Consider the following 72,089-nt stretch of genomic DNA (forward strand, 5'->3'; position numbering starts at 1 on the left):
CGCCGGTGCTCTACATAATGGTGCAGCGAATAAAGCCCCAAATCCAGATGGGTTCCCGCTGGAGTTTTACCGCACATTCCACGACATCGTGGGATCAGGCTGGACTGCGATGTATGAAGAACTGATGAACCCTGACCTTCCCCTCCCGCCCGAATTCGTAGAAGGCTTGCTTATCCCGGCCCCCAAGCCATTGGGAGGTCGGGGAGTTGGGCATTATTGTGACTTCAAGATTTTTACCCGGATTCTTGCCGGTCGCCTTCGGCGCGTCATCTCTCTGGATCAAACGTGCTTTGGTGGTGACAGTAACATTCAGACGACACTCAGCGATTACCGTGACGTCATAGCACTGGCCACGACCTGCCGCCGTCGCGGTGCCTTAGTGACAGTGGACTTCGACCACGCCTTTGATAGAGTGAGTCGCGCCTTTCTAGAAAACGTACTCCGACGGATGGCCTTTCCCCACAGGTTTATACACATCGTCTTGCGGCTCCTCCGAGGTGCCACGTCGCGAGTGCTGGTCAATGGCCGTGTGGCGGGCCCTATTAATGTCATGCGGTCGGTCCGTCCACTGTTACACGGTTTGAGGAGCCGGCTCATAGGGATAACAATGAGGGGGAATGCTTCAATCTGCCGCGCCTATGCAGATGACGTAGTGTTCTTGGTTTTATCGGAGGATGAAGTGCGAGAGACACTGGCATGGATCGACCAGTACGGGACTGCTGCGGGCGGCCGTATGAACCTGAAGAAATCTAGTGCTATGTTCGTCGGTAGAGGTCTTCCAGCAGAGAGTGTGACTCCATTGCCATTAGTGGACAAGCTCAAATGTTTGGGGATCACCTTCACGCCTGATATACAGCGCACGATCTCATTTAACTATAAACGCCTGCTTCAAGCTATCCGCGCGAACGTTCGTGGCAACCTCCTGAGAGCATTGGACATGTTACAAAGGGCGGATTTTGTTAACACTCATCTAGTCTCGCGAAAGCCCCTTTTAACACAGATTTTACCGATGCAAAAGGCAATGGCACACAGACTTCAGGCGGCGTTCGGCTACTTTGTGAGCGTGGGTCTTATCCTCAAAGTTCGCTACGACACGCTGACACTTCCTCCTCGAGGTGGCGGCCTCGGCCTTGTCGAAGTCCAAGCCAGAGCAGCTGCCCTTTATGTAAGTACGACGGTTAAGTCGTGGACCCGCCCCGAACCGGATTATCGGGAAGCCTGATTGACGATCTGGCCCCTCCCTCTCTAGAGGCACCTGTTGCTGGAACCCATATTTCTTCCTCGCTCTCGCATGTCAGGACCTTTTTCATCGAATTCAGTTATGTCCATGCCGACTTGCCCAGTACCATAAACCTTACCGCACGTGATGTTTACCGCCTAATGATGAGAAATCGTACTAGGAATGTAGTGGACAGCCGACATCCTACGATCGCATGATCCGTGGTTTGTCGTTCTGTGCACCATATCCTCCTCGACACGAGCGCTCACCCGACCTGGTGTCTGGTCGTTAATGGAAAATACATGACACAACTTCGTCTACGTGCCATAAAAATGACAGATTCGCCTCTGGATCTGGGGCTTTATTCGCTGCACCATTATGAAGAGCATCGGCGACGTCATCAGACGTAATTGTCGCTGTGAGAATCTCCGCAGCAGCCTCATCCAGGGTACGGACGAACATCGACTGATGTGTGGATCTTCTGCAGAGGTGTGGCAGCTGATTCAGAAGATGCTTGCCTTTCTTCTACGTACGGCTCCCCATGCCATTACACCGCAATCTCTTCTGTTCCCAGATGAGACATACTTCCCACGTACCAACGCTGTGATCTGGATAAAAGGCCTCTCGATCTCTTCTTTGCTCCATGAAGGTGATAAAAGTGTTCTTGATTTTTGGACGTTTCTGCAAGATCGCTGTACTTTTCTCGTGCACCATCCGCGATACCGTCAGTACTATGCTAACTTTTTGGGTAGTACCTTCTTCGATCCCCCCTGCAGCTGGGGTGTCTCAGGTATGAGAAGGTGATTTCAGTGAGATTGTGTAATACCAGGACTCGATCCAATATGTCGGCAAATGCAATATTGAAAGGTCTCTGTTGGATTCGTTTCATGTTAATTTCTTAAATATGTTGTAATTTACGGGATAAATTCCCCTTCTAAATTTACCTTGGTGTTTCTGACTATCTGGGAGGAGACTGAGCAGTGGAACGTGTTACTTTTACACATAAACAAGAACGATCTGTCACACTACTACACTTTAAAACACAGTTTATATGTAATTCATGTCACAAAGTCTCATACGGAACCTACATCCGCTTTCTTTTATATACTGTATATGATAAGATACTGTCATACCCCTTCCCTTCTGTGTGAGAGGATGAATGAGCAAATGTATTTCTAGTTGCATGCTTGATGGTAGCAGACAAGCCTGTCTGCTAGAGAACAGTAGGACCAACGTCGGAACAGGTAGCTACGCTTTCTAAAAGCAGAGAGGTTTCTATTCTTAGTATGGTCCTGTCCGTCCCTTGTCATGTTGGCACAGGAAGCTGCCTCTCTGGTCACTTCCGTTTGTATCTGTTCAGCACGCTCGGTAGCGGCCCAGGTCAGTCTGTCCGCGGCGAGCGTCTGAAGTGGTAAGATCTCCGGCTAAGCGCGTGTCTGCTAAGTCCGTAGGACAATGGATTTCTTAAGTTCAGCCTAACTGAAAATTTAATCACCTTTTCAGGTTTAGCTCTAAAATATCTAATGCTATCTTAAATTGCAACGCAGTGTATTTCGAGTGTGAAGTTCAGAATATCTTCCAGTAGTTGCTTTGTCACTGCTTCGTGAGTAAAGTGGAACCACGTGCTGATCAGTAACTCTAACAAAGATCATCAATCTTAAATGCGAATGTGCGTGAGATTATAACGTCTCGTCTTGACAATATATTTCAATACAGCAACTTTTCTTTATGTTCAACCCACGTGGGGTGTACTTTGTGAGACCAGTACCACGTGCTTATACAACTGTTTGACCCATCAGGTTAATAGTAAGACGATAGTAACCAGTTCGAGGTTTTTCTTTTGTAAATTGCTTTCCGATCTAATTTATTTTAATTATCAAAATTATTCTGGAGTTACAATCTTTGTGTAAACCAGGTTGACCACGTGAAGCATGTGGTGTAATCATCAAAGTGGCCCTCAGCTATTCTTTTCGGGAAGATTTCACAGAGAGTTAGTATGAATTTAGTACACCAGTGTGTGGTAATTACATGACGGACAGAATTGCGCTACGAACGTAACTTCTTTGGGTGAGAATTGAATCGGTTGGTTGTGGTTAATTTCCTCTTGCATATGTTTCAACGTTCTTCGTGTGTTATTTTATGAATGCAGTGTTGTATGCAGTCTCCCAATCTTGGCTACATATTTGATGCGTTCCGTAAAGTAAGCTAGACTGGACTCCTGGTGAAACAGTTGCTCAGTAATGCAAGGTTAACTTCCCCAGACAGCTCACAGGTTTTAACCCACTTTTATGGTCTTGAATATCAGCACCGTTTTAAGAACAAAGTAATGCAACAACATTACACTATTCTTCGTGAAGACGTGCCTGGAACATGCCTGACTGCCTTGGAATTCAGTGTGCGTCTACCCACAAGTTGGCGGGACGCGGATGCCATTTTCTCTGTTCTGCCAGGAGGGTGTTTTCTTTAAATTCTATAATCCCCTTTTTATTTTGTTTGTTATTGATGGCAAATACACATAATCGTTTTTCGCCTGGAGGGCGTCCTATGTGATCTCAACAAATATATAAAAATAAATAAATAAATAAATTATATATGATACATGATCTGAAAATGAAAACCTGATATCGAAAAAGTGTACTTATTTACATTTTCAAGAAATATTTTTTTAAATTTTATGCAGAAGGCCATCATTTATTTTAGAACACCAGAGATTTTTATTTTCCTTGTAAAAAAATTAAATCAAAAAACCAATAAAAATGAAAAAAGAGAACAAGTGGCAGAAAAATAAACAACAAAATATGTGTAGTGAGTAGCGTCACTCATCTGTGACGAAACGAGTAACACGGCGATGGTTCGCGTTTTGCCACACCCAATTTTTTTCCTTACATCTGCGTCGTTATTAGGTTATGATGCTTTATTATCAGTTTAATGTAAGTATATACTTAAAAAAAAGTGGTCAGCGCGACAGAATGTCAATCCTAAGGGTCCGGCTTCGATTCGCGGCTGGGTCGGAGATTTTCCCGGTCAGGGACTGGGTTTTGTGTTGTCCTAATCATCATCATTTCATCCCCATCGACGCGCAGGTCGCCGAAGTGGCGTCAAATCGAAAGACTTGCACCAGGCGAACGGTCTACCCGACGGGAGGCCCTAGTCACACGACATTTACATTTACATTTATGCAATAATTGAAGGGGGCACCGAATTACGATATCCCGCGGTGAAACTGTTTCACAACACTGATTTCAGTAATTCGGCCTTTTGTGTCTGATCTGCTTCGGTGCCATGGCTGAACAGGTACTCATAAGCTGTTTACTACGTTCCACCGGTTGTTGTAACTTGTCTCAGACATTTTCTACAGTACTAAGATGGAGGGATTTAGAGGGCCATTCGAGGTGACTGTTCGTTAAACCGAGAACGTGTGTATCCTGACTTGTGAACACGGCTGCTGTCATTATGGAAGAAGGGAGCGTCGACAACATACTCATCCCGAAGATGTAGAAGAAAGGACAACACTTAGTCAACGATAATGTTGACGTAAATAGCCCGATCCTTGTTCACGATAGCCTGAATGAGCGGGCACCTAGCATAGTACTAAAAATAAAGTCAGGTCGTCGCAGAACTATACCCTCGTCACAACGCGGATTACACATATCGCGACATACCAGACTCCGGCTTCGCTCTATAGTTTTACAAGACCGTCGTCAGAAACTCTGGAATTTTATGCAAAAAAATGTGACAATATTGAATCTTACATCGACATTATTATTATTACATCATTTACAATACGGTAATCTACGTTTAAAATACGGTAACTGGCTGATTACGTTGCCGGCACCAGAGATTAAGTTGGCTGTACAACAGTGGTTGCTATGACTATGACAGTGTGCATTCAAAAGTAATGTAGTATACTTATGTAATGTAGTATACTATATATATACCTATTAGATCGAATCTACTGCGCGAAAAAACAGTGCATTTCGAAATATGGTAAATTGGCGTCATCTGTTACAAAATTCTTATTGCTACCGGAAATACACTGAAGAGCCAAAGAAACTGATACACCTGCCTAATATCGTGTAGGGACCCGGAGAGCACATGGAAGGCCGGCCGCGGTGGCCGTGCGTTTCTAGGCGCTTCAGTCCGGAACCGCGGGACTGCTACGGTAGCAGGTTCGAATCCTGCCTCGGGCATGGATGTGTGTGATGTCCTTAGGTTGGTTAGGTTTAAGTAGATCTAAGTTCTAGGGGACTGATGACCTAAGATGTTAAGTCCCATAGTGCTCAGAGCCATTTGAACCAAGCACATGAGAGTGCCGCAACACGATGTGGCATACACTCGACTAATATTTGAAAGAGTGCTGCAGGGAACTGACACCATGAATACTGCAGGGCTGTCCATAAATCCGTAATAGTACGAGGGGGTGGAGATCCCATCTAAACAGCACGTTACAAGGCGTCCCAGATATGCTCAATAATGTTCATGTCTGGTGAATCTGTCGACCAGCGGGAGTGTTTAAACTCAGAAGAGTGTTCCTGGAGCCACTTTGTAGCAATTCTGGACGTATGGGGTGTCGCATTGTCCTGCTGGAATTGCCCAAGTCTGTCGAATGCACAATGATCACGAATGGATGCTGGTGATCAGACTGGATACTTACGTACGTGTCGCCTTTGAGAGTCGTATCTAGACGTACCAGGGGTCCCATATCACTCCAACTGCACACGCCCCACAACATTACACAGCCTTCACCAACTTGAACAGTCCCCTGCTGACATGCAGGGTCAGCGATTCATGAGGTTGTCTACATACTCGTACAGGTACATCCGCTCGATACAATTTGAAACGAGACTCGTCCGACCAGGCAAAGTGTTTCCAGGCATCAACAGTCCGATGTCGGTGTTGACGGCCAATCGAGGTGTAAAGTTTTGTGTCGTGCAGCCATCAAGGGTACACGAGTGGGCCTTCGGCACCGAAAGCGCATATCGATGATGTTTCGTTGAATGGTTCGCTCGCTGACATTTGTTGATGGTCCAGCATTGATATCTGTAGCCGTCTGCGGAAGGGTTGCACATCTGTCACGCCGAAACTATTCTCTTCAGTCGTCGTTGGTCCCGTTCTTGCAGGATCTTTTTCCGGCCGCAGCGATGTCGGAGATGTGATATTTTACCGGATTCCTGATACTGAAGATACATTCGTGAAATGGTCGTAAGGGAAAATCCCCACTTCATCGCTACCTGACGCTGTGTCCTATCGCTTGTGCGCTGTCTATAACACCACATTAAAACACACTTCAGTGTTGATAACACGCCATTGTAACTGCAGTAACCAATCTAAAAAATGCGCCAGACACTATTTGTCTTATATAGGCTTTGCCGACCGCAGTGCCGCATTCTGCCTGTTTACATATCTCTGTATTTGAATACGCATGCCTATACCAGTTTCTTTGGCACTTTAGTGTAGGAACTTACATTTCAATCGCCGCTTTTACGAGCGCATGTATAGGCATGTCATTTCGGCACTGGACGCAGTTTTGTTGTGCTGTGATATCTGTCAAAATATCTTTACAAATATATCACCAAAATACACAATGAAAAATGTTTCTGTTAAGAATATATGGCAGGTACTTGAGACTATGTCTTGAACGCTTCTAATAACCGGAAGAATTCAAGCAAGTTAAATTCCTTATCTTCATTCAATAACTTTTGCGAATTTTTCCTTCCTTCCATGAAAATTCCTAATTCTGCCAAGGTGTTTCACGCTGTCTTTAATCTAACCTAATGTCTGATTACTTGTTTACAAATGCTTACCACCGACTGCATACAGATCCCTTCGCATTGTTTATTCGGAAACTGTATGAGATGGGCTTTCATTTATTAACGGCAGCGATTTCTGACGGGTCTGAATCCGATTGTCATTGACAAAGTGTAACTCTCATCTCCATCACTGTCGATTATGACTTGTCCTTAAGTCGTGTTACATGGCTGCGAGTGGTACACCCCAAGTTTCAGAACCGTCAGACAGTACGTACTGATATACCAACCCATCGGTCAACTTAATTCACGGTGTGGTTGTGGGCCCAGCCAAACACTATTGCTCCTTCATGCCACTCTTTCACGTCTCCATATCTGCCCATCTTAGTGTGATGAAACCATACATCCGACTGGCATACACGCATCGCTTCACTGCCATAACATACGTCATCGGCAGAGGATTATATGACCTCCACGTACCAGTTTTACATCACCTATAGTGGTCCAAAGCGACCAGTTTGCTCTTTTAAGAGAGTGATTAATATTTCGTCCGATGCGCTAATGCGAGTATTAATGCCTTGAATACGGGAGACTATTTGTGGGACCATATCATAGATTCACATGAGAAGATTTATGTTATCTGTTAGGTAACATTAACTACCAATTTGCAATTATGACAGCGTTAAGGTGGTGTGGAAAGCCTTAGAAGCTATACACAGTTTTTGAGAAATTATGCCGGCCGGGGTGGCCGAGCGGTTCTAGGCGCTACAGTCTGGAACCGCGCGACCGCTATGGTCGCAGTTCGAATCCTGCCTTGGGCATGGATATGTGTGATGTCCTTAGGTTAGTTAGGTTTAAGTAGTTCTAAGTTCTAGGGGACTGATGACCTCTGAACTTATGTCCCATAGTGCTCAGAGCCATTTGAACCATTTTTTTGAGAAACTATCCACAGATATTATAAAAATTTATATATATATATATATATATATATATATATATATATATATATATGTGTGTGTGTGTGTGTGTGTGTGTGTGTGTGTGTCTGTGATTTCCACATTCCTCCGAAACCACTGTACTGATTTCAACCAAACTCACTACATATACCCCTTACTGTCAGGCAACAATATGCTGGTAAGAGCCACCAACCTATCATGGTTCAGGAGATATGATGTCAGAAACATTGACGTACGTAAAAAATTTCACATCACGCGTGAAGTTTTAATACATCTATTATTTACTACTAAGATACTCCTACAGTCGAGACAACTTAAGGAAATCTCTGACACCTGGTAACGCCTTTGACAACTTTCATCTTCGAAGCGCAAGTAGCTGTAGACAAAAACGATAGCCGTCTGTAGAGCTATGAAGAGACGCTGCCATAGAGACGTTTACAAAATCGCTTTGTAGACACGCGAAGCAGCTGCGGACAGCGCACAGAAACTGTCGGTGATCATGTTTCGTAATGTGCATACATTTATACACTAGGTATACTTCTTTGTGCAACTGTTTAATAATTTCAAAGCTGTTCTCACAAATTCATGGAAATGAAATTTTTTCGATAATTCTCGCCACAACCGAAGTTCTTTTTTTCTTTTCGTTTCTAATAAAAAAATGGCAAAAACAACACCCAGCAGTGCCGGGTTAGTCAGCTAGTTGGTAAATACGCGTAGGCAGCACACAGCGACGTGACTTGCGTTGTGAATCGGAAAATGTCTCCACAGACTGCGTGGGCTCGTACATGTAATGCGATCACCCAGGTGTCAGATAAGAGTTTATCTCCCGCACGGCATGGATTCTTTAACCCGTATGAGACGCTATCGCGCACTTTTACCATCCTTTGTTGTCTGAGATCAGAGTGGAATGTTGGCAGATAGCGTGAGAACAAAGTGCGTCACTCGGCGACAGCGCCTACACGATTCTCATTTAAGTCACTGGGACAATGTATCACTAGTGTCGTGATCCACTGAAAACTATTTCTCAACCTTCCGTAAAAGTGAATTGCAACTTTTCTTGTAAATATTACTGGTATTTTTAGGCCTTCCAGTGTTTTTCACTGATCAGAATGAGGTTGTGTGTGTGTGTGTATGTTTTCTTTATGGGAATGTTTCAAGTAGTTAATTAGTTAGTTATATACTTAGTTAGATGTTCCACAGATCATCTGAACGATTTTATATCGGACAGATGTAGAATGAGTCAGTTTGCATAAAATATATGCGCCGTTAGTTTCTGTGGACATGTACATGCTGGTCACTTATAAATTCCTAAATGGCCCACTGGCCATCATTTAAAGGTAGTGAATACATTATGTTAATGAATATAAGTCCTTCTCGTGCAAGTGTGGTCCTATTCATGCAACTATTCTTAAAACGAGTTGTTTTTCAGAGGCTACAAGTTTTTAAATAAAAGTTTGTCTATGAAATAGAAGGAGTGGTACAGAAGAAATGATTTTAAGTTTTTAGTACGTGTCAGACGTTTAATGCTATTGAGAAAATTATTAAAAAATTTATTGATGCATATTGAACCTCTTTCTTATGCACAGGCAGGTTTAATGATAAGTAATGAAGGTCTTTTTTTTCTTCTAGTGCAGCATCTATGGACATCATTATTCTTTTCAAATTGTGATGGATTATTTCTGACGAATTTCATTAGCGGAGATCTACATCTCCATGATTACGCTGCAATTCACAATTAAGTGCCTGGCAGAGTGTTCATCTAACCACCTTAAAGCTATTTCTGCACCATTCCACTCTCGAACAGCGCAAGGGTAAAACGAACGTTTAGATCTTCTTGTGTGAGCTCTGATTTTCCTTATTTTATTATGATGATCATTCCTCCCTATGTAAGTGGGAGCCAACAAAGTATTTTCACAATCTGAGGTGAAAGTTGGTGATTGAAATTTCATGAGAAGATCCTGCCGCAACGAAAACCGCCTTTGTTTTCATGACTGCCATACCAATTCACGTGTCATATCCGTGGCACTATCTCCCCTATTTCGCGATAGTACAAAACTTCTCTGAACTTTTCCGGTGTCCTCCGTCGATCCTGTCTGATGTAAATCCCACAGCGCACAACACTACTCCAGCAGAGGGCGAACAAGCGTAGTGTAGGCAGTGTCTTTAGCAGACCTGCTGCATTTTCTCAGTGTTCTGCCAATAAAACGCAGTATTTGTTTTGCTTTACCCTCAACATTATATATGTCGTCGTACCAGCTGAAGTTATCGGTAACTGTAATCCCTAAGTATTTAGTTGAATTTACAGGATTTAGATTTTTGTGATTTATCGTGTAACCGAAATTTAACGGATTCCTTTTGGTACTCATGCGGATGACCACACTTTTCATTATCTAGAGTCAATTGCCACTTTTTGCACCATACAGATATCTTGTGTAAATCGTTTTGCAATTTGATTTGATTATCTGATGATTTTCTAAAGACGGTAAATGACTGCATCATTTGCAAACAATCCAAGAGTGCTACTCAAGTTGTCTCCTAAACCGTTTCTATAGATCAGGAACAGCAGAGGGCCTGTAACACTTCCTTGGAGAACGCCAGATATTACTTCCGTTTTACTCGATAACTTTCCGTCAGTTACGACGAATTGTGACTTTTCTGACAGAAAGTTACGAATACAGTCGTACATCTGAGACGATAGTCTATAGGCACGCAATTTGATCAGAAATCGGTTCTGAGGTACGGTGTCAAAAGCGTTGTGGAAATATAAAAATATGGAATCAGTACGACATCCCCTTTCAACAACACTCCATTACTTCGTGAGAATAAACAGCAGTTGTGTTTCACAAGAACGGTATTTTCTGATTTGTGCAATCATTGCACTCTTTCTAAGTGATTAATTACCCCAGCAAATTTTCCTTAATACGTTGTTGAGTGGAAATACGCAAAATATGTTAGGATGATAATTCATTTGTTTCCAAAATTCGCAATTACACGAACAGCAGAAGCAGCTGAACTGAATTGGTTGAGCAGAGCACTTGAAGCATGGACTGAGAGGTTTGGGATTATTACGTTCCACACAGTATATTGGTATTTCAAAGTGCACATCACAAGCGACGCTGTTACTTATATGGAGCATCTAGTGATTTATATTTATCGTATTGCTTATATACTCCTTCAAATAGTCCGTTTTTATGATGTAGTCCTGACAAGTGAATTACGTGTCTAAACACTGTTCTTTCTGGCCTGTGCGAATATCTTACAGATATGCTATAAAACAGTGATATTAGAACAGATGGTTCAAATGGTTCAAATGGCTCTGAGCACTATGGGACTTAACATCGCAGGTCATCAATCCCCTAGACTTAGAACTACTTAAACTTAACTAATCTAAGGACATTACACACATCCATGCCCGAGGCAGGATTCGAACCTGCGACCGCAGCTGCAGCGCGGTTCTGGACTGAAGCGCCTAGAACCTCTCGGCCACAACGGCCGGCAACGGATGGAAGATATCTATAAGTTTAACATTACCAGGTGTAGGAACATACGCTTTCAGTTGGTCTGCTCTTTCCTGATTACGTTCTTTTCTTAAAAAATATTCGCTAGAGTTTCACTTTTTTTGGTTTTTCTTCATTGGAATAACGCCTCTGTTCAGCTAAATGTTATTAATATTGACAATATAGGAGAAATACCAATGCCCATTGATGTAAGAAGAATGCAAGACTTAGTGAGAAGCTCTTTCTGTCGCCTTGGTGTCGGTAGAGGTAATGTTATAGCACCGAGTACGGTTTCTTTTCTTTTTTTAGTAAACTGCGGTTAAATGTAAATGTAATAAGAGTTGATCAGGTTCGGTTTTACAGTTGTCAGCACTCAGTTTTAAAGTTAAATTTGGAGGACAAATGATACAAGTCTGCAAAGTTCGACACGTAGTACACAGAGAGTAGAGTTATTAGAGAAGATACTCCTACAAAGAAATACTTTTTTATGAGACGCAGTTTTCCCGTAGGGGTCCGTGAAAGATGTGACGCTGGACTTTCCTTAGATCAATCTACATCTACATCTACATGGATACTCTGCAAATAACATTTAAGTGCCTAGAAGAGTGTTCATCGAACCACATTTACAATTCTCTATTTTCCAGTCTCGTATAGCGCGCGGAATGAATACCTATATCTTCCCGTACGAGATCTGATTTCCCTTATTTTATCATGGTGATCTTTTCTCCCTATGTAGGTCGGCGTCAACAAAATATTTTCGCATTCGGAGGACAAAGTTGGTGATTGGAACTTCGTGAGTAGATTCCTCCGCAACGAAAAATGCCTTGGTTTTAATTATGTCCATCCCAAATCCTGTATCATTTCAGTGACACTCTCTCCCCTATTTCGGGACAATAAAAAACGTGCTGCCCTTCTTTGAACTTTTTCGATGTTCTCCGTCAATCCTACCTGGTAAGGATCCCACACCACGCAGCAGCATTCTAAAAGAGGACGCACAAGCGAAGTGTAGGCAATCTCCTTAGTAGATCTGTTACATTTTCTAAGTGTCCTACCAATAAAACAGTCTTTGGTTAGCCTCCCCCACGACATTTTCTGTGTGTTCCATCCAATTTAAGTTGTTCGTAATTGTAATTCCTAGGTATTTTGTTGAATTTACGGCCTTTAGATTTGACTACTTTATAGTGTAACTGATTCTTTTTAGCACTCATGTGGATAACTTCAAACTTTTCGTTTTTCAGGGCCAACTGCCAATTTTCGCACCATACAGATATCTTTTCTATATCGTTTTGCAATTTGTTTTGATCTTCTGATGACTTTACTAGTTGATAAACGACAGCGTCATCTGCAAACAGCCTAAGACGACTGCTTAGATTGTCTCCCAAATCTTTTATATAGATAAGGAACAGCAAAGGGCCTAGAACTCTACCTTGTAGGACGCCAGAAATCACTTCTGTGTTACTGCATGACATTCCGTCAGTTACTACGAACTGTGACCCCTCTGACAGAAAATCACGAATCCAGACAAATAACTGAGACGATATTCCATAAGCATGCAATTTCACTGCAAGCCGCTTGTGTGGTATAGTGTCAAAAGCTTTCCCCAAATCCAGAAATACGGAATCAATTTGAAATCCCTTGTCAATAGCGCTCAGCAGTTCGTGCGAATAAAGAACTAGTTGTGTTTGACAAGAACGATGTTTTCTAAATCCGTGCCGACTGTATGTCAATAGACCATTTTTTTTAGGTAATTCATAATGTTCGATCACAACATATGTTTCAAAATCCTGCTGCATATCGACGTTAATTATATGGGCCTGTGACTTAGTGGATTACTCCTACTAACTTTCTTGAATATTGGTGTGACCTGTGCAACTTTCCAGTCTATGGATACGGGTCTTTCGTCGAGCGAACGGTTGTACATGATTGTTAAGTATGGTGCTATTGCATCAGCATACTCTGAAAGGTACCTAATTGGTATACAGTCTGGACCAGAAGACTTGCTTTTATTAAGTGATTTAAGTTGCTTCACAACTCTGAGGATATCTACTTCTACGTTACTTACGTTGGCAGCTGTTCTTGATTCGAATCCTAGAATATCATGTTCGTAGTTGTTTGAATTGCTTAGTATGCAACACGTTGACACTAGAATCTGATTTACAGCGCAGTTACTGTACGTCTTACTGCCAGGAAGAGTAAGTTTCCATTACTGTTACCAGTTCCAGATCCTTGGGTAAAGAATTACATTATTATTGTTTATATTGTGTTGCGTTTCATGACAGTGTCCACTTATGCTTAAAGGTCTTCGTGGCTGATTACAGTCTATGTTCGCTGATATGTATCTCATTTATCGGGAGGCACGATGTAATAATCGAGCAGTAAGGCACCTCAATGGAGAACGATTTTCGGGGAGAAGGTTACCAAATCATGACACATTACGAAGTCTCGAAGGCCGTCTTCGTGAAACAGGATCCCTTGGACTAGAGCGAAGTTAAACTGGTGGACCTCACAGTGTGCGAAATTTTCAGTTGTAGGAAGCTGTGTCACTGTGAACTGAGGACAACCCCAGCGTCAGCACACTGTCGATAGCCAAGTCACTAAATACGTCTCAAGCCAGTGTGTGAAACGTCGTGCACTATATGGGCATGTATCCACTCAAGTATCAGAAGGAGCAACAGACATCAGCTGATGACTTTTCCCGGCACATGGAATTCTGCCTAACTATAAACATCCATTACTTCCCAAGTCAGATGGTGGCAGGCCGCACTCTTCTTATATATCACGTGAGAAGCGATGTCCTCCTTTAGCAGGACGTCAAGTGTATAGAAGGTAGACGGAGTTACGTTGGCAGGTTGCTGCCATATACACTTTAGATAGGTACCTCCTCAACGCGGTGAGTGAAAGCAGTTAGTGCTCGGTCTGTGCTGGACACACTTTGCTGGAAGAATTGGGCACATCTTACGACAGTCCATGGATGGAGATGTTTGAATTATTTATATTCTAATTTTTAGCCGTTTTTATTACAGTCATTTTGGATATTACGGGCAAATTATGTTAGTTATCATAGGAGTAATTTCGTGTGTGTATTTCACATTATTCTTGAGCTTTGCTGGGGAATACATCATGTGTGTGTGTATGAGTTAGGTTCCATCTGTGGCGCAGGACTTCACACTTCTATATAGTTAGTATGTTTCTCAGTATGTAAGATGAATTCACTAAATGTAACTGCGAGATGTGCAAGATTGAATTTTATAATTTTCATGAGTTTTCAAGATTTGAAGGTCGATGACTTTGGTCAGCTACAGTACTATGTAGACTGTCGTAGAGTTTGAGTCCATTCCATGTTATTTTTTAGTAAATGCTTGCACCTTCAATGTTTGAGTGATGTCCAGAATGTTTCAAGGTTAAATCAGATTCTTCTATCAGAAATAGATGGGTTTTTAATATATAAGAAACTATGAGCCTCGATTGCGGTAATGAAACCAACCTTTACCTAGGTTGCAGCCCAAGTAATTGAGCCTTCTACGGAAGATAAACCTGTTTCTATAATATGTCTACGAGGGCATGGTCTAGAAATAAAATTAAAACAGCCTGAATAGGCGAAGTCGCATTTTAAAAATGCGGTACGTAGGTACTAAGTCACCCCCAAGACTTAAGCTCCGGCGAGCGCCTCGTCTCCATGGACGCCGTGCGGTGGGCCTCGGGAGCTTAGCTGACTCGGGAGCTGATTAGTACATATGTACAGCATTTTTAAAATGTGACTACGCCTATTCAGGCTGTTTTAGTTTTATTTCTAGACCATTCTCTCGTAGACATATTATAGAATCATGTTTAACTTCTGAAGAAGGCTAAATTACTTGGGCTGAAACCTAGGTAAAGGTTGGTTTCATTACCGCAATCGAGGCTGATAGTTTCTTATATATTGTATTATCACGATCGCTGACTGGGCTGCAATGTTGAAAGTGCTAAGATGGGTTTTTGTTTGTGTGAATCACTGTGTGCTCAACCACACGTTGTTCAGAGTACAGTATATCACAATTCCTTGTTCATCATCTGACAGATCTCAATTTGTAAAGTTGAATGAATACTTACATGACCATTTTTCATTGTTTTGGACTTGGGTAATTTAACAGAGTTTCACAGTTTGCGGACTTGCTCAAACTGAGTTCATTCCTTTATTAGTTTTTCGGCAAACACTTACACCTTCAGCATTTGTGGGATATTTGTGGTTATATTAAATTCAAGTTCACTTTTATCAAGGAAGAGGTGAGGTTTCTTTGCTTGTTTAGTGACATGTTTCAACCATGTGTTGTGCAGCGGATGATGAAATTCAGCTCTGTTATTCAAAGGATAGCTCTAAATTCTCAGAGGACAACAAATATCTACATGCTAGGCATTATTTTTCTTAATGTTTGGCTTGTGAAATTTAATCAATTTTTTGTGGTTTGCAGCCTGCTTGCGATAGAGTTAAAATATCTCCGCTGAGAACATAGTGGGCTTTGTTGGAGTTATTTGTGTCGGAAAACGATGTTTATTTCTGTTCCTTGAATTATGAACAAGTTTGTGATTAAGAGAGTGATATCCTAATTCAGGTGTCCTTTTATTATCACGGCTATCTTCCATCACAACGCAGTTTAGTGTATCGACATATTTAACTTAACATTCCTAGGATGCAGAGACCATGTTGATGTAATGCGTTAATGAGTGTGCTTTCGTTGTGGATATTTAATCTGTACCTAACAAATCATTTGGACCGATTATTTAAAAAAAGAATAACGATTTCTGTATTACAATCCTGTTGCCATTCTTAATGCATTTGTGGAGGAATGAGATAAAACATATTATTAGTAAAACTGGATATGCTAATCCTGCCAAGAAAATGCAACAGAGATCTTTTATTTTGCTAATTCTGAAAAAATTCTGTTGTATCAAAAGTTGGACACTTTTAATTGGTGACCTTTGCCAAAACCATAGCTTTTCATTAACAATTGACCCTACACTTGTTTGGTTATCCTGTCACAGGACAGTTATTTTAGACATGCCAGCAAACTTTTATTTGGCTCCTCCTCACAGGACCATAATGTAGCCTTTTGATTAATGGATTTCTTCCATTTGATGTATTCTGCCGTAACGGTGTACTTTTATTTGACGAATCCTTCCACGATCGTACAGTTCACAGTTGGTAGTAACCTTCCATTTGCTGCACCCTACCACAATATTAGTCTTTTATTTTCACACCCCAGCCTAGAATAGGAAGAGGATAGTAATAGGATACTTTTATTTGACTGACTCTCACAGGATACATTATTTTGTTCACAGTAGTTACCTTTTGTTTGTTCGACCCTGTCAGGATTGATATTATTTTATTAAACAGTAGAATACTTTTAACTGAAAGACTGATAAAAGTGCGTAAGAAAAAATGGCTCTTTACTACCGTGGTACTACAGAAATATGAAAATAGATGGGCTAAGTCAACATCCGTTATACTAAAAGAACTGTAATAAAGAACTTCGCGTGTCATCATGTTTCGATAGTGAATTTAACAAATTTTCTGTCATGTACCTGTCTCCTGGGATATCCTATCAAATCGTAGTACATCATTCCAAATGTTGTACCGTTAGTGGTGAAAGTAGTATGAATGGCTATTTGGAAATCACTTGTTCCAATTCATTTATCAATGCTGGCTGCTTCCCAAACTGCATATGATGTATAAATCGCAAGAACATATATATCCTGTGTCTTATAAAGGTTCTGATAGCATTTTCTGTAATTACAAGCAATAGTATTCTACTTTATTCCAAGCAGTTGCTGATGACCATTACACACTTGTAGCCATAGATGTTGGTGTCTACAATAACAAAACTGACGGATGTGCGCCCACGCAAAGTGTGTTGTGTAAGAAACTTGAGAGCGGGGGAACTGTCACTACCATCACCAACAACAGTTCAAGGAATTCGCCACTAAACAACATACTTAATTTTGGGAAATCATCTTATTCATTGGTAGGGAATTGGAAATGTTTGTATAATGAGGCGAGTCTAAAAAAAATGGCTCTGAGCACTATGGGACTTAACATCTGAGGTCATCAGTCCCCTAGAACTTAGAACTACTTAAACCTAACTAACCTAAGGACATCACACACATCCATGCCCGAGGCAGGATTCGAACCTGCGATCATAGCAGTCGCGCGGTTCCGGACTGAAGCTCCTAGAACCGCTCGGCCACCAGCGGCCGGCTCTGAGGCGAGTCTGTACAATAATATGCATCCCAGAGAAGGAAAAGTTGTTGTGTGCACACTTGGCGTAATGATGAGTAAATGAAGACTGCTCAAGAAGGAAAGATAAACCCAGATCAATATAGGTGACCACATATTTAAGTGCATCTGTCTTCTTAATATTTTCACGAAACATCCATTAATGTAGCTGATTACACATTTAAGTGCATTTGTCTTCTTAATTGTCTCATGGATAGGAAGGATGCAGTATTAAAGTTGAACAGTTTTTTTAACACTGCTAATGTGTAGTCTTTCTTAATTCTTGTTGTTCTCACCCCTTCAGTTTCTGTCTCTAATCCTTCCAACATTGTATTTCTAATGGTATCCCACTCTTCACTAACATACAAAGTATGCACTTCTCCTTACGTGTTGCTATTTGTTTTCGATATAGTGACTGTACTCTTTCTTAAAGTTCTCGTTCTTCAATTTCTCAACATTACATTTCTTTATCTCTTGCCTTTTCTTAGTATAATCTAATTTTCTCCTAGTATTTGCTACGAGTACATTATGATATGTATTATCGTCTGCACCTGGATTGGTTTCTGCCATCGTCATGTTGGTTTTGAATTTCTAATTGATTATAACAAAGTCTATTTGATATCTAACAGTATCACCTGGAACTTTCCATGTGTATAATCTTCTTTGATGGTGCTTAAACCATGTATTAGCAATCCAGAGATGAAATCGTTCACAGAAGGCTATCACTTTTTCGCCCTTTCAGTGGTCTCTCCAAGTCGATAGTCTCTAATTACGTTGTTTCTTGATTTCCCGACTAACCTATTCCAACCTCCCATCTTTACAATTGTTACTTCTCTTTTCCCATTTTCTTCGCAGACTTTTCTGACAACAGTGTGGCTCAAAACAGTTCTACCTGTCATTTTTTTAAAATTTGTAACAGCCTTTAGTAATTTCATATACATAACATCATTGTACTTCCTAGGTCTAAGTTTTCCAACAAAAATGTGGATCAAAAAATTTCATAATATGTATCAAAAAACTTCGCAGTCTATAATAGTTTTTCAAGTTTCTATATGTAAAACAGCCTTTCAATTCCTGTGGCTAAGTTCTTTGACCATAACCTACATGTTTCTGTATGAGCAGCATCTTTACACATGCTACATCTAAGTTCTTTGACCACAGCCCACATGTTTGTATGTAAACACAGTGTATTTCACGAGTGCACATCGTAATAGTGACACATGCAGCTAAACTTTATAAAACTGAAATATGGACGTGAAAATGATAATAAATGTGTAACTAAGTGGGAAAACGGTCACCACAGCGTAACTATAATAATGATGCTTCAGCTTTATGTAAGTACAGATCTATTTTTGACAAATGCTGCCCTGCCACTTACAATGGTCCCACTTGTACCTGTTTAGTCACCAGCAAATAATTTTTTTTGTGTTTATACAGTGATCTCCAGTATATAATCATGTACATGAAAGTTTAGTCACCAGCAAATAATTTTTTTGTGTTTATACAGTGATCTCCAGCATATAATCATGTACATGAAAGTATAAACACCTGAAGATGGCCGAAAGCCAGAAACCGGTCGTGTGACAAATAAATAACCTTTTATTGTGACTGGTAGCGGAAATTTTTCTACATTCCTCAAGCTACTCGAATATTTTGTCCTCTTCCTCTTCGTTTGCATCCGATGTTGGCATGTAAACTTGAATAATCAACATATCCACAGGGTACTGTTTAATTTCACTGCCAACACTCTGTCACTAACTCCTGTAACCCTCACTATATTTTTGTGTCTATGTTTCTTGTATAGAATCCCACCCTCATTTTCCTCCTTTTCCATTCTAGCATCTCCAACTTCAAATTCTCCTTGGCCTTCCCTTCGAACCTCACTTTTTTACTCTCTTCACGTTTTCTAAATTCTCTTTCTTATCCCAGAGTCTTCACATTCCACCATCAGTTGTCAATTAAGTTGTTTCCCTTTCCCTCCTCTTACCTTGGTTTAATTCAGTGTATAAACAGCTACTTTTTTCAAAACTTCAGTTAATCTGTCTTCTTCACAAGTTTGATAAAAGCTCAAATCATAGGTAAGCTGACGTCAAATAAGGGTCGGACCACAGAGACGTCATTAGTTGAAAACTTTCTGTTGATAGGAATGTAATGCTCATTCGTACTCGGTTTCTTACGGAAAACCATTGTTCATGGTAGTGCCTAAAGATGCACCTCTTTTCTCTCAATTTATTGACTTTGGTGACGTGCCTATTCAGTGATGTCGACTAACTTAAGGACAACACAACACCCAGTCCCCGAGAGGAGAAAAATCTCTAACCAGGTCGGAGATCGAAACCGGGCCCTTTTGCTTAGCAGTCCACCGCGCCGACGGCGCACCCACGGTGGCATACTACGTGCAAGTCTTCGGTGGGCCAAACAATACGTAAACTGGACTATTGCTTACTGGAGACGTGTAATGTTGATCGACGAGACGTGGTTTTGCCTCTAAGCAGTGAACAAGCGACCAAGCTTTCCTTGGCTTGACAGAACTGCTCATGACTACATCTCCGTTTTGAATCTCGCTCCGCAGCGCGTATAGAGGTGTGAAAGCAACGAGAGCATCGAGCGGCCTGGGCGGAAGCGGTTATCTGCGGCACATTTCGCCACTCCTTCCCTCCTCCCCCTTCCTTCCCCCCCCCCCCTTCCCACTCACCCACTTCCATTGAGCGAGCCGCGCAGCACGCTGTACAATCGCTTCCGGTAACTCGCCGCGCGCGGCTGCACTCCAAGCAGATATTCCTTATTGAATCACGCCGCTTGAGTGGCGTAGCGTAAAACTCTGTCGAGCAGTACTGGAAAATTGGACTACTCCGCTGCCTTGCGAATGCGCTACGGCGGTGGAGTGTGTCTCTCAGAAGCGTGGGCGGAGTACGACGTGAAACAGAAACGTGGCTGAGCACAAGTATGTTCTGTACGACAATCAGCCCAACGATCTACATCTACCTCCATAACGACAAGCCACTTTACAGTGCCTGGCGGAGGGTACATAGTACCAGTATTTTGGATTTTCTGTTCTATTCCGCTTCCGCGTTCTGTGAGAGAAAACTGATTTTCTGTTTACATTTGCAGGTACCCTAATCCATACTATCTTATTCTCATGATCCCTACGCGAGCTACACGTTGTTGGCAGGAGAATAGCAGTGTAGTCCTTCTCAAATACCGGTCCTCTAACTTTGCCCAACAGGGTTTCGCGGGAACATCATCTCTTTTCCAAGGACTCCAATTTAAGTTCGTCGGACATCTCTGTTACACGTTTGTTGTAGTGGCCATTTTCGCAGCAGCTGTATATAAATTGCAGTTTTTTCAAATAAAATGCCTTTTGCATGCTGCACATAAAATTTGTATTGTAATTTATTCACCCAGACGTGTTTCGCCTTTTTTACAAGGCATCTTCAGTGGGTGTCAGCTAACTTTTAATTCACTGCATCTAAGCAAACTGCTTGCTTTTTCTCATCTGGCAACCAGGTGGACATCTTACAGTTCACTTTCAGTTCACTGTTTTCATTACACATCACTGTAAATGCCATCTTCCATCTCTGTTAACACTTTTGTATAGGCTATACAGACGCGTAACGATCCTATCGACATCTCTGAATTTGTTCTATATCTGTTGCATAGTTCGATAATGAGGTCTCCAAACCCTGGAACTCTAGAATTGGCCGCACTATCGTTTTGTATGCAATTACCTTTTCGGATGCATAGAACCATTCTAAAACGTCTAAGACTTCCGTTCGTCTTTCTTAATATTGATTTTACGTGGTCGTCCTTCTAGACACATCCTATTTCGATACGCATCTGCAGGAACTACCGAAAAATCCCTGATATGGCATGATTGGCTGGAGCCCCTCATGATAGGGTGTCCAGTCACCAGTTTGCAAGTCCTTTCTATTGGATGACACTTTGCTGACTTGCACACCCTTAATCCTACCGGGAAAAGGCGACCTATGGTTTAACATCGAATTCGTACCACGTGTCGTAACTGGCATATCTTCACATCATTGAGAAGTGAAGGCTAGCGTAAATTTGGGGCGGAAAATTCCGGTGCGTGATGAGGATTCGATCACGTGACACAAGACGACATTGTCATACTCAAATGGTTCAAATGGCTCTGAGCACTATGGGACTTAACATCTGAGGTCATCAGTCCCCCTAGAACTTAGAACTACTTAAACCTAACTAACCTAAGGACATCACACACATCCATGCACGAGGCATGATTCGAACTTGCGACCGTAGCAGTCGCGCTGTTCCGGACTGAAGCGCCTAGAATCGCTCAGTCACAGAGGCCGGCCATTGTCACACTCCCACCGATTCTGTGTGCGTGAGATAACGGTAATGACGGTTTCCAGACTATCAGTTTTCCACTACACCACCAAACCTGACCAACCACTGGCTTGCATTGCCATCTTGTAGGGATGCTTAACTCCACCTCCTTGCCCCCAACTCATGGATGCACGCCACACATGCCTAGATGCCCAAACAACATAAATGGTGTGTTTACTTTTGTTTATTTGTGTGTGTGTGTGTGTGTGTGTGTTTACAACTGAATAACGTCAACACTCTACCCCCACAGCTATCCATGTACATGCGTGTGTGAATTAGCATTGGCTTTGGCACTTAATTTTGACATTTGGAGAAAGAATTGTAGTTTGTAGATGTGGGTTGGGACTCAGTGTCACTGCTGGATGGTAAAAAAAAATAGCAAGCCACACCTGGTGATATAAACATTAAGAATATATACACGCTTGTCCATTTTCGTATGGAATATGGAAAAATATTGAAAATTACCGAAAAAACGGAAAAATATGGAAAAGTCAAAAATTCGGTAAAATCCATATACGACATGGTCATACAGGATATCTGTATTTATACTTAGGAAGTAGCCGAAATTTTTTGTAGCATACGCACTATATCAAAGTGCCTGGAGATCTCTTGGATATTTTCCGAGAAAGCTACAAGGAAGAGACAACTATTAGAATCACAGCATCATCTGTTCCCAGACTGACTAGGAGACCTATGCTAAAGGTTGAGAGAGAGGTTGCAGACACCTACGAAAAAAAAATGAACTTTCTTTTGTATATAGAGGGAGGGAGAGACTTGGCGTCACACATATACTTAGAAATAAAAACATTACTACACAGACGGGGCAATCGGTAGATAGGGACTGTAACGAGTAGATATACGAGTAGTAGAAGGTGTGACATCACATGTGCTTAAATAGCTGAAAGACAGTGCACTCTAGAGATAGAAAGAGAAGGAGAAAGAGTGGAAGAGAGAGAGAGAGACATTGTAAAACAAGACGACATTTGTCGTACTCCCACAAGTTCCGTGTGCAAGAGGTAATGGTAATGTAATTTTATTCTGTATGCTGTGGCATTCTCCTCCCTCATACACGCAAGCTGCAAGTCATATGTATTTGGAATCGTAAAAATATTTAGATGGAGTGTAAAGCTATACATATGGATCGCATATTAACATTATTGCAGACGAAATCACTAGAAGTTTGCTGATAGAGGATAAAAGGGTTTCTGTGCACAACATGTTTGTGTGAATTTCTAAGGGACCAAACTCCTGAGGTCATCGGTCCCTAGACTTACACATTACTCAAACTAATTTATGCTAAGAACAACACACACACCCATGCCCGAGGGACGAACCGAACCTCCGGTGGGAGGGGCCACACAATCCGTGACACGTAGTCAACAGTATTTACTTCAATTCTCCGCAAGATGCTAGCTCAGATCCTTCGTTAGTCTGTCTTAGTGATAGTAAACGTATAGGACGAACAATGAAAGGCGTCTTTGCGTAGCAATATGACCACAAACAGCAAATGCTTTTTTAACTGATGATGATTTTTCACACTGGTAGCAGAAACCTTGTGGTAATGGTCATGATGACAACAGTTCTAAGCACATGATCTTGTAGTCATAACTTCTAAAGGTGGTTAGACTTGCAATCCAGTCACACTATTTTGTGTGGGCATCGACGTGGACACCGCCCACCAGCTGGGATCCAGCAGCGACATGTGTAGTGCTACTCTGCGCAACCAAAAACGCATACTTAGCGGTGTATTTGATTAAAGCATCAGTTCCGGTGTCTATAAGAAAATGCGAGTTGCCGCTCCCAAGCGCGACAACCATGTGCAAGAATGTGATTAGTGCTAACCTAGCGTGGGGGCGTGTCATCAAAAAGTGTGGATGAATTTGATATCGTTTTAAATACAACTAAGACGTGTGTTCTGATCAAATAATACACAAATTCTAGACTTAGGTCATTAGTCCTGCAATTATGCACCCTCTGTAATGGTAGTAAATATCTCAGCATTCATTACTTTATACAAATACAACAACAGCACGAGAATAGATTTATAACCAATAATCAGCACTGGTTACCTGGAATGTCCCCACTAGTCACAGTATTTACTTTAATTCTCCAGAAGATCGGGGTTTAGACCCAACGTCAGTCTGCCTTTGTACTTGTAAACATGTAGGAAAAACACTGAAATGACCAGGAACAGAAAATGCTGTTTACTTATGACGATTATTCACTCTAATAGTAAAAACCTTCGGCTGAAGGTCATGAGGACAACACTACCAGTCAGGTGATCTTCTGATCACACCTTCCAAATGTGACTGGACATGCAATCCAATTACGCTATTTTGTTTGCGTGCTGAGACGTGGATACCTCGGGACCATGGGGTGAGGTGTGGATCCAGCAACGATAAGCAACATACACTCAATATGGCATCATTTTCGGTTATACCCTGCAAATGCGTATGTAATTACACCCTCTTATGTGTGTGCTGCGACGTGGGCACTCCAAGACAAGGCACAGGGTGGTGTTTCTTTTTTTTTTTTCTATGTGCATAGCATTATCCAAAATGCTTACTAATGAAGGAAATTCACTTTAAAGACACCTAAGCCATTTTATAGCAAGAAGGTAATTGCTTATTTAAATAATAATAATGTATGACTGTAAAATAATAAACAGAGGATGGTGACAGGAGTTCGCAAGCTGGCAGATTGATAGAGCTATCGGAAACCCTGGGCGATTCAGTTGCGTGAGAGACGTAACCTACCACAACAGGGCTGGCGGTGAGAAATGAAATAGTATCCGCGCTGACTGTAAATTCGACCTTTTCTCACTCTCCAATATACGTTCGCTGTCATCAAAAACACTCATTTGTATATGCGTCGAAAGCAGTGAATTTCCCAAAACTGATACTCCAGAGAGAACAATCGAAGAAATTGTTAAATTCGGGTAAGATGAAATTGGCGTATTGGTTAAATTAGGGTGGTTCATTTAGAATAGATGGTTAAATCAGGATTTTTAAAAAATTAGACAACTGACGAGCAATAGTATTAAGTGCTAATCTAAGTTATGTAGATAAAAATTATGCTATCCATGATGTGCAGCCGAGCTCAACGCCCCAATTCGAGAGACGGATCAACATCAATAGTCACTCGTCCTCACCTACAGAGACATTAAATTCAACCAGCTTGTGCCTCCTTGTCCACTGAACACCGATGACAAAAACTCCTTTCACTAGCTAGACTTGAATCTGTTACGCCTGTGCGGAGATGTGGGAGCATGGTTTACACATCATGAAAATAAGCGCGGCAGAAAAACAATTAGCCACGCCAGTACAGTATAATGGTCTCGTTTCGCCGTTGGGTGGGTGTTCACAAGCTTCTTCAGGTATGCCACATCCAGCCGAAGGCACTAACGAATGGCTGGATCCCGTGGAGCTACCAAACTGAGGGGATAGTCACTGCTACATTCACCCACTGTTCCAAATAGCCCCAGATATATTCCACAGCATTAATCTGGTGTAATATAAAAGGCCAGTTGGTAACACAGCGCCTGAGAGTTCGCCAAACTCGGAACAGAAGCGTTCTATGCATTGAACGCTGCTACTGCCATGTTGGAAGACGCGACTGTCCACAGCATACCCATCTTGATAACTCAGAAGAAAGGAAAATGCTTGGTCACCCAGAAAGTTAAAATAAACATTTTAGTTTTTTGCTTACGGTAACCAAAATGAGTTGGGCCAAGTCATGGTATATAAAACACTTCCAAAACCTCAAAAACCGTCTCTGGCCTAACTACATCCTCCGCACTGTGAGGGTTAAACGTCTCATTGGGCCGTCGGTCCACTCGGCGCATTACATCATTTGAGAAAATAAAAAATCGCGACTTATCGGAAAATCGCGACTTATGGGACCACATTTCACGCTTCCAGTTATCTGTTGTCCAGTTTCTGTTTGTTTGGTCCATGAAAGTCGTGCAGTTTTATGTGTTGCCGCGAGCTATGGCTTTTTGTCAGTTACCCGTCTTCAAATGTCCATTCCAACTATCCTGACATACATTCACTGATAGAAGCAGTTTCTGTCGACTTGGAAGTCGATTATCATTAACAAGACGTGGAAATCGTCTTCGGCCGTTTCGGTTATCTGTTCTAACGCCGGGTAACGTGCCTGAGATTGATGCACCAATCGCTGCAGACTCGTTGAACAGTCTGCACTGATACACCAACAAACCAGGCAACTTTATTCACGGGGTGGTCAGGAGCACCTCCAAACACAATAACTACTTTTTGTCATTCTGTCACGTCTCAACGTCGACCTATCTTTCTGCGCTGATTCCATACGACAGGGACATGACATCACTACCATGACATACTATTGAGCCGACGAAAGTCATGGAATAGCGATATGCACTTATAGAGATGGCGGTAGTATCGCGCACAAAAGATATGAAAGGGCAGTGCATTGGGGGAGCTGCTGTTTCAACTCAGGTGATTCATGTGAAAAAGTTGCCGACACAGTTATGGCCGGACGATGGGAATTCAAAAATATGGTTCAAATGACGCTAAGCACTATGGGACTTAACATCTGAGGCCATCAGTCCCCTGGACTTAGAACTACTTAAACCTAACTAACCTAAGGACATCACACTCATCCATGCCCGAGGCAGGATTCGAACCTGCGACCGTAGCAGCAGCGCGGTTCCGAACTGAAGCGCCTAGAACCGCTCGGCCACAGTGGCCGGCCAATGGGAATTAAAAGACTTTGAACGCAGAATGGTAATTGCAGCTAGACGCATGGTTAATTCCATTTCGAAAATCGTTAGGGAATTCAATATTCCGAGATCCGAAATGTCAAGAGTGTGCCGAGAATGTCAAATTTCAGGCGTTACCTCTCTCACCACGGATTACGCAGTGGCCGACGGCATTTACTTAACGACCGAGAACAGCGACGTTGCGTAGAGTTGTCAGTGCTAAAAGACAAGCAGCACTACATAAAATAACCGCAGACATCAATGTGAGATGTACTGCGCACATATCCGTTAGGAGAGTGGAGCAAAATTTGGCGTTAATGCCGACCGCTGTGGCCGAGCAGTTCTAGGCGCTTCAGCCCGGAACCGCGCTGGTGCTCCTGTCGCAGGTTCGAATCCTGCCTCGGGCATGGATGTGTGTGATGTCCGTCGGTTACTTAAGTTTAAGTAGTTCTAAGTCTAGGGGACTCATGACCTCAGATGTTAAATACCATAGTGCTCAGAGCCATTTGGACCATTTGGCGTTAATGGACTATGGCAGCAGACGACCGACGAGATTGCCTTAGGTAAGAGTACGACATCGCTTGCAGCTCCTCTCCTGAGATCGTGACCATAACGACTGAATCCCAGACTACTGGAAACCCGTGGCCTGGTCCAGTGAGTCCCGATTTCAGTTGGTAGGAGCTGGTGGTAAGTCTCGAGCATATCGCAGAGTGCACGAGACTATGTGACCAAGTTATCAACAAAGCACTGTATAAGCTGGTGGTGGCTCCATAATGGTGTGCGCTGTCTTTACATGGAATGGACAGGGTCCTGCTTATTTCCAGCTACTTGGAGGTCATTTGCAGCCATTCATGGTCTTCATGTTCCTAAACAAAGAGGCAATTTTTGTGGATAACACTGCGCCACATCACGGGGCGCGATTGGTTTGAGGAACATTTTGGACATTTCGAGCAAATGATTTGACCACCCAGATCGCCCGACATGAATCCCATCGAACATTTATGGAACATAATCGAGAGGTCAGTTTGTGCACAAAATCCTGCACCGGCAACACTTTTGCAATTATGGATGGCTACTGAGGCAGCAGGGCTCCATATATCTCCAGGAGTTTGTCGAGTCCATTCCATATCGCGTTACCGCAAAAGGAGATCCGACACGATATTAGGAGGAATCCCATGACTTTTGTCTCCTCAGTGGTGGAGGGTCACATGACCTCTTGATAACAAGGAGTTTCAAAGCGACTAATGTACTTTTTCAAGATGGTGACTGGAATGACTTTATCTACCCGCAGCTCAAGGGTAACTGGTCGAGTTTGGGGTCGCGCTCCACTCTCTTAGTTAAAGTATAGCCACCGCCAGGTTGGTGATATACGCAGTAGACAGGAACGTGTAGTTGCTCCGCTTGTGCCACGGTGCGCGCACACACCTGGGGGACAAGGAAACTCTGCCAGCCGCACAAGTCCTCAGACCGGTCCAAATTATGTAAAAATTCCGCGCTAGAGCGTTGCTCGTGAAAGTCGACTGCTGCCTGAACTAAATCGCTATTATAGCGTGACTCGTGTCAAATGTGCCGAGCCGTGAAAAGTGCCAGTATTATCTTCGGCTTTTCTCTTTTGTTATTTTATTTTGAAGCACAGGTGTGAGAGTTAATTTACCTGTCAACACCGAGGATATCTGGCACAGATTTTTCTCTTTTTTCTATCAAAAATATATACACGCCCTGCAGCACAGTCATTGACGTACATGCAGTAATATTCTGGTACACACTTAGCGAAGATCTGAGAAAAAAAGGACGGTAATAAGACACATTAAAAAGAAATTACGTTACACTTATTGGAAACAAACACATATTTAAGGGCTCAATTACACACAAGCACGCTTATGTACTGATTCTAGTAAAACGTTGTCCCGCCCGTAGCTGAGTCGTCAACGTGTCTGGTTGCTATGTGGAGGACTTGGGTTCGATTAACGGTACTGCCAGAGATTTTTCCTTTGTGGGATGACGAGTACGGGGTGCCTAAATCTCGTGAGGAACCACGTAGTGAGAAGAAGCGGCTTCTAAGTCAGAAAGCCGACAATGGCGGGGAGAGCGGTGTACTGACTGCTGACTCCACGCCAGCCCATATCGCATACAAATGACGCCATTGTCCAGCTCAGCAGCTGCGCCGTCAGCGCGGCGGACTGCTAAGCGAAGGGGCCTGTGTTGGATTCCCGACCGGGTCGGTGATTTTTCCCGCTCGGGAACTGGGTGTTGTGCTGTTCTTAGGTTCGTATCATCATAATTGTCGTACCACTATTGAGATTGCTGAATGGGCACGTCCCGAAAGCAAATAAATTGAAAAACAGAAGAATGACGTCATTGGCACAGGATGACACGGTGGTCAGTCGGTCCCGCTTGGCTCATCAGGCCAGAGCGCGGAGTTTGGACGCACGGCCACTCAAAGAGAAAAGTAAATACCTTCTCTCTCGTAACAATTACTGTGTCGTCCCAACAAGACATAGCCAGGGCAAAAGCACCACAACTGCAATGATGCGAGCTGACGCCAATGCCATAGAGACTCGGCACTTGCGCGGGTTTCACCAGCGCCACAGGCGGCGTTGAGGATGAAGACATCGACTTCGCCTCGGCCAATTGCCCGCCGAGTACAATCCGCCAATGACCGGACGACAACGGACAGAAATCTACTCGGAATATAGAAGAGCAGCTCTCGTTCACTTGGTTATAGATCATCGTCCAGGGCTGACTTAGACAGGGAACGTCGTTTAGTGAACTCTTTAGAAGTGAACAGATAGTGTTTGTAAATTGCATTTGCTATGTACTGTGACGTTTACCTACGACTATTTGCACTCAGCCATTGAATGCCTTTTTCGTGCTATATTACAAGCAGTGTTGCAGACTGAATGATTCAGCTAGTGACAAAGATAATAAACCTTTTTAAATCATTTGTGTGACTTTGTTACTAATTTATTGGAGTGTTGTAGACCCTTAGTTCTCCTATCCTGTTACCTGACCCTGTAATAGCGTGTAACAGTTAGCGGTGTACTGCACCAGAAACCGTTTCACGAACTCACCAACTCGGCCGGCCGTTACAGCAGTGGCGACGAGGCCTTTACAAAAACAGTCATTAAACACTTTTAGCTGTGTTGTGTATGGCACGAAGTACCTCGTATCTGTCATCCAAGCTAAGTTGGACTCCATGCCTCGCCGGCATAGAGCCATTGTTGCTGCCAGAGGTGACTCCCAAATCACCTGAAAATTTAATTATCCATTCTTCCTACTGTACTATGTACGTAAAATTTTGTGATTTGGTATCATTTCTAATGTTAAAATTTTAATAGGCAGCCGAGTATATAGATGCTAAACTCGGATACGGCCAGGACCATTACCAGCTTCGGAATTGCAGGAGGAAAGTAGAATTCTGTGGTTGCGCTCAGTTCATTTCAATATGGCATGCCTCGGACACATTTCAGAACTTCGTACTAAAATAGTAGTAATACTAATGGTGGTAGTTCTAACAGTAATAATAGTGCTTGTGATAGTAATAAGAGATTTGCTATATTTTTAACTACAGAGACAATATTATTTTATTTAAAGCGAATGTAGAAATAAAATTTGTGTAGTAAAGACTGCCTATTTTAGAGTATTAGGTAATTAGCTATAATGTGGTATAAATAAATATATCGAAAACAACGACACGGCACAAAGAGTAGAAGATTACGGATCCCTCATGTTATGCTGTTTTTGTAATGCCTCTGTACTACAGACTAAAGTGTCTTCACAAAATATACTTAGTGTGCACATGTGTTCTGTTTTGATGTGTTCTCTCTTTCGCTATTCGTACTGATATATTTTCTTTTTCTCGTTAATATTGTGAACCTGTCATTGGAAGCACATTGGCGTTATCTTACGAACACTACGGACGTAACAGAATCTTGTTTTCACTACTCCACGTACCATCAAATTAGACGACGCCTATGAGTTTCAATATAAGTTACAAGCGAAAACAGGAAAATGAAAACTAAATAAGAGGGGCAGAATTTGTGTAAACACCTCTTGGTAAAGCCAAATATACGTTCTGATGAAGATTTCTCGGGTCTCCAGTCGGGTGGTAGCGTTGAAATCTCGCGACTTCGCCAGAAGATGGGTAGTATGACACTTTCCGAAACGTCGCGAGATATCAACGCTACCACCCGGCTGGAGACCCAAGAAATCTTCATCAATAGTTTACTCCGGGAAAGCCTACAGTCACATATACCAAATATACGTTTTCAAATGGTTCAAATGACTCTAAGCACTATGGGACTTAACAGCTGAGGACATCAGTCCCCTAAATTTAGAACTACTTAAACCTAACTAACCTAAGGACATCACACACATATATGCCCGAGGCAGGGTTCGAACCTGCGACCGTAGCAGCCGCGTGGTTCCGGACTGAAGCGCCTAGAACCGCTCGGGCATATCGGCCGGAACTACACGTTTTCGTCAAAGCAAATTTGCAAATACTACTCGTACATTGTTTACTCTATTTAATTTTGTATCCTTCCTACTCTGTGTACACAATATGTAAAAATTCGTTATTCGCTATCCTTCCTGTTGTTGTTGTGGTCTTCACCCAGAAGACTGGTCTGATGCAACTCTCCAGGCTACTCTATTCTGTGCGAGCCTCTTCACGCGTTATACACGCCGAAGCTGATTGCAGCTTTTACCATTTCTTTTAACAGCGTCGTTGTGTTGTCTGCCAGTGCTGCTGTTAGTAAGAAGCCCTTGCGTAACTAATGATAGTTTACAACCTTCACTGAGCATCTACATACCGAAACAGGTTAATTACCTGAAGGCGTAGGCAGTGTTGTAGAACACAGCGTATTTTGAGTAGCGAAAGTAAGGAGACGAGTTCTAGTGCTATGTTAACGCGACGTAAACAGCGTGTTGTTACCGAATTTTTAATTGCTGAAAAAGTGACTCCTAGCGAGATTCATCTTCGTTTAAAGGCTGTTTATGGTGACGATGCTGTTCACAGATGAATTTTAAATCGATGGGTAAAAAAATTTCGTGGTTGCGAGCCTGTAAAAGCCATAATTGTTGATGAAACACGCATCGGATGTCAGACCACTGCCACAGACAATAAATATCTCAAACTCGTCAACGATTTCATTCATAATGACCGGCGAATCACTCAAAAGCGTCTCGCATCTCCCAGTCGAGTTTGTTGTGTTAGAGGCAGGATGGCGTCAATAATCTTACAACACAAAAACACTCCTCCACACTTCTCGCGAGCAACTAAAGACGTTCTGCATAACAGGAAGGTTGAACAGATTCCACACGCTCCTTTATTCCCTCAGTCTTGCGCCTTGCGATTTTTATTGTTTTCTTCTCTAGTCAATATAGACATCAAGGATGATCATTAAACCTCGGACGATGAAGTGAAGGCAGCTGTGAAGTCTCGGATTCGAGAAAAGTCAGAAGAACTTTTCAGGGACGCAATGAAAAAACTTATTACACCACGGTAGAAATATGTTAATTTCAACAGGAACTATGTTTAAAAATAAAAAAACGATTTTGAAGCTTCAGAATTTTACTTTAATATACTTTTTGTCCTGTCTGCCCAGTTGTCTTTGAGCGTGTTCTACAAGCATGTGTACATCAGTCTACCCTCGTATATATGTATTACACTACTGGCCATTAAAATTGTTACGCCAAGAAGAAATTCAGATGATAAACGGGTATTCATTGGACAAATAAATTATACTAGACCTGACATGTGATTACCTTTTCACGCAATTTGGGTGCATAGATCCTGAGAAATCAGTACCCAAGCCGGCCAGGGTGTCCGAGCGGTTCTAGGCGCTACAGTCTGGAACCACGCGACCGCTACGGTCTCAGGTTCGAATCCTGCCTCGGGCATGGATGTGTGTGATGTCCTTAGGTCAATTAGGTTTAAGTAGTTCTAAGTTCTAGGGGACTGATGACCTCAGATGTTAAGTCCCATAGTGCTCAGAGCCATTTGAACCATTTTTTTTTCAGTACCCAAAACAACCATCTCTGGTCGTAATAACGGCCTTGATACGCCTGGGCATTGGATGAAACAGAGCTTGGATGGCGTGTACAGGTACAGCTGCCCATGCTTCAACACGATACGACAGTTCATCAAGAGTCATGACTGGCGTATTGTGGCGAGCCAGTTGCTCGGCCACCATTGACCAGACGTTTTCAATTGGTGAGAGATCTGGAGAATGTGCTGGTGCTGGCCAGGGCAGCACTCGAACATTTTCTGTATCCAGAAAGTCCCGTACAGGACATGCAACATGCGGCAGTGCATTATCCTGCTGAAATGTAGGGTTTCGCAGAGATCGAATGAAGGGTAGAGCCACGGGTCGTAACACATCTGAAATGTAACGTCCACTGTTCAAAGTGCCATCAATGCGAACAAGAGGTGACCGTGACGTGTAACCAATGGCACCCCATACCATCACGCCGGCTGATACGCTAGTATGGCGATGACGAATACACGCTTCCAATGTGCGTTCACCGCGATGTCGCCAAACACGGATGCGACCATCATGATGCTGTAAACATAACCTGGATTCATTCGAAAAAACTCCGTTTTGCCATTCGTGCACCCAGGTTCGTCGTTGAGTACACCATCGCAGGCGCTCCTGTCTGTGATGCAACGTTAAAGGTAACCGTTGCCATGGTCTCCGACCTGATAGTCCATGCTGCTGCAAACGTCGTCGAACTGTTCGTGCAGATGGTTGTTGTTTTGCAAACGTCCCCATCTGTTGACTCAGGGATCGAGACGTGGCTGCACGATCCGTTACAGCCATGTGGATAAGATGCCTGTCATCTCGACTGCTAGTGATACGATGCCGTTGGGATCCAGCACGGCGTTCCGTATTACCCTCCTGAACCCACCGATTCCATATTCTGCTAACAGTCATTGGATCTCGACCAACGCGAGCAGCAATGTCGCGATACGATAAACCGCAATCGCGATAAGCTACAATCCGACCTTTATCAAAGTCGGAAACGTGATGGTACTCATTTCTCTGCCTTACACGAGGCATCACAACAACGTTTCACCAGGCAACACCGGTCAACTGCTGGTTGTGTATGAGAAATCGGTTGGAAACTTTCCTCATGTCAGCAAGTTGTAGGTGTCGCCCCCGGCGCCAACCTTGTGCCAATGGATAAAAAAATTTCGTGGTTGCGAGCCTGTAAAAGCCATAATTGTTGATGCTCTGGAAAGCGAATCATTTGCATATCACAGCATCCTCTTCCTGTCGGTTAAATTTCGCGTCTGTAGCATGTCATCTTCGTGGTATAGCAATTTTAATGGCCAGTAGTGTAAATAAGCCGTCTTTCTCCTCTTGGTTAAACTAGATAATTCCCAATTGTGGAAACTCGCTAAAGGACTTCTTCATCTCTCTTTCTCACCATTCACGGTATCTGTGCCGTAGATTCACATCTCGAAAACTTCTGATATCTTGATGGTGTCTCCTTTTAATGTCCGTCCTCTTATGGCGTAAGTAAGTCTAATTTCGCCACATACATCCTGCCTGAGGAGCTGAATTTGTCCTGCTGTCAGACCACCTCTTCTAGGGGAGCTGGTAAAGGTAAAAATCAAACGCACGCTTTTAAAAGCACACTTGCTTCGTAAGTACAGCAGACAATAACGACATGTTCTGGGAAAATCTCGGCAAGACAGCTGTAACAGAGCCAAGTACGCTGCCACGCACAGACCCCCAAAATCCTCCCCGGGTAACTATAGCCCACTCTGGCTTCCGCTTCAAAGGAAGCCTTAAGTGCTTATGTCAGCTTGCGTATGAGTCACAACACAGTTTACAAATACGTTTCATTCTTGACTGCGTACAGCGTCAGCATTCGCGGATTTGGCGACGGTATGATCATGTATGTAGCCCGGAGGCTAACTAAATTCAACCGAAATACCTTGCTTTTGAAATATCTCATCGAATAAACATGTTCTTCGAATAGCCGACTTAAATGCCGCGAAATTTGTGCAGTGGCGGGGCAATGCGTACATTTTGTTGCACATAATGGCGTTATTAGAAGGGATGTAATATACAGGGTGACCCAAAAGTCTCTTAACATTTGAAAATGCACTAATTCAAGGAATAATGTAAGTAGAGATGTAAAAATTGACAAACAAGCTTGAAGTGACATGGTCTTTTAGTGAAACAAAAAAAGTGCACAAAATGACCAACAGATACAAAAGCAATAATTAACATAACAATTGATTGTTAGCAAAGACTATGTTCTTTATAACAAATGTTCAACACGTAGGTCGTTATTCATGTAGTCGAGAGAAATTGTTGTGATCAGCACTGTGCAGAACATCAGCAAGTATAGTGAGAAATTGCTGTCTGATGTATTTTAACATCCCTAACGAGGTCGGAAGACGAGAAAGACTGGCAACTTCAGATAACCCGACAATCGATAGTGACACGGTGCGTGCAAGAGGTCTCTCACACGTTTAGGGAATTCTCCATTATGATAGTAAAATTTTACTAAAATTGCATTTTCTGGTAAAGTCAAAGTACCGCATTTGTTGGTGCATCTCACTCTTACACTGCAACTCATTTTAGACACGAATCTGATGCGGCATCATTGACTTGCTGCTGTCCAGCGCCATCAGATGGACTGTTCATGCACGTGCTCTTGCTTTCAATAAAACTCTATGTAGTTACTGGCACGTGTGTGAATTTTTACCTCTCTACCTACGTTACTCCGTGAATTAGTGCATTTTCAAATGTTAACGGACTTTTCGTTCAAAAATGGCTCTCAGCTCTATGGGACTTACTATCTGAGGTCATCAGTCCCCTAGAACATAGAACTACTTAAACCTAACTAACCTAAGGACATCACACACATCCATGCCCGAGGCAAGATTCGAACCTGCGCCCGTAGCGGTCATGTAGTTCCAGACTGAAGCGCCTAGAACCGCTCGGCAACATCGGCCGGCTCGGACTTTTGGGTCACCCTGTATATTACATATTCTTCTGATAACGTAATTAAGTTATGTATAACAAAATGTACGCATTGCGCCCGCATCTCGTGGTCGTGCGGTAGCGTTCTCGCTTCCCACGCCCGGGTTCCCGGGTTCGATTCCCGGCGGGGTCAGGGATTTTCTCTGCCTCGTGATGGCTGGGTGTTGTGTGCTGTCCTTAGGTTAGTTAGGTTTATGTAGTTCTAGGTTCTAGGGGACTGATGACCGTAGCAGTTGAGTCCCATAGTGCTCAGAGCCATTTGAACCATTTTTTTTGTACGCATTGCCCCATTTGCCAGGTATAGCTGTTGTTTCTGGATTTGTGAAACAGCTTACAATCCCGTCATAATATGTGATTTATTGTTATTGCCAGTTTTTTCTGGTCCAGTTTTTTTATTACTATGTGATTTCTGCATGCGAATAAGTGCCTGAAAGTGTCCATCATTTTGCAGCTTGTGCAGTGGGTCTTAGTTTTATTGAGTGTAGCTTTTAGAAAGTCGGTATGGTGTTGTTTACCGTATCTTAGCAGACCGCGCAAATACTCGTTGGCAGTGTTGGGTTATCGATGTTTTGCCATCCGCAATGACGGAAAAGAAGTCGAAACACCGAGAAGGAGTTGTGCGATATAAACCAAAGTTGATAGGAGTGTTTCTAAATCTGGAAGATGATGTCTATTCAAATACCGCGCCAGTCGCGTATGAGGGCCGCTAGTAGGGCGACTATGATGCTACAAATCAGCATTGCTTTAAATACACGCTGTAACGGTCGTGAGCGTCTCCCCCACCCTCACCTACCTTGGCTTCACCATTGACCGTCACCTCACATGGATCACTCATCTCCGTTCTATCCAATCCAAAGCCCACAACCGCCTCCGACTCCTCAAACTCCTCTCTGGTGGGACATGGGGATTGAACCCCTCTACCAAACTTCACACCTACAAATCCTTAATCCGTCCCATCCTCTTTTATGCCAGTCCCACCTGGATATCGGCCCCTCGCCCCCCCAAATTCTATAAGTCCCCTCGATCCTCGAGTGCCATGCACCCTGCCTCGCCTTCCGTATACGCCTCCCATCCCCCACACGGATCCTCTACGACATGATTTCTTTCCCCCATCTGCTCCTATTCCTCGGGATATCCGCATACTCTACACCTCCCGCCACCTTGATCCCCCTCGTCCCCTGGTTGCTCTTCTGCTCTCCAACCCCCGCCCTCTTCCGCTCCTTCACCGTTGTGTCCCCCCTACCCTCCATCTTTACACCCTTCATTTCTTTTCCCAAGGTGGCTTCTGTCGACTCCCCCTTCCGGATGATGCCCTCTCTCCCTCCATTTATCCCTCCTATCAACTCTGATCCTCACTCCCACTCCCTTCCTCTGTCCTTTTCCTGGGCTCCCTCTCCCCCCCCCCCCGCTTTCCATCCTGTTTTTTCCCCGCCTACCCTCTCCCTGCCTCCCTTCTCACCCCCAAGTCCTTTTGCATTTCCCTCCTCTGCCTTTCCCCATTCCCTCTCACGTCTGCCCTGCCCCTCCCCATGGGTCCTCTCCCTCTGTCGGTCCCCCCCCCCCCACTTCGTTTTTCCTCTCCTCCCCCTTTTTCCCCCTCATCTCTCCACGAACCCCCCCCCCCCACTACCTCCCCTTGACTGTGGTGTGTCATCTTCGTGCCGACCTTTTAGTGCAGTGTTCCAGTGAGCGTTAAGTGTTGTGCGTCTTTTCTGGAGTGTTGCGAACGGAAATCGTACTGTCGCTGGGTGTGATTTTTATATCTCTTGCAAACAGAAACCAGACTGTCGCTGTGTTTTTTAACTGTCTGTCTACTACTTTACCTATTTTCTTCCTTTGTATTTTATTAGTATCACCAACCCTTTGTTTTATGTTTTAACTTTCCATAATTTTCCGCCGTTTTACAATTTATGTCACCGTTTTATCGCCTGCTTTTATTGTTTCTTATCTTCTTCTTATGTTTTAAAAATTCTGTACGCTGAAGAGCAGCGTACTAAGCTGCTGCCATCCCGCCCCCTTCGGGGGGAATCAAAATTCAATAAAAAAAAAAAAAAGTCGTGAGCATTAGTTGCCTCCGAGACTGGACGTGGTGAGCTGATGTTTGCCAAGAATGCTTTTAAGGCGACGAAGACGCCATTATCAGCATCTCACTGAGTTTTAACGAGGTAGTGAAGTAGGGCAACGAGAAGCTGGATGTTCCTTCTGCAATACTGCAGAAAGACTTGGCAGGGATGTAGTCACTTTACACGACTGCTGGCAGCGGTTGTCACGGGAATGTACAGTTGCAAGAAGATCGGACCCCGGACGGCCACGTGGCACTACCGAGAGGGAATACCGTCGTGTTTGGCGTATGGCTCTGGTGCATCGTACCGCGTCTGCAGCAGCAGTATGAGCAGCAGTTCTCACCATAGTGACACAACGATCTGTTAAAAATCGGTTACTTCGAGGATACCTCCAAACCATCCCTGTGGCGTGCATTCCACTGACCCCAAACCACCGCCATTTGCGACTTCAGTGGTATCAAGCGAGAGATCTTTGGAGGACAGGATGGAGGTGTGTTGTGTTTTCTGATGAAAGTTGGTTCTGCCTCTGTGCCAATGATGGCCGTGTGTTGGTTAGAAGGAGGCCATTGAGAGTCTGCAACCAACCTGTCTGTATGCTTGACAGATTGGACCCACACCTGGAGTTATGGTCAGGGGTGCGATTTCGTATGATAGCTGGAGTATCCTCGTCGTTATCCTTCACGTCCTGACAGCAGATTTGTACTTCAGTCTGATGATTCGACCTGTTGTGCTGCATTGATGAACAGCATTCCTGGGGAGTTTTCCAACAGGATAACGCTCACCCACATACCGCTTTTGTAGCCCAACATGATCTACAGTGTGTCGACATGTTGCCTTGGCGTACTCGATCACCAAATCTGTCTCCAATCGAGCACATATTCGACATCATCGTACAACTGCAGCGTCATCCAAAACCAACATTGACAATGCCTGTATTGACTGGCCAAGTGCAACAGGCATGGAGCTCGATCCCACAAACTGACATCCAGCACCTGTAAAACACAATGCATGCACGTTTAATTGCTTGAATTCACCATTGTGGTGGTTACACTGGTTATTAATGTTCAAGCATTTCACATTTGCAATGGCTTATCTCGCGCTTACATTAACGTATGATCTTTCAGTGTTAATCACTTGAATATGTTACCTAGACAAATGTGTTCCCGAAATTTCATTACTCTACATTAATTAATTTTTGGTGTTGCGTTTTTTTCCGTCTGTGTATTTTTGGATTGTCTGTCAGTAATGAGATTCAGACAACCGATCTCCTTGAGTATGTTTATCTATGTAATGCTAATGTTGCATACACTCGTTAGCTTAGCTTCACTATAACTGAGTCTAGTGTAATACTTTCTCACGTAATCTGAGTCCTGCGGTGCTTCCCATCGATACCTGATGGGAGCGATCGAAGACCGTGTTGCTGCACCGCGGCACTATAATCTTCGCCGCGGGTCGATAGGAGGCGCGGGAAGAGGAAAATGAGGGTTTAACACAGCACGACGGGTGGAAAAAGAATTCTTGTTCGCTTGGTAATGCGCTACAGCTCTCGTTTGGTACACTTTCAGGTGTGGAAGAGGGTAAAGATGCCACGCATTGGAGTGCTGAGGTGGTACCCGCCGCTTATTGGAAATTTTTGCGAAGCAATTTTTAAACTTCGTTACAAGTTTGTGATGCATATTCGCTGGTGATTTTCGCCCATCTCGTCTGTGCAGCAGGATCGTATTGGATTTGGCAACCCTTCATTTGTTATTCTGAGCCAGTGCGTCCCTTGACGTGGGACACCCATTTTCATCGTACTGTCCCTAGCCGCGCTTTGGTGATGTTAGAAATATTTCTCTTGAACATTGTTTTAAGTGCCTTTTACTGAGGTGAAACCAGTTTGTATTCTGGTTAGTCCTCAGAAGTCTATTAACACGAAGTGCGAGCCAACTGGGCACTGATGTTACATAAACTGACGATATATATAGTCGAGTAGTAATTATTCTTAGTTCAAGTGTGTGGTATGTGTGTTAACTAGTCTTTCTGTGTGTTTAAGTCAAGTGGCCCATTGGCGCTAGTTGTATTCCTAATTTGTAAGCCACACAAAGCAGCTATACGAGCCCAGCTTAATTGGAATGTTGATTGGGTGTCCTTGCTACAGTGGAGGTTATTACGTACTATTATGGCTTTTGAAACCTGTCTGTCTAACAGTCTTGGTAGCTGTCGAGTTTTTAAAGCTGTAATTGAAGTTTTTAGAGTTTAATTGGTGTGTTGATTGGGTGTCCTTGCTACAGAGGTGGTGATTACATATTGTTATTGCTTTTGAAACTTGTCTGTCTATCAATCTTGACAGTCGCTGAATTTTTAAAGCTCTAATTCAAGTTCGTAACACTAGTCTTTCATTGGTTTTAAAGCTGATTTGATAATTGTAACTGCTTAGTTAAAACTGCAACCTTAATGGTAAAGATCTTTAATTTAATGTTTCTAATCTAATTTAAACTGATAATTGGTCCAGAGTGCTTGGTTCAAACTGTATAAAATTAACTGGAATATTTGCAGTATATCCATTAAGGATGGCGAACTGCGGCTGTGATCTAAATTGGCTATTTGTCTGCTAATAAATAAGAAACCAGTCGCTTTTTTACGTTTTATTCGACCATGAACATGTTTTCGAACCACTGCATGCTCATCATCAGATGAAGGTGTTACAAGAACATTATGTTGTGGACCAAGTGTAGCTAGATGCAGTGCTGGCGCTGCTGGTGGAAATGACGGAAATTTAGTAATACGTGATGAAACATTTACAAACCAGAAAGTTTTTTATGTTTTGGTACTTACAGTGCACTGCCTTGTGGTATCCATGTCAGATCGCTTCTTATAACGTACATTATTAAGCTATGTACACAAATACACAAAGCATGGAGCTACAATTGGTTTTACAATGATTCACAGAATGTAAACACTCTATGTTTTTACAAAAAATGGGGATATGGTAGATATTACACTTTACTACATAATGATCTTTGGCAAGAGATACAATGTATAATGGTACAAATGTTACTAGTACATATTTTACATTTCAGTAATGTTGCTAGCTGCAGAAGTGTCGTTATATTGGCAACAAAATTTTTACATATGGGTTAACAATTATACAGAAGGTACACAGACAGAGTGGAATATTTAATACATAATTAAAAACTTTTTGTAAGCTACAGAATACCATAGTCGTTACATGCCAAGAAGATCAAGATTTATGCAGGAAGATGAATATGTGTTATTACACTCATTTTTGTTGTTTTGGTGCCAGGATATTCTGGAAATTCTGTAAGAAAAGGTTTTCTGCTGACTCAATTTGTTCATTTACTCTCTGTTAATGATATCATTGACAATCTTTCTGTGCTACACATTGCTGAGAAAGGAATACAGATGGCCCTCCTAGAACAATTAGAGATTTACATCCACAAACTAAAATCACTCCAAAAAAATCCTAAGTGAGCAAACTGAGTCAACACAAAACCTTTTCTTCCAGAATTTCCAGGATATCCTGGCACCAAAACAACAAAAATTACAATAATAACACATATTGATCTTCCTGCATAAATCTTGTTCTTCTTGGCACGTAACGACTATGGTGTTCTGTAACTCAAAAAAAGTTTTTAATTGTGTACTAAATATTCCACTCTGTCTGTGTAAGTTCTGTGTAAATGCTAACCCATATTTAAAAATTTTGTTGCCAACATAACGACACTCCTGCATCTGGCAACATTTACTGAAACGTGAAATCTCTACTAGTAATATATGTACCATAATACAACGTATCTCTTGCAAAAGATCATTACGCAGTAAAGGTAATATCTATCAGATCCACATTCTTTGTAAAAACATCAAGTATTTATATTCTATGAATCAGTGTAAAACCAAGTGTAGCTGAATACTACGTATATTTGTGTACATAGCTTAATAATATACGTTATAAGAAGCGATCTGCCATGGATACCACGACACAGTGCACTGTAAGTAACTAAAACATAAAAAGTTTCCGGGTTCGTAAATGTTTCGCCCCCGATTATTAAATTACCGTCATTTCCACCAGCAGCGCCATCACTGCATCTAGCGACACTTCGTCCAAAACATAATGTTCTTGTAACACCTTCATCTGATGATGAACTTGCAGTGGCTCGAAAACATGTTCGTGGTTAAATAAATCGTATAAAAGCGACTGGTTGCATGTTTATTACCAGATAAATTGCCAACAACTGGATATGTCTTTTAAATGATTGTGCGAAATTTCCCCTGTGGAGACCCCAGGAAAATGAAAGAAATTATTGTGTTAAAACCTTACTCTGCTAAGTCCAATACCTACCGCTCCGCTTCTCCATGCAATTACTACTATGGTAAATATGCTTCACAATATCATAATCTACATTTATATTGTAGATATTTATTGGGATGCATTTGTCTTCATATTCAAAGCAGTCACTGAGTTACCGAGACACACATATAGATGTCCCAATACTTTTTACATTCACCGTGTCAAAATAAAATTGTCTGGTACTGTAATGTGGTCTGTAGTGCAAGAAAGGACCAAACTTAAAAAAAAAAAATAATGCGTGTAAAGCAAATGATTACGATACGTTTTACTTTATTAAATTTTGTACGTGTTTCAAGTCGCGATTTGTATTTCAGTTAATTATTTTTACGCCAATTCACTTGTGCTCGCTGGGTAAAGATCGGCTGTTAAAGATCGACCGGCGGCGGTCACTCGGCGTGCTGTGCCCATATATTGCAATTTGGCGCCGTTTGAGGGAAGTGTGTGAGGGGGAGCAGCACAAAGCGCTGGAGGTGGCCAGGTAAGCGCTTTTGACCGGCCATTCATGCCGCCCCATTCAACTCCGAACGCCTGCAGCCTCTCAGAAACCCGCCGCAGGTAACTGTACACCTGCCTCACACACACAACCACTAGCTGAAACACCCTGGTAGCTAAAGTTTCTTTTTTTTCTTCAATCACTATCTAGCATTGACCTGCTTCGTTCGGTCAGCTTTTTTCGAATATCTTTCCACTTCTTTTGTCATAAGAGAAGTGGAAAACGAAAGATATTTGAGAAATCGCACTTTTTTATGTAAACAGAAAACAATTTCTTTATTCTTTTCCTGGCATATTATCCACTAACAGTGAAAAGCGCTGTATCTGCATCATCTGTTTCACGCTTGTCATCACTTTGACTCACTCTCAATCGGCTTTCAACTTCTTTTGCTTCATTTTGTCATGCTGCATTGTTTCGCAAGGCTGTTTCTCGTAATTACAGAAACGCCTTTGCTTTTAGGCACTGATAACCGAGAATCACTAACTCACAAAATATCATTATTACAACTGTCGTTCAAATATTTACTTTATGTTTTCATTTATTAACGTAATCGCACCGAGCTATTTTTTATGTATTATCAGAGGCCCAAAGTTCAGAACATGGCATTGAGCATTTTCAGTAGCAGTACGTTCGACATCATTCCTAAACATCTTATTTTGCCATTGCTCACAGTACTTTTATTGTCTTTCGAAAGAGTAAGAAATACTGCTAACTGGGGGATATAAAAGCAGGACTTACACCATACGGACACAGCCTTTCATTTAAACAGTGCTTTGCTCTTCGAGTATGTCTGCAACGGATCGTAATCGCTATAACACTTCAATATGTCGGAAACTATTAGGTTGCAGCTGTGATATATATAAATAAAGTCTTCTTATTTCCGTGTGTTTTAACGATTCCACCTAGTCCGACTCTGATGCCGTTTATGACCTTGATCTTGCTCTGGATATGGCATAAGGATAACATCAACTAAGGAATATTTTTAAAAAGTAAATAAATGTCGTTAAGAAAGAGGAACGACAGACGTAGAAGAAATAATATCTCGTTGCGCAAAAGCAGAGAAGAACTGTATGACATGACTGAACAGTTCAGTTCCACTTCACGGAAAGGCATAAGAAATTTTACTAATATGCAACACGAATGGACAATTATTGCTACTGAGCGAGGTGGCACGGTGGTCAGCACACTGGACTCGCATTCGGGAGGACGAGGGTTCAAACCCGCGTACGGTCATCCTGATTTAGTTTTTCCCTGAATTCCGTAAATAGCTTCAGGCAAATGCCGGGATGGTTCCTTTGAAAGGGCACGGCCGATTTCCTTCCCCATCCTTTCCTCATCCGATGGGACCAATGACCTCGCTGTTTGGTCCCCTCCCGCAAATCAATCAACTATCGCTTGCCCTAGAAAATCTCCCGCAACATTAACAGTGCTCCACAAACCACGGCACGATGCCTAGACGATTGTCAAAAGTACGTCACGAAAGGCGCTGTTGTCTCACAGACAACTGCAAGGACTATATACTGACAGAAGACCGACTGTCTGGAGTTCCTGGACAAGCAACTTACAAAACTGAGACTGGAACTCAAAAACGCCTGGGCACTACAGATCAATAGATCTATAATGAGAAGATTAAAAATTTTGGGAAAATAAGTAACAAAAGAAAGACATATTCTTTAAAGGGTCAAGACGTGCATAAAGCAGTATGTAAACAGAAGAACTGAAACACATGTCGAACCTTACCCTTAGAAAGTGAAACATACTGGTGTCTTTTTGGTGAAGTTCTGTACTCAGAAGTATTGTACCCACTTAAATAGCACACAGCAAATTTTACAAGTTAAGCCACCAGTATCTGTCATCATTTCTGCCATGATAAGATAAAGTGATATTATAACGTATTTTTAATAAGTAAGCAAACGCGCTGAAACAGTTGAAAAGTGAATGTAAGAAGTGTTCCATCTTCTCCATGACAAAACACAGTCGATATCGTAAACATATTTTGAAAAAGTAAGCAAAGTTTCGAACATTTCTAAGAATTAGAAATTTATGTATTTAAAGGGGACTCGAAAATGTTCCCACATTGTTAAAGAAACAGGGGAAAATGTTATACGTGGCGACACTTTCCAGACTTTCTCCCTGTAACAGAAGTTTAATATATATTCTCATTCCATTTTGAAACGATAGCTTTTACAGATTGTATGCTGCAGTCTTTTTCTGAAATTATAAAAGTACTCCGAAAAGTAAGATTTTTCTAATTGTGAAAAACCGTTCCAGTGCACAGCATGTGCATAGTAAGAAATATTGTATTCAAATTAAATGTCTTGGAATCGAGTAAATCTTGTCAATAACGTATTTAATAGCTCACATGTTACATTATTTATCTACTGCACACCAATAATAGAGAAGACGTAATATAAAAAATGAGTTAAAAACGTTTTGAAATTGTAGGTATTGGCAACCAACACAAATTTCCGTTTTCACGGTTGCGACATTGTTAAGACATAAAAGAAACTCATTTAAGTTTACAAATATCAAGTGTTTCATGGCATAACTACCTTCCGTTTCAAGGGACAAGATGATGCATGATTGACTAAGTGTGCCTTAACCGTCCACACGTTGTGTAAATGGTTTTAAAAATACATAGAATTTTATTTGCCGTAAAACTCTGTAACTGAAAAATTAACAGTATCCTTCAAATAGCTTTACTATATTATTTAGCACATGTAGAACACGTAATATTTACAAACGCTGCACAAAACATAACCTCATGTCTCACAACAACAGCAACATTAGAAAATGCCGGAAAATGCTTATGGTGATTTCTGGTGCGCATTCCTTCAAGTAATTCTAAAATCTGTCACTAAACTGCACCAGGGACCAGGAAACATTTAAAGGTCTGCATAGGGAAACATCACGTGCTCCGAGCTACATTGTCCTCCAGGTACAATACTTCCCCATATCTCCTTGTCAAGCTCACTGTGAAAATTTGTTTCCAATCGTTATTTGCTCCCAAGCCTTCCACGTTTATCTCAAACCAACTGTTCATTTAATCAGTGGTCAGTCGCACAGACAATTTCTCTCCCTTTTTTTCCTAGCGTTTATCGCTTCATTCGGGGCCTATGTTTTCATGATGCGGCAAATTTATTTAACTTTGTGGCCGGATGCTTTTCTCGCTTCTACGTTCGTCAGTTAGCTCAAAGATGGAATCTGCTTGCATCATTTCTGTGTGAAACTTGCAAACATTTCTCTAAATGTTACTGTATGTTAACTACTTTTTGCATCGTATGTTCCGAGGTGGAGACTGGGGACCATCTCAGCATTTCGTATCTCGGAGAATACGGACTTGATTAGCGTAAGACTGGCATCATAAACTGGGTACTTCTAGTATAAATGTATGTAAGTACAGTTATAGCGTATCACAGCAGGCTTAAAAAGTTTAAAAAATTGTTTATTGTTATGCTACCAGAAGTGTATTGCGTTTCCTCCGCTGATTTTCTTCTATGGTAGCTGTTAAGATGTGAAGCAGTGCACATGTTATACAGTCCATGTTTTCTCCCTCAACAATCCTTAGTCTAACCACATATACAACTTGAGGATGAATCTCTTCTGTTCGTGTTTGCTCATAAATAAATTTGTTTTTGGAGGGTGTCCGTCTTGAGCAAAACACAATTTTTTTTTCTTTTCTTCTATTACCCTGATATCTTTTTCTGAAGTTTCAGCATCATTGGTAGGCATTTACTTTCTTTCAATTAAACAGGAAAAAATGCTTTTTACTACTTACACGCATATAAATTTGAGTTTTTAAGAAAGTATTTACAGATTTGAAAAACAGACGATGTTTTGTATATATGTCTTGTTAGCACATGCTGTGCATCTCCTGATTTTTTATATCTTGTATTACAGTTGTTTCCCTTTCACAGTCTCCCACGATAAGGAAACCAGAAAAAGTAAGTGAAATACACACACACACACACACACACACACACACACACAACACGCACTCTACACAGAATTAATTAATAGTGGGCCTACCACAGCCACACACACACACACACACACACACACACACAAAACACACACTCCATACTGAATTAATTAATATTGGGCCTAACCACAACATTCACAATCGTAAAATTTCGAGGCAAAAAAATTTTCTACGTTAAATTCTCTACGGTTGCAGGTGACAGATTGTGGAAGGAAAACAACTGTTATACAAAACATTAAAAACATCAGGAGAAACACAGCATGTGGTGACAAGGTATACATACAAAGTATTGTCTGTTTTTCAAATTTGTAAATACTTTCTTAGAAAACTCAAATTTCTATGTGTACAAGTAGAAAAGAGTATTTTCCCTGCTTAGCTGACAGAAAATAAAAGTTCACCGATGATGCTGAAACTTCAGCGAAGTAGGTCTGGATAACAGAAGAACAGAAAAACATTATGTTTTGCTCAAACAAACCCCCTCCAGAAACAAACGTACTAGCATATGCGTTGGACAGTTGTATTTAGCACATTCAGTTAATATATGAAGAAATCAGGTTAGCTTATACGCTCAGTGTGGGGACAGCTTTAGCGTTTTATCAATAGATGAACGCTGACTTGTACGAGAGCGTCATTAGTGCCCAAAGGACCCATTGTAACGAACGTAGGGCGTGCGATGGCGCCTATTTCGATAGGTGGAAGCCGCAGGCCAGCAAGTCACGAGTTGGCTGGGAAGTCGCCCCAAAGAGGTGACATTTTTTGTGAAGAGCGAGCGGCCGTGAATGAGCCGGGCTGCGGCCATGAATGGAGGCGCTCTGCCCACGAGCACGCCTCGCCCACCAGCCGTGGCTGCGCCCACGACGTTCACACACAGATTTACGAGTATGGTCGCACGCAGCCGTCCCACGGCGCCGACACCGTCGTAATCGCTGCACGGGACGCGTATCTACCTATATACCCCGCTAGACACACTGCACTGTGAGGCGCGACGTACACCGTACCAGCATTATCGCTTTCCTGCGCTATTCCATTCACGTACACAGCGAGGGAAAAAATTCGGTCCGTACGCCTATGTACGTGTTCTAATCTCTTGCCTTATTCGCACGATCAAAAATGGTTCAAATGGCTCTGAACACTATGGGACTTAACTGCTGTGGTCATCAGTCCCCTAGAACTTAGAACCACTTAAACCTAACTAACCTAAGGACATCACACACATCCATGCCCGAAACAGGATTCGAACCTGCAACCGTAGCGGTCGCGCGGTTCCAGACTGTAGCGCCTAAAACCGCTCGGCCACTCCGGCCGGCTTCGCACGATCGCTACACAAAATCTACGAAGTTGTTGTTGTGGTCTTCAGTCCTGAGACTGGTTTGATGCAGCTCTCCATGCTACTCTATCTTGTGCAAGCTTCTTCATCTCCCAGTACCTACTGCAACCTACATCCTTCTGAATTTGCTTAGTGTATTCATCTCTTGGTCTCCCCCTACGATTTTTACCCTCCACGCTGCCCTCCAATACTAAATTGGTGATCCCTTGATGCCTCAGAACATGCCCTACCAACCGATCCCTTCTTCTGGTCAAGTTGTGCCACAAACTCCTCTTCTCCCCAATCCTATTCAGTACCTCCTCATTTGTTATGTGATCTACCCATCTGATCTTCAGCATTCTTCTGTAGCACCACATTTCGAAAGCTTCTATTCTCTTCTTGTCCAAACTATTTACCGCCCATGTTTCACTTCCATACATGGCTATACTCCATACAAATACTTTCAGAAATGACTTCCTGACGCTTAAATCTATACTCGATGTTAACAAATTTCTCTTCTTCAGAAACGCTTTCCTTGCCATTGCCAGTCAACATTTTATATCCTCTCTACTTCGACCATCATAAGTTATTTTGCTCCCCAAATAGCAAAACTCCTTTACTACTTTAAGTGTCTCATTTCCTAATCTAATACCCTCAACATCACCCGACTTAATTCGACTACATTCCATTATCCTCGTTTTGCTTTTGTTGATGTTCATCTTATATCATCCCTTCAAGACACTGTCCATTCCGTTCAACTGCTCTTCCAAGTCCTTTGCTGTCTCTGACATAATTACAATGTCATCGGCGAACCGCAACGTTTTTATTTCTTCTCCATGGATTTTAATACCTACTCCGAATTTTTCTTTTGTTTCCTTTACTGCTTGCTCAATATACAGATTGAATAACATCGGGGAGAGGCTACAACCCCGTCTTACTCCCTTCCCAACCACTGCTTCCCTTTCATGTCCCTCGACTCTTATAACTGCCATCTGGTTTCTGTACAAATTGCAAATAGCCTTTCGCTCCCTGTATTTTACCCCTGCCACCTTTAGAATCTGAAAGAGAGTATTCCAGTCACCATTGTCAAAAAGTTTCTCTAAGTCTACAAATGCTAGAAACGTAGGTTTGCCTTTCCTTAACCTTTCTTCTAAGATAAGTCGTAAGGTCAGTATTGCCTCACGTGTTCCAGTATTTCTACGGAATCCAAACTGATCTTCTACGATAGTGGCAGCATAATAGGCGCACAGTCTTCTTCCAGCACAAGTTGTCTAAAATTACCCAACAGAGTTTCGCGACAACTACGTCATCTTACTCCCAAGGAATCCTATTTAACTTTGAACATAGCTGCTAAGGTTCGCCGGCCGGGGTGGCCGAGCGGTTCTAGGTGCTACAGTCTGGAACCGCGCGGCCGCTACGGTCGCAGGTTCGAATCCTGCTTCGGGCATGGATGTGTGTGATGTCCTTAGGTTAGTTAGGTTAAGTAGTTCAAAGTTCTAGGGGACTGATGACCACAGCAGTTAAGTCCCATAGTGCTCAGAGCCATTTGAACCATTTTGCTAAGGTTCAGTGACCGTGTCAGAATTATATTAGAACAAATAAGCCCTTGGTCACAAATATTAAGTCAAAATTGACCAGGTTTCGACGCTACTATGAGCGTCGTCTTCAGAATTAAACTAACTGTTCTAAAACATATTAGGTATATAATACATTAATAAAATTAAAGTTTGTACTGACTGGAAAGAGATGCAGTACTTACAAGTCACATTTAAAAAAAATCTTGCAACCCTTGTTCACTCACGTACGAGCAGCCCTTAGCGGCTCGCCATCTTATTTACAACTATTCATGACGTAGCTTTTCCGGTTAGATTTTTTTTTTTTTTAAATGTGACTTGTAAGTACTGCATCTCTTTCCAGTCAGTACAAATTTTAATTTTATTAATGTATTATATACCTAATATGTTTTAGAACAGTTAGTTTAATTCTGAAGACGACGCTCATAGTAGCGTCGAAACCTGGTCAATTTTGACTTAATATTTGTGACCGATGGCTTATTTGTTCTAATAGAAAAAAATGGTTCAAATGGTTCTGAGCACTATGGGACTCAACTTCTGAGGTAATTAGTCCCCTAGAACTTAGAACTACTTAAACCTAACTAACCTAAGGACATCACACACATCCATGCCCGAGGCAGGATTGGAACCTGCGACCGTAGCGGTCTCTCGGTTCCAGACTGCAGCGCCTAGAACCGCACGGCCACTTCGGCCGGCGTTCTAATAGAATCCTATTTAATTTGCCAGAGGATTTCTGTTACACTTTCGTATTTACTATAACTTGTGATGACTCTAGCAGCTGTTGTCACGCTTACATAATAACGACGCAAAAACTGGAAAAATTCCATAGAATTGGTCGCAATAGCGTCTTGCGTGCAATTTCCTATGCAAATACACCGCACTTTCCCAGAAACCTGCCAACAAATCTAACGAGGACGCACAACAAGTGCCACAACCCGATTTCCCAGAAACTTCGCTCAGTGGAAGAGGGGTCAAAATAGGCGAACACGTGTTTCGGCATATCCCTAGAAAGGGTCAAAGTTCTTGACGTAATTTAGACGTCTTTTAGCGCACAATAACTTAGACTTGAGTGGCAGTACAGTGATAGCCTCGCGGCTTCACCCTCCGGCACCCAGTGTTCGAAGCCACGTTATTCCTTTTGTTTTACTTTTTCTTTTATCTATAAATGTCTGTAGAAGGTTGTAAGGTGCCTCTTAAGTGAGCAACACATTTTTACCAGTTTTAATAAATTATTGTCTCTCATTGATGTATTCACGATAGTTAGGAAGTGCTGTAGTCCGTAGCCGGCCATGAGTCGGAGAGCATTTCCCACGCTGGCTGGCTAGGTGACGAAGCGACCATATGTCGCGCGTAGTGGGGTGGGGCTCGGCGCTGCACCGTAGCAACAAGCGTCATATACATGACGGGAAGTACCGCCATCTTGGCGCCAAAGTCACCGATTTTGTTTATTTATATTTAATAATTAAAGTCATTTATGACAACGTGAATACTAGGAGGAGCCTCTGGATGTTTAAAATTATTTATCATAATTTTGCCTCGTTAAAATTCACACTCGTTCTTAGTAAGTACGAACTCGATCGGAAATCCACTAACTATGAAGAAACTAGTAAGTGATACGGACTGCGCGCCAAAGTCGTCAGTCGGCGTTAAGAGCTCTTCCTGTCTTGTTCGATGGTAGCCATGCTCTCGGTTACGAGTAGTTTGTGACATGACTGTTTCATTATTGATCTAATAGGAATAAAAGTGATATTACGGCATTATGAATGTTAATTTTGAGTAAATAGATACCCCAAAGTTGATAGACAGCAGTTTCAGAGAATTAGCTTCCACAGGCAGAGACATCCAATGCGCCAATGAAGAATCTGCACGGGACGACATTTACGAGAGCTGTACCGCGAACAGGTAGTAGGAAATCCGACGACACGACTCACCAAGGCGGATCAAGGAAGGTCCGACTTACACTCGCAAATTCCGGGTGGAAATTGTGACCAGTCATACTGTATGCCACATATACCACCCTCTACGGACTCGCGGCTAAGCTGAGTAATAACAGTATCAGTTTAGAAGCGAAGGGATCCTGCAAGGTTACTTCAAAAATATTTCTTAGCAAGTTAGGGGATACAGGGGTTGTATATTAATTGTAAAATTACAACAGGGTTTCACAATGAGGGTCATACATTTGTTATATAACATACACTGAAGCGCCAAAGAAACTGGTATAGCCATGCGTACTCAAATACAGAGATACGTAAACAGGCAGAATACGGCGCTGCGATCGGCAACGCCTATATAAGACAAAAAGTGCGCAGTTGTTACATCGGTTACTGCTGCTACAGTAGCAGATTATCAAGATTTTAGTGAGTTTGACCGTGGTGTTATAGTGCACTAACGATGGGACACAGCAACTTCGAGGTAGCGATCAAGTGGGGATTTTCCCGTACGACCATTTCACGAGTGTACCGTGAATATCAGGAATCCGATAAAACATCAAATCTCCGACATCGCCATGGCCGGAAAAAGATCCTGCAAGAACGGGTCCAACGACGATTGAAGAGAATCGTTCAACGTGACAGAAGTGCTACCCTTCTGCAAACTGATGCAGATTTTAATGCTAAATCATTCAAAGAAGCATCATCGATGTGGGCTTTCGGAGACGAAGGCCCACTCGTGTAAACTTGATGGCTGCAGGACACAAAGCTTTACGCCTCGCCTTTGCCCGTCAACATCGACATCGGACTGTTGATGACTGGAAACATGTTGCCTGAACGGACGAGTATCGTTTCAAATTGTATCGAGCGGATGGACGTGTACGGGTATAGAGAGAACCACATCAATCCATGGATCCAGCATGTCAGCAGGGGACTGTTCAAGCTGGTGGAGGCTCTGTAATGGTGCGGGGCGTGTGCAGTTGGAATGATGTGGGCCCCTGATGCGTCTAAATACGACTCTAAAAATGGTTCAAATGGCTCTGAGCTCTATGGGACTCAACTTCTAAGGTCATCAGTCCCCCAGAACTTAGAACTACTTAAACCTAACTAACCTAAGGACATCACACACGTCGGTCGCGCGGTACCAGATGTATCGCCTAGAACCGCTCGGCCACCCCGGCCGGCTAGATACGGCTCTGACATGTGACACGCACGTAAGCACTCTGTCTGATAACGTGCATCCATTCACGTCCATAGTGCATTCCGACGGACTTGGGCAATTCCAGCAGTATAATGCGACACCCCACACGTCCGGGATTGCTACGGAGTGGCTCCAGGAACACTCTTCTGAGTTCAACCACTTCCGCTTTTCACCAAACTTCCCAGACATGAACATTATTGAGAATATGTGGGATGCCTTACAACGTCCTGTTCAGAAAAGATCTCCACCCAATCGTACTCTTACGGATTTATGGACAGCCCTACAGGATTCATGGTATTAATTGCCTCCAGCACTACTTCAGACATTAGTCGAGTCCATGCCACGTCGTGTTGCGGCACTTCTGCGTGCTCGCGGGGACTTTACACGACATTAGGCAGGTGTACCAGTTTCTTTGGCTCTTCAGAGTATGTGTGTGGTATTTTCAGAGGTTTAAATCCTCATATTCTTCTATTTCATTCTTGTATCAATGCTTATGTTTATTCTTCAGGAAGACTGGTGCATTCTCTTAGATGATAGAGAAATTCCGAACACCAACAGCATCGTGCAAACGCAGGTTTGCCACAGTCATATTTATTCGTACGAATCTCACTCGGAAAAGAAATTTCGTTTACATTGCTGAAGATTTCACACTTTAGCAACAATTTCGCGACAAACCATGTATAACGGACCATTTTCCCAAATAACTGGCGCTTCCAGTTGATTAGGAATCAACGCATAGACTTTTATTGCATCGTGTCTAATTGTGGTATCCATTTGCTGTGTTGTGCAATTCTGCAATTTTCGGATCAAATGATTTATTTGCCGATGAAAGTATACGTCACGAATTTGACAGAGCGAGGTACACTTCGGAGGAATTACTTTCTACGAATAGGTTGGCATTCCATCTTCATCCATGAATTTCTAATCGTGTAACGAAGGATCACTCTGATACATAAATGACAAAATAAATAAAAAGTATAAAATCTGGTGTCGACCTCGGGGCGCAGAACTGTTAATTCCTCGGCCCTAGCCGCTGTGTCACCGATTGAGGTGAACTCGTTACGCGTTAAAAGGCACATAAAGTACCTGGGAAACTCTGACCGGCGTTTTCTCAGAAATGGTCGGTTATCTAAAGCCGAGGCATGTGTTCGCTTATTGTGACCTCTGTTCCACTAAGCTAAGTTTCTGGGAAATCAGGATATGGCACTTACAGTGTTCTCCTCGTAAGTCTTCCATTCCTCCTCCCGTTCCGGATTTTATGTGCCCATCCTATCTCATATCACTTCTTAGCACACATATCAAAAAAAATTTTGCAACATCTCGGTTCCGAAAGTTCCGGAAACTGTACAGAAAATTGTAATAGAAATCAACAAAAACATTATTTCCGCCCTTTTTATTGCTCATGAAAACCACACATTGCATGCTGTATCACCATACAGCGAGACCTTCAGAGGTGGTGGTCCAGATTGTTGTACACACCGTTACCTCTATACCCAGTAGCATTTCCTCTTGCATTGATGCGCGCCTGTATTCGTCGTGGCATAGTATCCACAAGTTCATCAAGGCACTGTTGGTCCAGATTGTCCCACTCCTCAACGGCGATTCGGCGTAGATCCCTCAGAGTGGTTGACGGGTCATGTCGTCCATAAACAGCCGTTTTCAATCTATCCAAAGCATGTTCGATAGGGTTCATGTCTGGAGAACATGCTGGCCACTCTAGTCGGGCGATGTCGTTATCCTGAATGAAGTCATTCACAAGATGTGCACGATGGGGGTGCGAATTGTCGTCCATGAAGACGAATGCCTCGCCAATATGCTGCCGATATGGTTGCACTATCGGTCGGAGGATGGCATTCACGTATCGTACAGCCGTTATGGCGCCTTCTACGACCAACAGCGGCGTACATCGGCCGCACATAATGCCACCCCAAAACAGCAGGGAGCCTCCACCTTACTGCACTCGCTGAACAGTGTGTCTAAGGCGTTCAGCCTGACCAGGTTACCTCCAAACACGTCTCCGACGATTGTCTGGTTGAAGGCATATGCGACACTCATCGGTGAAGAGAACGTGATGCCACTGCTGAGCGGTCCATTCGGCATGTTGTTGGGCCCATATGTGCCGCTCTGCATGGTGTTGTGGTTACAAACATGGACCTCGCTATGGAAGTCGGGAGTAAAGTTGGCCATCATGCAGCCTAGTGCGCACAGTTTGAGTCGTAACACGACGTTCTGTGGCTGCACGAAAAGCATTATTCAACATGGTGGCGTTGCTGTCAGGGTTCTTCCGAGCCATAATCCATAGGTAGCTGTCATCCACTGCAGTAATATCCCTTGGGCGACCTGAGCGAGGCATGTCATCGACAATTCCTGTCTCTCTGTATCGCATCCATATCCGAGCAACATCGTTTTCGTTGATTCCGAGACGCCTGGACAACTCCCTTGTTGAAAGCCCTTCCTTGCACGAAGTAACAATGCGGACGCGATCGAACCGCGGTACTGACCATCTAGGCATGGTTGAACTACTGTGAACACGAGCCGTGTACCTCCTTCCTGCTGGATTGACTGGAACTGATCGGCTATCGGACCCTATCCGTCTAATAGGCGCTGCTCATGGATGGTCGTTCACATATTTGGGCAGGTTTAGTGACATCTCTGAACAGTCAAACGTACTGTGTCTGTGATACAATATCCACGGTTAACGTTTATCTTCGTGAGTTCTGGGAACCGGGGTGATGCAAAACTTTTTTGATGTGTGTATTATCCCTAAATATTTATACGATGTGATGTACTCGGTAGGTCACTTACTTCTCTTTGTTATAAGTATTATCTTACGAAGGCGTGCTGAAAAGTAACGCCTCCGAATTTTTTATGTGAAAACACCCAAACCTTTTTAAATAAAACAAATTTTATTAACATTCCACATTTTTCTTCTTCATGTCCTACATATTTGAGCCCTCTCCCACTTGAAGGCTCCGAACTTTTGCTTGGAACATGGCGGTGTGTAACGTAACTATGTCGGTGCGTGAGAAACAGCGTGCTGTAATCGAGTTTCGAATTTCAAGAGTTCATCCTTTCCTTCAACATGACTATGCCAGACCGACCACACACGAGCGAGACGACATCGGGGTTCACTGGCATCTATCATCCTCCATAATGTCCCGATTTGGCCCCATCTGATTTTTTATCTGTTTCCAAAACCTGAAGAACATCTTCGAGGACTTCACTTTGATACTGATGAAGTGGTGCAAGCATAGGTGGCTCCGTCAACAAAATAAAACATTCTATAGTGGCGGTATGAACAAACTAGTCTCTCGTTGGCAGAAATGTATTCGTCGCCGGGGTGACAATGTTAAGACATAAATAGGTAGACATGTAGAATGTTAATAACTTTTGTTTTATTTTAAAACCTTTTAAGAGTCTTCACGGAAAAAAATCGGAGGCATTACTTTTCAGCAAGCCCTCGTAACTTTCAAAACATTTAAAGCGAGGTATTATTCATTACACCAAGTGGAAATTCTGTCCAAGTCTCTTTACATTTCCCTACGGTTGTTTCTGTAGACAACAGCATCGTCAGCGACCAGTTTCTTTACTGTATGCTCCATTTATTTTGAGGTCTCTGAAAAAATTTAATTGGCATGAAGTTCATTAATTCATGTGTATCATACACTACATGATAAAAAGTATCCCCGGACACCTGGCTGAAAGTGACTTACAAGTTCGTGGTGCCCTCCATCGGTAGTGCTGGAATTCAGTATGGTGTTGGCTCACCCTTACCCTTCATGACAGCTTCCACTCTCGCAGGCATATGTTCAGTCAGGTGCTGGAAGGTTTCTTGGGGAATGGCAGCCCATTCTTCACGGAGTGCTGCACTGAAGAGAGGTATCGATGTCGGTCGGTGAGGCCTGGCACGAAGTCTACGTTCCAAAACATCCCGAAGATGTTCTATAGGATTCAGGTCATGACTGTGCAGGCCAGTCCATTACAGTGATGTTACTGTCGTGTAACCACTCCGCCACAGGCTGTTCATTATGAACAGGTGCTCGATCGTGTTGAAAGATGCAACTGCCATCCCCGAATTGCTCTTTAACAGTTGGAAGCAAGAAGGTGCTTAAAACATCAATGTAGGCCTGTGCTGTCATAGTGTCACGTAAAACAACAAGGGGTGCAAGCCCCCTCCATGAAAACCAAGAACACACCATAAAACCACCGCCACCGAATTTTACTGTTGGCACTACACACACTGGCTGATGATGTCCCAGGCATTCGCCATACCCACACCCTGCCATCGGATCGCCACATTGTATACCGTAATCCATCACTCCACACAACGTTTTTCCATTGTTCAGTCGTCCAAGTTTACGCTCCTTACACCAAGTCAGGCGTCGTTTGTCATTTACCGACGTCATGTCTGGCTTATGACTATGAAATCCAAGTTTTCTCACCTCCCCCCTAACTGTCATAGTACTTGCAGTGGATCCTGATGCAGTTTGGAATTCCTGTGTGATGGTCTGGATAGATGTCTGCCTATTATACATTACCACCCTCTTCATCTTGTCGGCGGTCTCTGTCAGCCAACAGACGAGGTCGGCCCGTACGCTTTTGTGCTGTACGTGTCCCTTCACGTCTCCACTTCACTGTCACATCGAAAACAGTGGAGCTAAGGATATATAGGAGTGTGGAAATCTCGCGTACAGACGTATGACACAAATGACACCCAATCACCTGACTACGTTCGAAGTCCGTGAGTTCCGCGGAGCGCCCCATTCTGCTATCTCACGATGTCTAATGTCTACTGAGGTCGCTGATATGGAGTACCTGGCAGCAGGTGGCAGCACAATGCACCTAATATGAAAAACGTATGTTTTTGGGGGTGTCGGGATACTTTTCATGTGTATTCTATCTATTCAAAATGTTCAAATGTTTGTGAATTCCTAAGGGACGAAACTGCTGAGGTCATCGGTCCCTAGACTTACACACTACTTAAACTAACTTACGCTAAGAACAACACACACACACACACACACACACACACACACACACACACAAACACACGCACACGACACATGCCGGAGGGAGGACACGAACCTCCTGCGGGAGGTGCTGCGCAATCAGTGCATAGCGCCTCAAACCGCGCGGCCGCTACGCGTGGCCCTATCTAATCCAAACAGTTTTACTACACATTTTATCGAAAAAATTCTGCTCAAACTTGTCTTACGTGGGACTTAATAATTGTCATCTTTGATAGCCAGTTGAGAGATCTTTAGATGCACCTGGTTGAAAATATTTGTTCCAGCAAAATTCACAACCACTTTTGTATTGATGATAGGCTAAGAGCAACAAACCGTTACTTTAATAATATGTGTTGTAGAATATTACAGACCTGTCGTGTGTTTTCATTTATAATGTAAGTAATATAAGAAATATCCCATCAAGAACCAAATGAACAGTCAGTTACGCAAGTGTGACGGTCCTGTGGTGAGTTGTAGTGCTGTTTTCTCTTTCATCGTTCCTTGTTACAGGGCACGTCACGTCAAGGAACTCGCGTCACAAGGGAAACCAGCCAACATCTCATTAGTTAAAGAAAATTATAAACGTTAACATCCATATGACGAACCTGCAACCGGGGTGTTTGTATCTAATAAACTGTATTATTAACTCTGGCTGGTTGCTGTTTTCGTTTTTTTTCTTTTAAAGCTATCCTGTAACTTAATACTTGGTCCACCAGGTTGTCACTTCTTAACGTCAAGGACAGGATACTCTCCTGCAAATTTTCTCTCACAAAAATGGAGAATGGCTATAATTTGTCGATCCTCATTTAGTTATTTATACACGCCTCTGTAGCTGAGGTCGCGGTCGCGGTTGCTCTCGAATCGGAGATAACAGGTTCAAATCCTAGGCATGGAACAAATAGCCATCGCTAGCATTTGGCCGAAAGGAAAGAGAGGTAGTGGGGTAAAGTTCCTGATAACCACATTTTGTGCTAATGTCCTGGATTAAATTGAAAAGCTCCCTGCAGTGTCTCATGGAGTGAGGATGTGACATAATCGATTGTGATTCGCCTGGTGGATGCGGACGTTATAGTTGGAGAGTCCCTTGCTTCTATTCGAGAGGAGTAGGCTGCGCAGCAACACCATGGTCCCTTCTCTCATTATCATACAACCAAACACGTCACTATACTGTACACACATCCACTACAAACTCATTCAACACGCACCACATACAATTAAGGTACAAAGCTGAAACACCGCTAGGTAAGTGACTACTGCGCACGAATGAAGAGAACACTTTCCGATTAGGCGGCTGACTGTACCACTCGTACACTCCCAGACAAAAACGCCATACGACTCCTCCTTTTTTTCCCTTTGTTTATGCCCACTTTTCCGTTTGTTGCCATTATCACCCGTTCCACGGAAACTATCCATTGAGATTAATCGCAAGGTGTTCCCCCATTCTGCATGTTTTCATTAGTTTGATACAACCAAACAAATCTAATCGTTGCTGATGCTTCGATGCTGACTCTATATTAGAAAAGCCGGACTAGTTTGGTTCAAAGCTGCGGCCGGTCACAAGAAATGCATGTGAATGCTTTGCAGTGACGGGTGTGGTTCGAGTGCAGCCTTTAACATCTGGGTCACCTTTTCATTACGATTTCCACCTCCACAGTCATCTGTTCACAAAATCAGCAACTTTGTTGCTATTCCAGTGTTATGAGAAAACGACTGTTCATACCATATCAGCATGGTCGCTTTTCCTTCAGTCACCTATTAGCGCAGGTTCATCATTTACATTTGAATCTAAGACTATACGCAGAAAGCTACGTTATGTTGGGTGGTGGAGGGTGCTTATGGTGCTGTAATAATCCCCCCATTTTCTGTTCTATTCGCGAGCGGTGCGTCGGGAGAACAAATGTCGATAAACCTCCATATGAGCTCTAATTTGTCCGATTTTCTCGTCGTGATCATTTCGCGGGAGTATGTGGGAGAAAGTAATATGTCGTCCGACTCTTCCTGGAACGTACTCACTTGGAATTTCAATAGTAAACCTGTTTGTGAGGCATAAAGCTCTCTCGTAGCGACTGCCACTGGAGTTTTTCGGGCGTCTCCATAACGCTCTCGCGCCGAGTGAATGATCCCGTAACAGAACGCGCCGGTCTTCACTTGATCTTCTCAGTCTCTTCTATTAAACCTACCTGGGCAAGCTCCAAGGCTTATCAACAATACTCAAGAATAGGTCGAACGAGTGTTTTGTATGCTACTTCTTTCGTTGATTAATTATATTCTCATAAGATTCCTCCTATGAATCTGAGCCTGGCATCTGGTGTTCCTATTATTTCTTTTATGTCATCATATCATTTCTGGTCGCTCCTGACATTTCTTCCCAAGTATTTTGTGCTTGTTATTATTTCCAGTGGTACTTTTCCAATAGCATACCATACAGCAATGGATCTCTTCGCCTATGCGTGCGCAATACGTTACATTTATTTACATTCAGGGTAAACTGCCAGGCCCTGTACCAGTCACGGATCCTCTTCAGGACTTCCTGCATTTTTATACAGTTTTTTGATGTTACAGTCTCCTTACAAACAACATCGTAGCGAGCGAACAGCCTGACGGAAATTCCGACATTATTCATTAGATCGTATGTTGTAAATAGTAATTGCACTGTAAAACTCCTGTAGTGTATTCCAGACGGTCTCCCACATCAGTCGACTTTGTCGCATTAAGAACGACGTGTTGAGGTCTGTCTGGTAGAAGTTCTGAATCTAGTTACAGATCCGCTCGATACAAGCTAAATTCAAATTTTTATTTTATTTATCGACAGTTCAGAATTATAATGAATGCCTTTCGGTGCTCTGTACTTCATGGAGGATTAAAACTAGCTGTGTTTCGTAAAATTTTCGATTACGTAACCCATGTTGCTTTCTATACAGGGGATGTTCGGTATCCAAAAAGGTTAGATGTGTGAACTTACAATAGTTCCATAATTCTAAAACTGATTGACGTCAGTGATATAGCCCTATAGTAATGGGCATCTCCCAATGATCTTCCTAGAAAACAGAAATGACTTACACATTTTTCCAGTCGCTAGAAAAACTTCGTTGCTCCAACGACTTAAGATAAACTACTGTTAGAAAGGGAGCTCGCTCTTTCTCATAATCTTTGAAAAAGCCTACAGGTACTTCATCCAGTGAAGATGGCTTTCCGCCATTGCAAGTTTTTTGAGGATTTTGTATTCTGTGATCACGTTTCTGAATATATGTTACTTCAGCGTTCGTGCGATGATTGAAAGGAGGGGCCATATAACAATCTTCCACGGTGGAACAATCAGGGAAGATCGAGTTCTGTAGTTCGACATTGTCCCTGTCATCTTCCGTTTCGGTGCCAATATGGTCACTGAGCGACTGAGCAGACGAACGAGATACGTGTACTGCTTTTGCGTAAGACCTAAACTTCTTTTCGGTTGGAAAATTTTTACTTTCTCCTGAAAGGAACCTATAAACTTGATAGAAATAAAAGCTGTGTACTTTCTGTGAAAGTTTCCTTAATGAGTCTATAGTTACCGTTTAGATAAAAGAGTAACTTGCCTATTCCCTGACTAATATAGACTGGTGAGCTGGGAACCACACTGTAAGGTTTAAATTCATTTCTTTAGTACTGATGGATGATTCCTATCTGCAGAATACGTTCCAGTTGCCAAAATACGAACAGTAACAATTAGAAAAATGGAACTCCAGTTTCGAATATTGTCATTTGTACGAAATAACGCCATGTCTTTCTTCTCTTGGCTCTACAACATTGCGATAACTGGCTGAGAGTCTTCCCTGAAATACAAGAAGTCACCAGAGTCTAGGAATGTTCGATTTGAAGAACACCTGTCAAGGCAGACTCAGATTCCTAAACTTAGCCGCAACGTTCAAGGTGAGGTTCTCAGTATAGATATCATCTTCCCAACTAAGTGTAAACAGGTAACACGGCGTAGTCCACGAAATACTCTAAAAGCATCCGAGATAAGAATAATATTTTTCACCGAACGCTTGAAAGAAGCTCTTGGCAGCTGTTGCACTGACTATTTCTCAGTAAAAAATAGCGAATCAGGCGACGGAACAAAACGTTTCTGGTACATTTAACGGTATATTGCACGGTAAAAAAATAAATCAATATGTTGGGAAAGTTTTGGAGGTTACAGTGTCGTGTAATCGTTGCAAGGTAGGAGAGGAACTGACGGAACTGAAGAAATTAGATTTAATGGAAAAATCCGAGGGAAGTATAGTCCACCTACGAAGTACCTAGCTTACAAAATCATGTTCGACTATTACTTCAATATTGTTCATCAATCTGCAATCCATAGCAGAGAGGATTTATGGAGGACGCAAAGAGGAGCAGCGCATTTCGTCACATATTCATTAAGAAAGTACGGAAGTGTCACAGAGATGCACAGCGGACTCCAGTGGTAGACGCTATGACAGAGAAGTCGTGCATCACCATAGGATTTACTATTACAATTCCGAGAATGTGCGTTGCTGGAAGAGTCAACCAATATACAGCTTTCTCCTATGCATAACTTGTGAAAAGACCATGAAAGTAAAATTAGAGAGATTTGAACTCACACTGAGGCTTATCAATAATAGTTCTTCCCAGGGACCATTCGCGGCTGGAATACGAAAGGAGAAAGTGCCAGGGCTACACAAAAGAGTCTGCGGCAACGCACTGTTAGGTGGCTTGCGCTATAAAGATATAGATGTACTTGTTGAAATATGGACTGTTTTATTTCTCAGGAGATAGTCAGTACTCAGTGGTGCAGATGCTCCGCCTGTTGACGTCCATTCGCCAATAGTAGTGACACAAAGTATATTTCAACGCAGTTTGTCAGTGTGGATTGCCTACATCAGGGGCAGGTATGCACTCAGGGGCAAACCTGTTGTTCTCCTCTGATTGACAGGTCATTAACCTATTGTTCTCCATTGATTGACATGTCCTTAACCTATTGTTCCCCCGCCCTCTCCCCTCCCCCCTTGTTGCTGCAGGTACACTTCAGGTCTGAGTTATTGGAATAGCACCTCTCGCTCTTATCAATTTGATTGACTACTTAATTAAATTGATCAATTAATTAACCACTACCCCTCTGGTAAACCTGAAAATTGGCGGGAAAAAGACTTAGTTGATCTGTCATTTGGAGGTTATTCGATTGTAGTGTGTGGAATATTGTTTAAACAATTTAGACAATGTATAGAACATTGTTTAGTTATTTATGACAGTGTATGGAATATAGTTTGTTTATTTATTCAAAGAATTTTTCAGGAAATCGATCACCGCACCCACCACCCCATCCCCGCCCCCCTCGTCCCCTCCCCTCTCCCCCTCCCCTCCTCTACTTGGAAACTGGTGACTCTGCAGTGGAGAGGAAGGATCTCACGAAGGGAAATTCAATGGTATATTTTTTTAAATAAAAAAATCAGTTTGTGCGACTTGGATTTCTCTTGCTCATCATACTCTGCTGTTTGGAAAGATGCAGGTCTTGTGAGAAGTAATCACATTGATCGCATTTCCCTTTTTATTCCGATTGTGCAACGAATACTGTCATGAAACACACACCACACGTAATTACACACAGTTAAAAATCTGTCGATCGTGAAGCACGTACTGCCCACCCTCCCGTGTCCACTGGACTGCACAGGACAGTACCGCAGATGCTCCCAGAAGTCGGGATGCACTAGCGGCCCCCGCAAAGTGACGACATGGCCGTCAGCAGCAGAACCACGCACAGCTGTCAGTTCAAGTCCCACAAGGATCAGGCAGCGGCTTTCCTTTCATACTTGACACCCGAGAAATTCATGTCGAAATACGTGTTCACCTAGGCACCGTTGCTGACGCGATGATGCTGAGCTGTGGGTCCAGCGCTATAGAAATCTGTTCCAATGCGTCCCAGAATAGCTCAGGGTGCATTGTTCCTAGCGATCCTAACTGAACATGCGAGACGCCGCGAGCCACTGCCGGGCAGACGAATACAGGGGCGTGAGTTATTGCTCAAAGCCTGCTGCCAATGGCAGTCAGCAGGTGAAAGTCGTGTCTATTTTCGGGTATACAGTTAGAGTTCTTTGAGTGTTATACTGACGTCACATGTCTATGTAAATAAGACCAAGTCAACCACTGGGCCATGCCATGTGTTTACCGTTGCTGGCGCGATACCTCTCTACCTGTGGATGCTGACATCACAGGTCACACTAAAGACATCTGTTCCAATGCTTTCCAGAATAGCACAGGGTGCGTTGTTCTGAGCGATTCTAACAGGACAGCCCATCCATTACATATCAGTCCCTTCCCAGAATTCGTAAAGTGCTGCAGAAGTAGTTAACCGTCGCTTTTGTGATGTCTCAGGTTGTCTGCATGGAAATTCTTGTCCTAACAGTACCTGTTTACGGAAATTGCCCGAATAACACCAGATGCATTCTTCCTGATTGTCCTAATAGGCCAGCCCATCTGTTACTGAATTTATCCGCCAAATTACTGATACTGCCTGTCCGCCTTTTTTTTTTTTTTTTTTTTTTTTTTTTTTTTTTTTTTTTTTTTTTTTTGCAGATGACACTTTCAGTGGCAAAAAACTATTTTGTACAGATCGCCATATTGCACTGACAGTTAAACCCTGCAAAAGTGATCTACAGATCGTCAAATACATCCTACGTATTCACCTTACCGCTGTGCAGTGCCAGCGGAGGAAACTATCACCATAAATGCAGCCCATGACCGCAGCCACAGAAGAGCATGTCAACCAGAGAGAGATGCCAGACAGCTGTGGACAACCACATATCCCGGGAGAATGCTATCAATACTCCCAGCGCAAATACTCATCATATTGAATCTTTTCAAATTTCCACACAGTATACACGCGACACACACGGTCCTGAAGGCAACTCAATGCAAACTGGATATTAGTTCACTATTCACCCGCCCAGGCGGAGCCGCGAGCCAAATCGTCGTAAGACATAAGATTTCTCGGACTCTCTGAATTGATGTACGAAGGATGGCCAAGCCCCATCTCGGAACAAAGGCGTTACTGTTTCCAGGCCTGACCTGCTTGCTTGTTGCTCTGCTTTCTACAGCTATCTCCAGACTTTATTTGGTTGAGAGAACATCGATTGTGGTCTATGTTGAATGCATCTAGCAGGTGAAATACGGGCGGAGGACACGATTTCTGAATCTCCGGCGGTAATTCGTTTGAATACCGCCTTTCGATTGTGCTATTACGGTACCAATCGAAGCGATAGGTGTTACAGGTGCCAGACAGCCCGTCAACGTGCAGCAGTCCAGCCAGCATCGGTCCTCGCCAGCAGCCAGCAGCCAGCAGCGGTCCCCGCCAGCCGCCAGCAGCGGTTCCTGCCAGCGTCCAGCAGCGGTTCCTGCCAGTGGCTAGCAGCGGTTTCTGCCAGCAGCCTGCAGCCAGCGTCCAGCAGCGGTCCCAGCCAGCGTCCAGCAGCCAGCAGCAGTCCCCACCAGCAGCCCGCAGCGGTCCTCGCCAGCACCGGTCCCGGCTAGCAGCCAGCAGCCAGCAGTCAGCAACCAGCACCCAGCAGCCAGCAGCCAGCAGCCAGCAGCCGTCCCTACCAGCAGCCAGCTGCGGTCCCCACCAGCAGCCCGCAGCAGTCCTCGCCAGCACCAGTCCCGGCCAGCAGCCAGCAGCCAGCAGCCAGCAACCAGCAGCCAGCAGCCAGCAGCCAGCAGCGGTCCCCGGCAGCAGCGGTTCCTGCCAGCGTCCAGCAGCGGTTCCTGCCAGCGGCTAGCAGCGGTTTCTGCCAGCAGCCTGCAGCCAGCGTCCAGCAGCGGTCCCGGCCAGCAGCCAGCAGCCAGCACCCAGCAGCGGTCCCCGCCAGCAGCGGTTCCTGCCAGCGTCCAGCAGCGGTTCCTGCCAGCGGCTAGCAGCGGTTTCTGCCAGCAGCCTGCAGCCAGCGTCCAGCAGCGGTCCCAGCCAGCGTCCAGCAGCCAGCAGCAGTCCCCACCAGCAGCCCGCAGCGGTCCTCGCCAGCACCGGTCCCGGCTAGCAGCCAGCAGCCAGCAGTCAGCAACCAGCACCCAGCAGCCAGCAGCCAGCAGCCAGCAGCCGTCCCTACCAGCAGCCAGCTGCGGTCCCCACCAGCAGCCCGCAGCAGTCCTCGCCAGCACCGGTCCCGGCCAGCAGCCAGCAGCCAGCGGCCAGCAGCCGTCCCTACCAGCAGCCAGCTGCGGTCCCCACCAGCAGCCCGCAGCAGTCCTCGCCAGCACCAGTCCCGGCCAGCAGCCAGCAGCCAGCAGCCAGCAACCAGCAGCCAGCAGCCAGCAGCCAGCAGCGGTCCCCGGCAGCAGCGGTTCCTGCCAGCGTCCAGCAGCGGTTCCTGCCAGCGGCTAGCAGCGGTTTCTGCCAGCAGCCTGCAGCCAGCGTCCAGCAGCGGTCCCGGCCAGCAGCCAGCAGCCAGCACCCAGCAGCGGTCCCCGCCAGCAGCGGTTCCTGCCAGCGTCCAGCAGCGGTTCCTGCCAGCGGCTAGCAGCGGTTTCTGCCAGCAGCCTGCAGCCAGCGTCCAGCAGCGGTCCCAGCCAGCGTCCAGCAGCCAGCAGCAGTCCCCACCAGCAGCCCGCAGCGGTCCTCGCCAGCACCGGTCCCGGCTAGCAGCCAGCAGCCAGCAACCAGCACCCAGCAGCCAGCAGCCAGCAGCCAGCAGCCGTCCCTACCAGCAGCCAGCTGCGGTCCCCACCAGCAGCCCGCAGCAGTCCTCGCCAGCACCAGTCCCGGCCAGCAGCCAGCAGCCAGCAGCCAGCAACCAGCAGCCAGCAGCCAGCAGCCAGCAGCGGTCCCCGGCAGCAGCGGTTCCTGCCAGCGTCCAGCAGCGGTTCCTGCCAGCGGCTAGCAGCGGTTTCTGCCAGCAGCCTGCAGCCAGCGTCCAGCAGCGGTCCCGGCCAGCAGCCAGCAGCCAGCACCCAGCAGCGGTCCCCGCCAGCAGCGGTTCCTGCCAGCGTCCAGCAGCGGTTCCTGCCAGCGGCTAGCAGCGGTTTCTGCCAGCAGCCTGCAGCCAGCGTCCAGCAGCGGTCCCGGCCAGCAGCCAGCAGCCAGCACCCAGCAGCGGTCCCCGCCAGCAGCGGTTCCTGCCAGCGTCCAGCAGCGGTTCCTGCCAGCGGCTAGCAGCGGTTTCTGCCAGCAGCCTGCAGCCAGCGTCCAGCAGCGGTCCCGCCCAGCAGCCAGCAGCCAGCACCCAGCAGCGGTCCCCGCCAGCAGCGGTTCCTGCCAGCGTCCAGCAGCGGTTCCTGCCAGCGGCTAGCAGCGGTTTCTGCCAGCAGCCTGCAGCCAGCGTCCAGCAGCGGTCCCGGCCAGCAGCCAGCAGCCAGCACCCAGCAGCGGTCCCCGCCAGCAGCGGTTCCTGCCAGCGTCCAGCAGCGGTTCCTGCCAGCGGCTAGCAGCGGTTTCTGCCAGCAGCCTGCAGCCAGCGTCCAGCAGCGGTCCCGGCCAGCAGCCAGCAGCCAGCACCCAGCAGCGGTCCCCGCCAGCAGCGGTTCCTGCCAGCGTCCAGCAGCGGTTCCTGCCAGCGGCTAGCAGCGGTTTCTGCCAGCAGCCTGCAGCCAGCGTCCAGCAGCGGTCCCAGCCAGCAGCCAGCAGCCAGCACCCAGCAGCGGTCCCCGCCAGCAGCGGTTCCTGCCAGCGTCCAGCAGCGGTTCCTGCCAGCGGCTAGCAGCGGTTTCTGCCAGCAGCCTGCAGCCAGCGTCCAGCAGCGGTCCCGGCCAGCAGCCAGCAGCCAGCACCCAGCAGCGGTCCCCGCCAGCAGCGGTTCCTGCCAGCGTCCAGCAGCGGTTCCTGCCAGCGGCTAGCAGCGGTTTCTGCCAGCAGCCTGCAGCCAGCGTCCAGCAGCGGTCCCGGCCAGCAGCCAGCAGCCAGCACCCAGCAGCGGTCCCCGCCAGCAGCGGTTCCTGCCAGCGTCCAGCAGTGGTTCCTGCCAGCGGCTAGCAGCGGTTTCTGCCAGCAGCCTGCAGCCAGCGTCCAGCAGCGGTCCCGGCCAGCAGCCAGCAGCCAGCACCCAGCAGCGGTCCCCGCCAGCAGCCAGCAGCGGTCCCTACCAGCAGCCAGCTGCGGTCCCCACCAGCAGCCCGCAGCAGTCCTCGCCAGCACCGGTCCCGGCCAGCAGCCAGCAGCCAGCAGCCAGCGGCCAGCAGCGGTCGCAGCCACCAGCGGTCGCAGCCGGCAGCCAGCAGTGGTCCTAGCTGCCCCCAGCAGCAGCAGCAGCGGAGGCGTCCCCACCGTCCTGCCAGCTGGGTCACCCACCCCGCCAGCAGCAGCAGAGTGGGGCTTCGGCTCCAGTCTCCCTCATCCTTTGTCATTCTCCGTCCCTTTCTACTCTGTGTCTCTCGTCGCCCTGCCCGTCTCTCATTTGCTTCCTGTCTTGTCCTGTGTTTCTTTCCCCCTTTTCATAGTGTCGACCCCCACCACCTCTTCTACAGCCACCACCATTGCCATCATATACACCTCCCCTTCCGCCGCTGCCACCACTATCATGTGGTGTGCCGCATCACTCCCCCCTCAGTCCATCCCCCCCTCACTCTCCATCTCCCTCCCTATTTGTCACCCCATCCCCGGCTCCTCCCTCCTGCGCCTCCTCTGACCCCTTCCCTCCACTCCCTCTCAATGCTCCTTCCGTTTCTGCGGCCCATGTTCGGGTGGTCGCCCAGAGGGCTACGGCCCACACTCCACTCTCCCCTTCGCCTTCATCGTCATCGTCTTCACCGTCGCCTTCGCCATCGCCCTCACCATCTCCAGCGCTGGCTCCAGCACCGGGACCTGCCACTCCCTGCCACATTCCAGTCGCTCCCATTCCCCACACCTCCTCCGTCGCCGTCAAGCGCCCCAGTGGCACCCCTGCCTCCTCTACTCCCAAAAAGGCTTCGCCTCATCCCCCTTCCCCCACCGGTGATGTCATGGATGTCTCCCCGCCTGTCTCTGCCCCCTCCTCCTCCTCCTCCTCTACCCTCTCCTCCTACCGCTAGCTCCTCTCCCGTCCTGATCCCTCCCTTCTTGAAGCCCGGAACCTCACCCTCTTCCTTCGCCAGAATTTTCCTGGTGCCCCCATCTCCCTCCTCACTCCTCGCCGTGATTTGGTGCTCATCTCCTCCCCCAGCCCTACCCTCCACACAGACCTCCTTTCCCGCATCCCTGTCACCCGCTTTGGCCCTAATGCCTCCCACACCCCTGCTCCTTCCCCGCCTCTCTCCCGCCAACCCCAACCCCCACGTTGCCCGCCGACCCTCACCGCCGTGATCACTCGGCTTAGTCCGATGATCACGGAGGAGGAGGTGTTGGCGGAGCCTCAGGCACATCCCCATCTGGAGGTGCGTGCGGTTCGGCGCATACACAACGCTGCCGGCCCCACCCGCCTTATGCGGGTGTTTTCAGAGCACGCCCCCTCCATAGACCATCTCCTGAAGGAGCGTGCCCTCCTTTTCAACCAACGTTATAAAGTTGACCCCTCCCGTTTCCCTCCTCAATCCCTCCGCTGCCAAAGGTGCTTGCGGTATAATGCACACCTGACATCTGAGTGCCGTGAGGCCCCCACCTGCCTGCACTGTAGGCAAGCCCACTTTTTACGGCAGTGCCCCAATCTCCAGTCCCCCCCTCCTGTAATACCTGTAACCTCCCTCATCCTACCTACTCCCAGAAATGTAAGGCCCGACCCGCTCCTACCACTCCTGAACTCACCGTTCCCGTCCGCCCTCCTCCTCCGTGAATCCCGCCGTCTCTACCTTGCCTTCCTCCACACGCATGACCCGGACACACTACGGCGGCACCGGCAACTCCAGCGACACATTCGTAATCTGCTCGCGGCTAAGAAACGCCGGGACCGGTTCACCGCTTGGTGCAACCAGTGGTTGCTCAAGGTCAATCCCCCCAAAGCCCAGGCGATCATTGTAGGCAAAACAACCACTTCCTTCCGCCTCCTTTATTTCTATCTCACCATCTATGGCCATCCTATCGCCCTCACTCCCACCCTTAAGTACCTTGGCGTCACCCTCGACCGTCGCCTCTCCTGGACCCCCCATCTCCGGACAATCCAAGCCAAGGCACGCTCCCGACTCCGTCTGCTCAAGCTCCTTTCCGGCTGTACGTGGGGTCTGGACCCCTCCACCATCCTCCACACCTATAAATCCCTCATCTGCCCTATCCTCTGTTACGCCAATCCAGCCTGGATCTCCGTCCCCCCTACCTTTTATAAATCCCTCGAAATCCTTGAACCCCATGCTCTCCGCCTCACCTATCGCATCCGTCTCCCCTCCCCCACGCGGCTCCTGTATGATCTCATCCCCTTCCCCCAATTCCTCCTCTTCCTTGAAAGGATACGGATCCTGTACACCTCTCGCAAACTCGATCCTCCTCATCTGCTTGTCTCACCCATCCTCTCCCACCCGCTACATCTACATCTACATCCATACTCCGCAAGCCACCTGACGGTGTGTGGTGGAGGGTACCTTCAGTACCTCTATCGGTTCTCCCTTCTATTCCAGTCTCGTACTGTTCGTGGAAAGAAGGATTGTCGGTATGCCTCTGTGTGGGCTCTAATCTCTCTGATTTTATCCTCATGGTCTCTTCGCGAGATATACGTAGGAGGGAGCAATATACTGCTTGCCTCTTCGTGAAGGTATGTTCTCGAAACTTTGACAAAAGCCCGTACCGAGCTACTGAGCGTCTCTCCTGCAGAGTCTTCCACTGGAGTTTATCTATCATCTCCGTAACGCTTTCGCGATTACTAAATGACCCTGTAACGAAGCGCGCTACTCTCCGTTGGATCATCTCCATGTCTTGTATCAACCCTATCTGGTACGGATCCCACACTGCTGAGCAGTATTCAAGCAGTGGGCGAACAAGCGTACTGTACCCTACTTCCTTTGTTTTCGGTTTGCATTTCCTTAGGATTCTTCCAATGAATCTCAGTCTGGCATCTGCTTTACCGACGATCAACATTATATGATCATTCCATTTTAAATCACTCCTAATGCGTACTCCCAGATAATTTATGGTATTAACTGCTTCCAGTTGCTGCCCTGCTATTTTGTAGCTAAATGATAAAGGATCTATCTTTCTGTGTATTCGCAGCACATTACACTTGTCTACATTGAGATTCAATTGCCATTCCCTGCACCATGCGTCAATTCGCTGCAGATCCTCCTGCATTTCAGTACAATTTTCCATTGTTACAACTTCTCGATACACCACAGCATCATCTGCAAAAAGCCTCAGTCAACTTCCGATGTCATCCACCAGGTCATTTATGTATATTGTGAATAGCAACGGTCCTATGACACTCCCCTGCGGCACACCTGAAATCACTCTTACTTCGGAAGACTTCTCTCCATTGAGAATAACATGCTGCGTCCTGTTATCTAGGAACTCCTCAATCCAATCACACAATTGGTCTGATAGTCCATATGCTCTTATTTTGTTCACTAAACGACTGTGGGGAACTGTATCGAACGCCTTGCGGAAGTCAAGAAACACGGCATCTACCTGTGAACCCGTGTCTATGGCCCTCTGAGTCTCGTGGACGAATAGCGCGAGCTGGGTTTCACATGACCGTCTTTTTCGAAACCCATGCTGATTCCTACAGAGTAGATTTCTAGTCTCCAGAAAAGTCATTATACTCGAACATAATACGTGTTCCAAAATTATATAATTGATCGACGTTAGAGATATAGGTCTATAGTTCTGCACATCTGTTCGACGTCCCTTCTTGAAAACGCGGATGACCTGTGCCCTTTTCCAATCCTTTGGAACGCTACGCTCTTCTAGAGACCTACGGTACACCGCTGAAAGAAGGGGGGCAAGTTCCTTCGCGTACTCTGTGTAAAATTCTACATCTACATCTACATCCATACTCTGCAAGCCACCTGACGGTGTGTGGCGGAGGGTACCTTCAGTACCTCTATCGGTTCTCCCTTCTATTCCAGTCTCGTATTGTTCGTGGAAAGAAGGATTGTCGGTATGCCTCTGTGTGGGCTCTAATCTCTCTGATTTTATCCTCATGGTCTCTTCGCGAGATATACGTAGGAGGGAGCAATATACTGCTTGATTCTTCGGTGAAGGTATGTTCTCGAAACTTCAATAAAAGCCCGTACCGAGCTACTGAGCGTCTCTCCTGCAGAGTCTTCCACTGGAGTTTATCTATCATCTCCGTAACGCTTTCGCGATTACTAAATGATCCTGTAACGAAGCGCGCTGCTCTCCGTTGGATCTTCTCTATCTCTTCTATCAATCCTATCTGGTACGGATCCCACACTGCTGAGCAGTATTCAAGCAGTGGGCTAACAAGCGTACTGTAACCTACTTCCTTTGTTTTCGGATTGCATTTCCTTAGGATTCTTCCAATGAATCTCAGTCTGGCATCTGCTTTACCAATGATCAACTTTATCTGATCATT

Source organism: Schistocerca cancellata, chromosome 4, assembly GCF_023864275.1.
Source record: "Schistocerca cancellata isolate TAMUIC-IGC-003103 chromosome 4, iqSchCanc2.1, whole genome shotgun sequence".
Classification (NCBI taxonomy): Eukaryota; Metazoa; Arthropoda; class Insecta; order Orthoptera; family Acrididae; genus Schistocerca; species Schistocerca cancellata.